Source organism: Hyposmocoma kahamanoa, unplaced genomic scaffold, assembly GCF_003589595.1.
Source record: "Hyposmocoma kahamanoa isolate Upper Pololo Valley unplaced genomic scaffold, ASM358959v1 103, whole genome shotgun sequence".
NCBI classification, from domain to species: Eukaryota; Metazoa; Arthropoda; class Insecta; order Lepidoptera; family Cosmopterigidae; genus Hyposmocoma; species Hyposmocoma kahamanoa.
The window spans coordinates 1201763-1253528 of record NW_020653344.1 but is presented as its reverse complement, the minus strand read 5'-3'; the positions used below and the strand labels follow the sequence as shown (position 1 = coordinate 1253528).

The 51766-nt window shown below is 34.9% G+C and overlaps 4 protein-coding genes and 1 pseudogene across 5 annotated transcripts; all 5 read right to left on the bottom strand.

The window, feature by feature from the left end:
- Positions 1-9541: 9541 nt before the first annotated feature.
- LOC113238570 lies at positions 9542-11223 on the bottom strand (annotated as a pseudogene).
- Positions 11224-17218: 5995 nt separating this feature from the next.
- LOC113237925 lies at positions 17219-20679 on the bottom strand. The gene is made up of 2 exons (XM_026474646.1): positions 19033-20679; positions 17219-17680 (listed from the first exon to the last, which is right to left on the bottom strand). Exons 1-2 carry the CDS (start codon positions 19828-19830, stop codon positions 17219-17221), a joined length of 1260 nt encoding a protein of 419 aa, XP_026330431.1. The 5' UTR covers positions 19831-20679.
- Positions 20680-22330: 1651 nt separating this feature from the next.
- Positions 22331-23771, bottom strand: LOC113237914. The gene is made up of 2 exons (XM_026474635.1): positions 22974-23771; positions 22331-22795 (listed from the first exon to the last, which is right to left on the bottom strand). The coding sequence occupies exons 1-2, from the start codon at positions 23769-23771 to the stop codon at positions 22331-22333; spliced, it is 1263 nt and encodes a 420-aa protein (XP_026330420.1).
- An 8171-nt stretch (positions 23772-31942) lies between these two features.
- Positions 31943-37808, bottom strand: LOC113238525. 2 transcript variants are annotated; one of them, XM_026475354.1, is made up of 4 exons: positions 37774-37808; positions 33865-34849; positions 32210-33671; positions 31943-32134 (listed from the first exon to the last, which is right to left on the bottom strand). In XM_026475354.1, exons 2-3 carry the CDS (start codon positions 34660-34662, stop codon positions 33189-33191), a joined length of 1281 nt encoding a protein of 426 aa, XP_026331139.1. In that variant the 5' UTR covers positions 34663-34849; positions 37774-37808; the 3' UTR covers positions 31943-32134; positions 32210-33188. The 2 variants fall into 2 exon arrangements, with proteins under 2 accessions (XP_026331139.1, XP_026331145.1); XM_026475360.1 differs by lacking the exon at positions 37774-37808 and adding an exon at positions 35457-35678.
- On the bottom strand, positions 36010-37562 carry LOC113237905. The gene is made up of 2 exons (XM_026474624.1): positions 37212-37562; positions 36010-36572 (listed from the first exon to the last, which is right to left on the bottom strand). The coding sequence occupies exons 1-2, from the start codon at positions 37560-37562 to the stop codon at positions 36096-36098; spliced, it is 828 nt and encodes a 275-aa protein (XP_026330409.1). The 3' UTR covers positions 36010-36095.
- Positions 37809-51766: the final 13958 nt, after the last annotated feature.

The following is a 51766-nucleotide window of genomic DNA, read 5'->3' as shown; positions in this document are numbered from 1 at the left end:
GACATCCTGACACAAGTATACGTAATTGACGTAAGTCAATTACGTATTAGGATGGTCTCAACTTCTGTTTTGTTTGTTATGCCGATTGTACTTCAATAAACACTTTTTGGAAACTACTTAAGGCATTTCTCCACCGGTGCAATTTGCGCTGTGTCCATGCTTTAAACTCCACTTATTTATCGAGACAAAAATCTAAAAAAAAAGTCTAAAATCAAAAAAAGAGTGTATAATGCAGGTCGAAAGCTAACTGGAGAGCACAAAATCTTTCCAATAAACCTTTCCAAAAAATCCGAAATGCCTAAACCTGGCGACGATGGCGTGTCCCGAATGCAGAATCCAACACAAAGTGTAATTTTTCTCTAAAATGAAACCATATAAGTATCAATATCAGAATTTAGTTCACGTATAATAAATTAGATGACAGTACTTATAATGTGTACACGGCACACAGCGGGCGTATACTAGGGAATGCAAGCCCGCAGGATCATCTTAGTCCTGGTATTTGCGGGATTGAAAGTTTCTGATCCCGCAGGATTCTGGTGTTTGCTGGATCATGCAGAATGCTGCAAGACTTCGAGTAAAAAGGTGATATCATCAAACTACAAGTTTGCGAAGGGCTAAAATTCAAAGAAAGAAAGGATATTACTAATTTTTTTTGTAATTTTAGGTGACGGGACGAGCAAGTCTTGTGTCTAGTGGTAAGCTATACGCCTGTCCATAATAGTTGCAGTGCCACTCAGAGCTTCAAATCGCATAAATCTGAGGGACACTGCCACTGCGTCTGTTACCCTGAGACATAGGTTGACTTTACCCTTTGAAACCGAAATACGGTAATGCTCACATTACTGCTTGGCGGCAGAAATAGGTAAGGTGGCAGTACTACCCTGGACGAACTCTTTCACAGGGAGCTCTACGGCTACTGACTTGACACATACATAATAATATGTTTATCATGGTAAAGCTACAAAGTGATGAATTTGACTAATAGTTATACGACATGGCATATCTGCACGTGAGAGGCTCTCTGAAAACGATTCGAGAGGTTCACGGTTGCAGGATTCTATTGATTAAGTCGTGGTTTAACCTACTTCTCAAGCAGAGGCTATGGGTTCGAATCCGGGTTCGTACCTCTGATTTTCTCGAAATTTTTGTGCGAAATTTAATTTGAAATTCACAATGAGCTTTTCAGTGAAAGAAAGCATCGTGTTGAAACCTGCACGTCGAAGAAGGTTCGAAGGCTCGGAAAACGTGTGAAGTTCCCAACCCTCATTAGGCCAGTGCGGCGGGCTATGGTCTAAACCCTCGCCTGAGAGGAGACCCGAGTCCAGCAGTGGGGCGTGCTAGTGGGTTGACGATGATGATGATGATTACCGTCGAGAGACAGGGCACAAACAAAATTATGCTTTTCATCCATCATTTCATTTGCTGAGTCATGTATTTATATATGCCTCGTGCCTCTAGAGATTTCATCAAATACGATGAGTTGGGAACAAGATTGACGCCGAGTGTCTGTCTGGATCACTGTCAATTTCTATCAATATCCGTTATCCACATTTTTTTATGTACTTGCTGCGTGAAGCCTACTGTATTCCGTCAAGATAGTCCTAAAAAGAAAGTTTTGAGAACTACTGCTTTTCCTTGCAGTGGCAACACTGAATTACTGTCAAACTGAGTAACTCTTATTTTGAGAATGGCGGACTTTTAAAGTCACAACTACAGTCCTTTACAAAGAATATTTTTATTTTATGTATATATTATAAAGAAAAAACTAAGAAAGAAAAAGTGATGAAGAAAGTTAGAACTGTATTCCTTATTTTAAACCAAGTTACAGAAGACTTTATCCTAAAAATTCCACTAATTATCAATTCAAAGTTTTTGTTCAAAGTGATATAAGGTAATGTGATTTAAGTGAAAGTGAAAACATAAATATTGACTCCTGCCTCTTAAAGGACTATGTAAAAAACCCGAATAAGTGAACTAAATTATTTAAGAGAAATTGAAAACATAACTTTTAGAAGTACAATGTAAAATATTACTGATACTATCCCGATAATTAAACGAAGACATAGCTCAAAGATATGTACGTGGGGCTCACTATAAGTTTCCGGAATAAATAAAAAAAATACTATAAATGGTCAGAAATGAATTATTGTTTCTCAAAATATTCTCCGTTAGCGTTAATGCACTTTTTCATACGAATGAACCAATTTTGAAAACATTTATGCCACTCCTCCATGACAGTCTCTGAAACATATTGTTCATACCCTTCGACAGCCTCTTCAGGTGATGAAAATAGTTGACCGTGTAACTGGTTCTAGATTTTTATAAATAAATAAAAGTTTCAAAGTGCCAGTTAGGTCGGAACCACTTTGGTTGGTTTTGGCTCATCTTGCAAGACGCATACTCTCGACTGTTGCTTTGTTTTGGGATCGTAAATCCATGGTGATGTAGACAACCAATTTCTAAAATGACGCCACAATGTAAAAACAAGTGATAGTCAGATGAAACAAACTGTACTCTACAGCCAAAGAGATCCATTTTCAAATGTTGTAATTACTTTTTAAATATTGTTTATGTAAGTGGCCAGTTCCGGAAATTTATAGTGCGTCCTATGTACCCAAGCCAAAACTCTTAATAAAAAAAAATAAACATAGTACCTCGGTTGTCACGTCGTCGTGGGTTTGTGGTTGATAAGTTCTAAGATTTTTTTTGTAATGTATCGTGATTTATTCTAGTGTGACTGTTTAAAGATAAAAAACGAATCGGACTGTTTATAAGAGTTGTGCGAGACAAGTAATGTTTAAAGAGTTTCAAGGGTGTATGGCGGAATATCAGCGGGAAAGTTGCTTTCCGATTCGGACGATGTTTACGGTCAAACAGCAAAGATAACTAGGTACGTACGTGTACATAAATGTTAAATACAATAAACGAACTGTAAACTCTTGACGATTATTTGTTTTTAAGTATATTTTATCCACTTCATAGCATTGTTTACAATTTTTTGAGGTTATGTTTTTTTTAATTTATTGAGGCTTTGGCTAAACCAATCAGCCTAAGCATGTTATGGAATTTACGTACGAATTGTATGCAGTCAACGATTTTGATCTTTTGAATTATTTTTTATTTAGCCGTTATTGTTTTCAGGTGTTTCCGAAAGTAAAATTCGGCGTATGATACGGCGATAAAGGTATGATGAATGGAGGTAAATTCGCAACGTCTGGAAAACATAGGAAAGGCCGACCTAAGAAACAATGTTACACAACAAACAAATAAACACCTCTATGGTTTCGATACGTGTACTATTTCTCAAAAAGTTTCTTTTTCGTACACAATGCACAAAAAAGTACGTACATTAAGAAAAACCTTATTTGATTAATTTGGATTATGGTAAAATGGCGAACAAAGAAACGTTTGTAGTCAAGATGTTGCAAAGTTAGCTGAGAAAGCATTTCAGTCCGTAACTGTACAAGAATGGGAAATTTATGTTGAGCATGTCATTAAAATCGAAAATGAATATTTATTTTGCCCGTGGAGGAACGCTGTATAATAATATTGACAAATTTGTCTTCTTAGTAGACAGTATGATAGCTCCAATTAATCGGAAGGGGCAAAAATGGACCAACTGAATACAACACAACTGAAACACAGGAGTTTCAGGCAACATTTCGGAAGTTGAGCACTGTGACTTGGATTTAGACTGCAATCAATAAAAATATATATTATTGTACTCATTTTTTTTCTACACCCTGAGTGTCTCTGTTTGTCAAAGCTGGTCTAACGTCATGTTATGGTTTAATACAGTAAAGCTACTTGTGAAAGAGTTCATCCAGAGAAGTACTACCACCTTGCCTTCTACACCTTAAGCAATGTGAGCATTACGGCGTTCCGGTTTTAAGGGTGCTGGTGAAATTACTGTCCCAGGGTGACAGGCGAAGTGGCAATGTCCCTCAGATATTTACGATTTAAAGCTCTGAGCGGTGCTGCAACTGCTATGGACAGGCGTGTCGCTTACCATCAGACGTACGATTTGTTCGTCCCGTCGTCGCATGATAACATAAATAGAGTTATATAATAAATTGATCGCGTTAAGCTTTGAATTACCTACTTCTCTTAACAATTATTGAGACTGACATAATACGAGTACCTACATTGACTTACAAATAAATGGACGACGGGTCTAATACAAAAACCACGAAAAAAATGTCCCAAGTCAACCTATTTGAAATTTAAATTGTAATGTCATCGCAGTATCGCGCTGTCAGTCGAACAAATGAAGACTAAAGCGGAGTTTGGCGCTCTGTATACGATTTTAGCGCCTTACAAGTGCGGACACTTTTTAGCGCGGACCCGACGTCCATATTATTGTAAGTCAATGAGTACCTATGTAAAATTCAAGTAAAATTTGCGTGTAAAATAGATTAAGTCGCTCACGTGATCGTTACAATTAATGATATAATGTTTATCTATAATAATTATGATACAACAGAACAGATAATTGCATCAAGGTGGCAACTAGTACCCAAAAGCAATATAATCGTAACACAAATTAATCATCGACGCTATATGAAGAATTACACAATAAAAAGTTATAATTTTATATTTTATTTATCGTCATGATTGCTCAGCATATTTCATAATCACTTGTTCACCCGAATATTTGTTTTATCGCAATATCGTTTGATAATATTTTCTTCGTAGTTTTGTATGACGTATAAGTATTATATTTATATATAGGTATTCCAAAATTTTCCATATTTGGTTTTATCGGCTTTGTGATTATATTTAATCTATTCCTGCTCACTCATCATTACCAGCTAGTCCTTCAAATCGGACCTGATGTAGCGACCTTTGGTGTGGATCCGATTAAATATTTACCAATGTACAGCACAATGTATACAGCCTTTACTTATATCTCTTGATTTTAACCTAACTCACCGCCTGATTGCACATACCATCTTCTTCTTTTTGTTTATTGGCGGTGGCTTAGGATTTCGACAATCTCGAGTGTTTATATACAAAAAAATCTCGAACAAGGCAGATGAAACTCACTCATCATATTACCAGCTAGTCCTTCAAGCCGGTTCTTAGTATTTTCTTAAGTTTGGAGTGAATCGGACAAAATATTTACCGTCAGCAAAATGTATAATGGTCTGGGTTTTTTTTTCATGAATCTTACCTAACTCACCGCCTAATGGTATGCATATACCATTACTACTACAAAAAATATCTAATTCAGCAGAAGCAAATACTTATGATACCAAATAAAAAATTAAATCGCTTAGCTTTTCTATTCTATTTAGCATGCTTTATTCTGCTTCGAACCTTTAGATCACGCATGTAATCTACGATTACCTAGCCCTAAAACAATCCAAGTGGACTGGTGGCTCTAATGGAAAGTGGGAAGGGTGAAACGACTTGGAGGAACCAAGGGCGTAAATAAATGGCGTAATCTGGTCACAAAAACCGAATGGTAGTTGTAGTAATATTTCTTATCTCAATAGTTTTCCGCCGCCGTTTTTTGTTTATTGATCGCCGGGGCATGAGTCAATGTCACTTATTATAATAACAATTCAATGGCAGTTAGATAAAAATAATATCATTGAAGTTTATTTGTCGTTACTTGTGGTAAATATTATTAATTTATCTAAGTGAAGATAATAATAATAATCAGTGTAGAGTAGTAAATAACCCGACCTCAAAAGTCATTCGTCCCCTAGTTTGCCACCCTTAGAGGTGGAATATTTTCTCCAAATTTAAATGGGACCACTGCTGAGGTACCCTCTTTCCAACAAAAATATAATAATCATCAAAATCGGTTCACAAATTATCACAGTCGAATTGAGAACCCCTCCTTTTTTGAAGTCGGTTAAAAATATAGGTTTTTGTATGATACTGTAATGTGTTTCGCCTGAAATATTGTATAATAACTTAGACGCGTTAGAAAAAAATTGTAGTTCTTTACTTCACAGTGTGAGGTATCGCGTTTGAAGCCAGAGGACACAGTTATCGTAGTGCGTATTTCTCTGTGTTTTGTAGCGTAACTTCGAGCGGAGTTAAACGTGAATGGAATTTTGTACATGAGGCACAGTGAGGAGGCGATGTGATTTTTTTTCTTCTGAGAACTACATCAAGTTTGACGTCGATGTATTTTTTTAATGTCTTACCATTATCATAGGTTCGCCTGCCTCTTCGCTCGGTTGCGTCCTTCTTAAAGGAGGCAAACGAGTAGACGAGCCACTTGATGGGAGGTGGTCATCATCGCTCACGGACATTTGCAACATCAGATGAGCTGCCTATGCGTTGCCAACCTTTAAGAGCCCTGTAAACACGCTTTTTGAGGAACCCCATATCATAGCGCGAAGGAAATACATCAGGAGGAAGATCATTTCACATCTTGCAGGTTCGAGGAAGGAACGAATGAGATGCCCGTGTGGTCTTACAATACCAGGCATCTAAGATGTGGGGATAGACTCTACTTCTTTGACGGGAGATTCTATGGTAGAAACAAGACGATGGCACCTGTTCGAAAAGTTCCTCAGAGCATTCCCCATTATAAAGACGGTAAAACACACAGAGAGCCAACGTCTCTCCATATGCTAAGGGGCTCCATACCGTCTGCGAGTTTGTAACAGTAGTAGTTAGATTTTAATTTTATTATTGTTGACATAAAATTTCAATTATAATTTTAAATGTCCATATTATGATATAAGTTTTTAGCAATATGGTAATGTTCATGACACAATTGATATGCAGAATCCACATTAAACTTTTAATCCGCGAAAAAAAACCATTTATCCTTAATTTAACCGCAAGGTATGACGTTTCTATTTAGAGTGGCCGCCTGTTCTCCCTTGTACAATACTTAGTAATTGAAAGACTTATCATGTCGGTGTCGAGAGACGCTGTACTAAGTTCAAGAGTTATTTACTTTAAAAATTCCTAACAGAGCATTACGTAATACGTTGAACAAACAGTTATGTATTGTAGTTGCTTATCGGCGTATAGGGAAGCGGTGATAATGAATCGCTCGAGTTTATGGAAATGAAAAGGACTTTTTTATCTTTAAGAAACTAGTAGGTTCTCTAGGTCATACCTGTCACCATTTTAGAGCGATTTTGGGGTCAGCCGACTTAAGCACGAAAATAAAAAAACGACGTCATTAATTTTAACTAAAGCACATAGTCAAATTCTTTTGTCAGTCAGTAGGTTTAAACTTAAATTCTAGTGGGATCTTTTTCAAATTTATGATTCTCATTCTGGCATCATAAATAACACGGAACAAAATAACTTTATTAGTCATTGACTTACAATTATATGGACGTCGGGTCCGCGCTAAAGTGTCCGAACTTATAGGGCGTTAAAATCGTATACAGAGCGTCATTCACGCTTTAGTCTTCGTTTGTTCGACTGACAGCGAAGCAAGCAAAATTAGACAGTACTGCGATGACATTACAATTTAAATTCAACGTTTTAGCTTTTTCATATTCCTTTACATGTCACTACGTTTAAATAGGTTGACTTGGGACATTTTTTTCGTGGTTTTTGTATTAGACCCGTCGTCGTCCATTTATTTGTAAGTTAATGTTATTAGTATTTAAATCAAAATTAAGCATTTTCTTGACTTATATGCTTAAGTCCCTAGAACTAACAGAAAGTCACATAATCCACATTTATATCAGTGATCAAGATTTATCTAGTCAAATATTTTATACAATAATTTGTAACATTTAAAAAACTCAGTTTGCGTTTACAAAACATTTTCAGAATACAATCCAATAACATTAAATTCACAGTGATGTTCAACACCAATGACTCTGACATCATGAAGGTCGACAGTATGCTTAAATAGAAATTTCCGGCTTATTAAAGGGACATATTAGTAATTTGCATTGCAGTAATTTGAACATACTAAAATATCGAGCACATTTTGATGTAAAAATATAGGCGAATAGTCCTCATATAATAAGGCCACATATAATATAATATAAAATTACGTGTAATGTAAAATTTTACAATTTCCCCTGTTTAAGCATAAAAAGTCATCGACCAATTTTAGTTCGTGAAATCTTTAATCTTCTGAAAAGTTGTAATTTTGAACATGTGACCTTTAGGTGCGAAATACAATTTTGTAACATCAATATAACGAAACGCAACAGCCGCTGCAAGTCTTTTTGTATTTGATACAGTTTTTTTAATCAGTTTAGTTTTATATTTAAATTCTAAACAATAATGTAAAATGTAAAATCTTAGGCGCGTTCTCTATGATTTATCATTGCTTTGCTATGTATCCATTTCTATATCCGTTGATGCTCGTACGCCTTGTTTCTGGATTTGCGTGTTTTGAATACACTGTAAGTACACTTTTTTAGGTATATCATTAAAAGTCACTAGTTTTGTTCTAGACCTTTTAGAAATATGTATATTTCTTTTCTGACTATACTTACAAAAATAATTTTTATGTGAAATTTTATTTATTTAAACTTTATTATGCAATATATTGAAGTACAAGTGGCGGACTTAATGCCCTAAGGCATTCTCTACCAGTCAGCCATTGGGCCAAACAGAAAAAACACAATAGGTTGGTGCTACACTTAAACAAGAAGAACCATATACTAGAAAGCTAATCGATAATTTGTATGGCAATAAATAACATAATATAAACATACTTATTATACATAGGTACATAATAAACTTACATATTATGTCCCATCGTCGTCGCAGCAGCGCCACCTGGCGGACGATTGTGGAACTACGATTGCCTATTAATTAATTACAATGCCACCTATCCTCTTATCTAGTGCAACATCAAGCAGTATGCTTGGATGTGATCAATACAGAGCTGGCGCCGGGTGTGACGGTTGTCAGTTGTAATGTTGCTAGCGTCACCGGATAGGACGGTTGTCAGTTGTGATGTTGGTAGACGGAGTCGAACCGGTGGCGGCGGGGTTAGAGAATGGAGTGCGCCGATGTGGTAGAAACGGCAGTGAGAGCCGCCATTTTCTTGTTGTTGAGACCGAACGAATCGGAGGTGCGCCAGCCGAATATTGAACTCATCGTGTTTCACATTTTTAATCCATTTCTGTCCGCGTGATCCTAAGAGTTATTGTGTATTGATAATTTAATTAAGCATACCAGTACCTGTGCTAATGATCTGTCACAATATTTCGATTTGAAGAAGAATTGTTTGATTACATGCCTGTAACCATAGTGTGAGACTCTAATTCAAGATTTCCGCCATCCTGGACCCTATGATAATGCGAATTCCAGACAATGTGTCGTCATATATATTATAATAATAAATAATATATGTACCCAAAAGCAACATTATACGCAGTCTTGATTTTGACCATTGTCAAACAGATGCCTGCGCAACAAACGCTTGAAAGATAATTTGGTCTGAGCTTGATTTCAACGTGATTATGTATCATTGAACAAGAACTGTTCCTGCGATTATACGAATTTTCTTGTTATGACGTTAATCGTGTACATACTTGGCAATAAAAACATTTTCAACCTATATTATTTCCTCTATACATTACTACATATACAATATGCACTTTAATTCTATAACGTACATATGTATTACTCTTTTAAATATCCTAGCTTAAAAAAAGTATCAATCAAACCAACAACTCTTTTTCTAAACCTTTTCAGAGTAGCCTCGTCCAACAAAGTCAACCTGGTAGATTGCGCGATCTCCTCAATTGATTTGTTGTCATCGATTCCTTCTTTAAACTTGGCCGCGTCTTTACTCTCTCTTATTAACATTGATGCCAACATAATCGATTGTCCGAGGCTAAATTTTATCTTTTAAAGTCTTCATCGAGCTGATCTCTAGGGTACGTAGAGTCTGTCTTGAGACCGTAGTGATTTAAATATTTTTCTAACTCAGAATGATAATAATTTATCCAATCATGAAAATGCTTGGAACGCGTAGCGAAGTCGGTACAGTTGAAGATCATGTACATAAGATTGCTACTGGACTGCTCTCTTTCGATATTTGGTAGTCGATCATACAGCAATCTATCGATTTGTCGCCCTGGAATAGAGGAATTAGATAATTATATAAATAAGATATAAATGCATGACTGTAAGCGGCTGTATGTATTACTTTACTAACGCACGGCATCAAAATACACAATTGACATTGTTGAGAACAGGCTTCAAGCCGCACAAATATGTACTGAAGCTTCGATAGGTACTTAGTTATTAAGCACTAGGGAATTAGATACCTACGAAATATGTCATACAATACACAAATACTTATTGTAATGATATACAAAATACTATTTATATAATATTTGCATAAAGCAGGGAGATTAATTATTTCAAACTACAGGTATAATGTTAATATGATTATGATTATTCATTTCTGTTATCAATTTCTGCAATCTTGGAGGTAAAACGAGACTTTGCTATTTGAAGACGTGACGTCGTGACGACGTTGAACATCTTCAAATAGTGTCCTTATGGCGTCAGTGTCGTATCACACCTCAGTGGTCGCCCTAAATAAATTTTAATTTAGGTATTCATAAGAAATGGCTCCCTAAGCACTCTTACATTGCGAAACAGGGGATACTATTTTGAAAAGGAAGTACTGACCTCCAATTTGAATAAAATATTGTTCGTCCAAGGTTCGCCTTGTTGGATCACTGAAAAGCTTTTGCCTTTATCAGCTTTTGCCAAAACCAAAACTTCTTTCATCTTATCGCCCATTACTTGATCAATTATCTTGCAATGTTTCTCTTCATCCAATAAATTTATTATATCTGTACTATATTCTTTCATATATGCGTCCATTTCGGGGGTATTACCAAATAGTTCCCACAAGCTAACTAGCTTCTTAGCAAAGATTTCAAATGTTTCTGATTCAGAATTCTTTAAGGCGTAAGATGCGGAATGTAACTTAGCAAAATTTTTAAGAACAAGTTTAATACTGTCATCTTTTAGTGAAGTAAATCTGTCAAGCATGACGAAATCTGATAATGTTAAGTCTTTTAGGAGAATGATTTCATGCGGCGCTTCCAAATAACTTCCGTAAAATTTGGCATATTTGAGTCTTTCTTCGACTGCAATATTAGCATCCTTTTCCAATTGAGTAACTTTTGGTAGCACTTCAGAGTACATGGTATTCTCATTAGAGAAACAATTTGCTGTACTCATAGCTTGTCGAGGTACTTCCTGGGTAGGATCTATTTTGGCAATCATTTTAAATACTTTGCCATCTTTCTCGACGACAAGTTTTTTCACGTTGGCAACATAGTTGTCACCTGGTTTGCCAACACCACTTTCCCTTTTTTAACACCCATTTCTTCCAAAACATTCTTAACAAATTCTTGTTGTTTTTTTTTTTTTTTTTTTTTTTTATGACATTAAGTAACGGGACGAACACGTCGTTGTTTCTTACTAAGTACGCTTACTTCACCTATGAAAGTGAATTCAGCCATTTTGATGTAGATAGTTCTCAATTATTTTTATGTCAATTTCTATAACACTTATATCCAATGATCATAAAATCAAGTAGCGCATTTATTATTAAGGTCTTATTATTTATTACGACTAAAAAAATTGTTTATGAAACAACCGAATTAGATAATACTTGCGACTTTTCTTTAATAACGTATTATCGCCAACTAGAAAAAAAAATAAGTAAGCAGCTAAAAAGGAAAAACATGAAACTTGAAATGACAAAATTATGATCACAATAAAATTGTCAATAAATTTTATTTATTGTTTTACTGTAGTAATAATATTATACTAATTTACTACTTTTTTAAAATAATACTGAATACACAAAAATAGTAGTGACAATATTGAACTAAGTTTCGATTAAAATTGTTTGCTCGACCTTGCGCAGTTACCTACTTATTTTGTCTAAGCGATCAAATCGTACATAAACAAACTTAAACATTGTAAAACTCAGAAAAACATTGTAAAACTAAAACACTGTGAAACTTATCTATATCCTTCGCAATAATTCTTTCAATATCAACAACTGATACAAAACTTAAATAACTGGAATTTCCACATAAACTTGGAGCAGCTTTCCCATTGATTTATACGAAACCTTGAAATTAGTTTTTAATGTAATTATGAGTTGTAGAATTAAGTATTAGTATTTAATTAATTGGTTCTATTTTTTAAATTATATGGATATAATTTTAAAGCACATTGTGTTATATAATTTATCACTGATTGACACCCAACAGCAAATAGACAAGCGTATATATCCAAGGCCAAACACGAACTGCCTCGATGATTTAACCATCCGCGTTGAGACGTTGATTGTTATCTTCAATGTCAATCAACTTATTCTCAAATTTAAGAAGATAGAATTTGTCAATAGAAACGAGATACCGAGAATTGACGCGAAATATGATAAAACCACTTATATGAGCATACGTCAATAGTACTTTTATCACAAGAAAGTCATAAAAATAATATGAACTTCATGAAATAAAATTAGATATTCATTTAGTCATTTAGAAGAAGAAGTGACCATATTACACCAATGGTGCGAAATGTAGCTATGATATACCCGTATGAACTATGAAATAACAACACCAACGTTTTTCACATGTTTTTTTACGATAGATGACTTTGGGATAATCGTTCAGCTCTCGAGACTAAAAAAACCATACGCAAGTCAATAGCAAAAATCTTGGTATGTTGTATTTCGATTTGCAAAACGATGGAAACATAGTGTACATACTAGTAGCAGTAGAGCTCCTTATGAAAAGGTTCGTCCAGGGAAGTCCGGTTTCGAAGGGTAAGGGTGCTGGTGAAATTACAGGCGCATTGGACTTATCAACTTAGTGACAGGTGCAATGGCAATGCCCATAAGTTTTTTGCTATTTAAAGTTCTGAGTGGTACTGCAATTGTTAGGGATAAGCGTGTCGCTTACCGCCGAGCATACGGCTTGTTCGTCCTGTCACTTGGTATTATAAAAAAAAACACTAAGGTATTAGGCAAACTGCAAACTTCTAGAAGTTTTTTGCCAGTCCATGCAACCCACGGACCAAGAGTTTCCATTCCGAAGAGTTTTAATAAGTTGATAAGGTCGAAGTCCAGATGTTTCTTTATTTTTATTTTCTCCGCCAGCTCAGCCCTTATGCTAGTGTTTTAGAGATGAGACGGAGCCAATTTATCAACGTATCTGGCCTTCTGCGTTAAAATTAAAAATATAATTATAATTAATAATATTCAATTAAATTTCATTATCTGCCTGTTCTGTTTTAGATATATAGTAAAATGCTTTTTACATTTTTTGCTGCATGGTCGGTGCATGTATCATTGGTTTTTGGTGTAAAAATTTTAAGTGGAATTTCTATATATATGTAATAGTGTATAATTGTGGTGAGTGAGGTGCTTTCTTAATTTTCTTTCTTTCTATATTTAATTAAAAACTGCATACTTCGGTGTCTACAGCGACGAACATACTTCACTTGTATTTCTACATTATATTATACAAGGTGGAGCCTGAAAACTTTTTTTAAGAAATTGCAGAGGCTATTAAATTACCGTTTCTTCAACAGAGTCATTTATTTTAAGCCACTATTTTAAGTTTTTATGTATCGTTGTAGTGTCGAAGAAGTGTCTTTTCATTTATCTATTTTATTTAATGAACAACACATACTAAATGGAATTAGGGTCCTGCCATCTGGGCTGGGCACGTCTCCTTTTTGGCACGACGTCTAATATCGTCAACGACCATATGCCATGAAAAGCGACCGCGGCGCGTAGGCATCTGAAAACTTCGTGGTAACTCAACACTTACATCATTGCCATAGACACACCGACGTGGAGAGTAAACTGACACATCAAGGCATGAAAACAGCTGCTACGACAATAATCTCGGTGCTCTCTAGAAGGTTCAGGTAAGTTAAGAGGAATATGTATTTCGCAAGTGCCGGTTTCAATCGGTCACGGTCCAATATGACACATTTTATCGCACAGTGCCATCGTAACTCCTTTGAATTTTGGGTCGTAATATGGATTTTGGTTGGGACAGACCCAATTCCAGACGCGTCGTCTCGCAGTTGATGAAAACTTTAGGATACTGCCTTCGTAAGCGTCAACTTCGTGGTTGACAAACAGAAAAACTCGAAAGGTTAATTAAGGTGATTCGGTACGCTCAGAAGACACACAGACAGATCTGATTAAAAATTCGTCTGAACATCAAAAAATATAAAAAACGCTTTTGCAGTTGCCAATTAACAATGTTCGCTTAATAAAACAACTTTTGTAGGATGTTTAGATCCTTTTTCGACAACCGCAGTGGTCGTGGTACTAATTAATTCATGAGTGCCAAAGTCACATGGTGTATTATTTACAGTCAGTCAGATTAGTAAATAGAGACCCGCAGGATCAATAAAATTTGTACTCCTGAATAGCAGAGGTCAAATCTATTTAACCCTAAAGCGCGAGTGGATACCTAAGTATCACTAGATTGAGTGTTCGTAAAAAACAGTAAAAAGGCCTATATCTCATAGGCTTTATTACTTGACGATTGTGGGTCAATGCACTTGGTTTCACGATTTCTGGTATTACTGAGATTTGGAAGAATGGCCGTGATTACGGTGTTTTGTCCTGCCGCCTCCCAAGTAGAGGCCATGGGTTCGAAGTCATGCTCGCACCTCTGAGTTTTTCGAAATTTATATGCGAAATTTAATTTGAAATTTACCATAAAATTTCGGTGAAGGAAAACATAATGACGAAACCTGCACGTCTAAGAAGATTCCTCGGAAAACCTGTGAAATCCCCAGACTGCATTGGGCCAGATTAAACCCTCGCCTGAGAGGAGACCCGTGCCCAGCGGTGGGCTGGTTGATAATGATGATAATTTTGGTGAAGCATATGCTTTAGCGTCACTGCTTCGATAAATTTTCCGTAAATAAAAATTATTTTCCTTGACGGCAGTCATTAGACTTGGGCCAGTGCCGGTCCATATATTTATTACCAAATATTAACAGCCATTGTCACATAAAATAACATAGTAAGAAGACAAATATGCTCTCAACCTTTTCTAATAATCTCAACTCATTTAAAAATAATCTAAAATCTACGTTTACGTTTTAGAAACATTTTCTGAATACATTCATTACACGACAATAATAAATGATATGAATGATAACAACATTAAATTCACGTCATGTCCAACATCGATGACCCTGACACTGACATCATGATGGTCGGCTCTGTGTTTATATGAAAATTTCCGGCGTAAGAGACATACTTGTAATTTGTACGCTCGTATCTAGGTAACTTCACGCGTTGTTCATTGTACGCTAAGTAAGTACCTACCTACCCGAGAGATAGGGTTTACCGGTGAGACTACGGGTTCGACGGCAAGACCAGGGTTCAGCGGGCGCCTGGACCAAGACCTCCGCCAGTGATACGTCTTTGCGGGCCTTTCTGGGGGACCCGGACTTGGGTATGGACGCACTGGGGTTTGTGGTTAGCTGCAGAGACGGACATGTTTGTCTGCGCCGGTTGGATGTGGCCGGGGCGTCTTTCTTGTGAGCAGCTAACGCGTCTTAGTAGCGATCTACTCCGCCACCAATGGGGAGATTTGGTAGTGGACTCAGATTCGACAGCTTAGCGGTGGCAACAGCTAGGTGTGCAATGCGCAATGGGAAGTGTGCGTGCCTACAGCTCTGGTACATATTTGATAAATAGGGAGGGTACTGTACGTGCATCCGGGATGGCTCTTCCGAGGCACTAGCCTCTCGAAGAACCGGATGAAGTCAAGTGACAGAGGTCTGTGACAACCCTGTACACTGGCTGATCTGGGGCCAGAAACTGAACTTTTAAGGTTCCTGTGCGCGCACAGGTTATGGTGCAAAAATATCGAGTACATTTTGATGTAAAACTATAAACCAATAGTCCCATTTTTACTTGTAGTAGAACATACAAATCTACCATTGGTAGAATAAAGCCACATGTTATAAATTACGTATAAATGAAAATTTAGTAGTAATTTTGCAGATTACACTAACAATTTTATGACACCATTATAGCAAATCGCAACAGTCGCAAACTGGGGCCCGTCCATACAAGGTAATGCACAAAACTAAAATTTCAAATTGTGGGTATTTAAATAAATGTATATATATTAGCTTAGTCATAATAAAGTATCACATCACGTGTAAAAATATTGAGTCGCTAACTAATGTTAGTTGTGAAATGCATCAGCTCAAAGTTTGCTCTTTAAGCTAAATAATAATTATTCCGTAACGTATGTACGTGATTTTACGTGCAATCTTTGGACATTTATTTTTTATGTTTGATATTAAAATCAATTTAAATGCTTTATACTTATGACGAAGCATGGTGTGTTGAGTCTCCTGATATAATTATTATTTCATATATTTATCTGATATACGGCTAATTATTTGTAGTTTTTTTTGTCGTGAAATCTTTAAATTATATTAAAAATGTTGGCGACTCAATGTATCTTGCTGCATCACTGATACAATGCATTTAAATCGATTTTAATATCAATGTAAGAAATAAACGTCTAAAGATTGGACATAAAGTCACGTACGTTACGGAATAATTATTATTTAGCGCAAAGAGCAAACTTTGACCTGATACACTTCACAAGTGACTTTAGTTAGCGACTCAGTATTTTTACGCGTGATGTCATACTTTATTACGACTACGCTAATATATTACATTTTTTTAAATGCCCATGTTTTGAAAATTGAGTTTTGAGCGTTACCATGTGTGGACGGGCTCCACTGTGAGTCGCTGCAAGTATTTTTATATTTGACATAGTCTTTTTAAATCTGTTTAGATTTATATTTAAATTCTAAAAAGAAATGCACTCGTCTTTAGCGCCTTTTCTAAAATTTATTTGCTATCATATGATGCTCGTACGCATTACGAGTATTTTCTCGTTTCCACATTTACTACATATAAATAAATTGTATGTACATTTTCTTTAGGTACATCACTAACTAGTTTTGTTGTAAATGTAAACCATTAATAACGAAATATGAATATATTGTTTTCTAACTACACTTACATAAAAAAATTATTTAAAATATTAAATGTAATTTTGAATCTTTAAATGAAACCTGTTCCTTTTGTTGATAGAAATTTTCTGTTTAATAGTGTGTATAAGTGGAAATAAAACCATTTTGTTGTACCATTTTACGTATTATATTCTATTCTTATTTTTTTCATTTCACATTATAACGGTATATTATCATATTATTCTTTTAAATATCCAAGCTTAAAAAAAGTATCAATCAAACCAATAACTCTGTTGCTAAACCTTTTCAGAGTAGCCTCGTCCAACAAAGTCATTTTGGTAGATTCCATGATTTCCTCCATTGGTTTGTTATCATCCATTGCTTCTTTAAATTTACCTGCGTCTTTACTTTCTCTTATTAACATCGATGCCATCATAATTGACTGTCCGAGACTAAATTTTGAATATCTTTTAAAGTCTTCATCGAGTTGATTTCTAGGATATGTTGATTCTGTCTTGAGACCATAGTAATTCAAATATCGTTCTAACTCGGAATGATAATAATTTATCCAATCATGAAAGTGCTTGGAACGTGTATCGAAGTCGGTGCAGTTGAAGATCATGTACGTAAGATCTGCTACTGGACTGCTTTCTTTCGATATTTGGTAGTCGATCAAACAGCAATCAATCGATTTATCACCCTGGAACAGAAAAGTTGGTTAATTGAATAAATAAGAAATAAATTCTTGATTGTTAGCGGATATTTATTTTCCAGTAAGATACGGCATTAAAATATACAATTGACATTGTTGAAAACAAACCTCAATGCTACACAAATATGTATTAAAGTTACGGTAGGTACGGTAGGTAAGAGGTAGGTATTAAGGTATTAAGCACTAAATACCTATATAATACCTATGAAGTATGATATACAATACACAAATGCTTGTTGCAATGATATACAATTATTATGAAGGCGGTGTTGACAGCTATCACGGAAGCATTCCTATCGTATACTAAGTCCATACACAGAGATAAGATTCTAATTACCACAGATTCACACATGGTTAAATGTAATTTGAGGAGTAAATGTATGCCAATAGCATATGAAGCTCCGAAACTGATATACGCTTTAAGTATTAAAAATCGGACTACTATTTTGCAATGGATTCCATCCCACGTAGGCGTGTGAGGTAAAGTCGCTAACGTGGCTATATGTCTATCTGATGGCGTGAACATGATTTGTAAACCGCTTACTATCAAACATTCCTCTAACTAGATATATTTGTCTAAATGTTTAGGATACAGATTACGCGGAAATTTCACTAGCAAGAAGTATTTGGTACAGGTCGATGCAACCGCGGCCTCCTCGACAGCCTTGGTTTGATAGTGCGGTTCTCTCTAGAGAAACTCGTGTTTCAGCGTTTAGAATTAGATATGATCACATTCCACTAAATGAGTTTTATGAACATTTAACTGCCTCTGCCGAACGATTATCATTCTGGACTGCCAAGCATAGGTCCCGGATTCAATTCAAGGTCCGGGAGAAATATTTGTATGGCCTACATTTATTTCTCTCGTGAGTTTGGGTGTAATTTGTGGTTGTCTATGTGTCCATGGCACCTGCTATACAGGGTTTCCCTAGGGCGGGGCTATGAGTGTTTGCGTGTGTGTTTTATATAAACTCGTCACTCATTTCGAGTTAGGAATTTATATGTACCTATCAAAACAACAAACATTATTAATCATACATTAAGAAACATTTTTTGTGAACTGAAGATACAACGTTATTTTGTATTTTGCTTAATTTGTTATTATATAGTGTATGTATATGTAAGTGAGCATGTTTTTGTACGTCTTGATGTAATTATGTTAGTTTTTAAGTTTTTGCTCCATTATATTATATTTTTACTGAAATTAGACTGAACTCTTTCGCCGCAGATAAAGCCGGAAAGGCTTTAGTGAGCGAAGCTTGTAATTAGTAAATAAGCTTTTTTCTGTAATTTAGTCAATAAACCAAAAAAAGATATTATTTTGAAAAGGAAGCACTGACCTCCAATTTGAATAAAATATTGTTCGTCCAAGGATCGCCTTGTTGGATAACTGAATAGCTTTTGCCTTTATCAATTTTCGACAAAGCCGATACTTCTTTCATCAAGTCGCTCATTACTTGATCAATTATATCGATATATTTCTCGTCATCCACTGCATTTATTATATCTGTACTAAAGCCTTTCATAAATTTGTCCATTTCCGGGACATTACCCATTAGTTCCCATATGTTAATTAGCTTTTTAGCAAAGATTTCAAACGTTTCGGGTTCTAAATTCTTTAAGGCGTACGATGAGGCATGTAATTTTGCAAAGTTTTTAAGAACAAGCTTAATACTGTCATCTTTCAGTGAAGTCAATCTGTCAAGCATGACGAAATCTGATAATGTTAAGTCTTCTAGGAGAATGATTTCATGTGGTGCTTCCAAATAACTTCCGTATAATTTGGCATATTTGAGTCTTTCTTCGACTGCAATGTTAGCATCCTTTTCCAATTGAGTAAATTTTGGTAGTACTTCAGAGTACATCATATTCTCATTGGAAAAACAAATTGCTGTATTCATAGTTTGTCGAGGTATTTCCTGAGTAGGAGCTATTTTGGCAATAATTTTAAATATTTTGCCATCTTTCTCGACGACAAGTTTTTTCACGTTGGCAACATAGTTGTCACCTGGTTTGCCAACAGCCTCTATTACCACTTTCCCTTTTTTAACACCCAGTTCTTCCAAAACATTCTTAACAAATTCTTGTTGTTTCTCACTAAGTGCGTTTACTTCACCTTCGAAAGTGTAGTCAACCATTTTGATGCCGACAGTTCGCAATCTTTTTAATGTCAATTTCTGTAACACTCATACAGTAAATTTCACTTCCAATGATATAAAATCAACTACCGCATATATTGTTAAGGTCATATCATTTACGTCTAAGTGAGTTTATAACTACCGTTACTATAGCAGATAATACTTGGGACACTTTAACGTATCACCAAATAGAAAAAAAAATAAGTAGGGAAGTAGCTAAAAAAGAACAAAACATTGGAACTTGAAATGATAAAATTGTGATCAAAAATTTTAAATAAATTTCATTTATTGTTTTACTGTAGTAATAATAATATTAAAAAATTCCACTTTAATAACAATTTAGACTACTAATTTACTACTTTATTGTATATTTCAACAATAATACTGAATACACAAGAAATAGTAGGGACTCAATCATTGAACGAAGTGTCGACTAAAATTGTTTGACCTTGCGTGGTTACTTTTTTGGTAGCGTTTTTGTAAGAGAACAAGCAAAACTCAGAGAAACATTGTAAAACTCAAACACTGTGAAACTTATCTATATAATAATATTTTCAATGTCAGCAACTAATACAAAGCTTTAATAGTTTGGATTGGTCGTCCCACTGATTTTTAAAGACACTTTGAAATTAATTTTTATTGAAATTATAAGTTGTGGAAATAATTATTCGTATTTAATTAATTGGATCTATTCTTGAAGTTCTGCCTATGATTTTATAGCACATCGTAAAATTTACGTTTTAAAATTTATCACTGATTTGATCTCAACACTGCAAACAGGCAAGTGTATGTGTCCAAGGCTAAGCACGAACTGCCGTCTGCGTTGAGGCGTTTATTTTTACACTGATCGTTATTCGATTACAATGGATGTTGTAATCGAATAACGTCCTAATCAACTTCTAAAATCTAGCAGATAGAATTTTGACAATCGAATTTTATTCTGATAGCGAGAATTGCCGCGAAAATTTAAAATGGTGTGGTATCCCTGTACGAACTAGGCAATAACAATTTTGATCATTGTAAAATTATTATTCTTCACTTACGTGTAGTACATCAATTCAAGTGACTTAAAAAAGGTTATACTCTTTGACCATTACGACATGTAGGTATGTGTAAGACAGTAAATAGTAATTTACCACCTGTGTGTCAAAGCAGGTATTAATTGTTTTATACTTAGCCATTTTGTACAACGTTTTTACGATAAATGACTTTGTGATCATCGTTCAAATTTTTATTGACATTGGAATTGATCTGGAACTAAGTATCATCAATTTAGAGGTTTCCACAAAGTTCCTTTTATTTCGAATAATTTTATGTAGAGGAGTGTCTCCTACTTTATTATTGAAATTAGTGTACTTTTATATAAATTACCAAATTTCCGGTATATATTCCAGTATGCATACTATATATTTTTACATGTACTTTGCTAAAGTACGATGGATAAGACGTATTTTGTTTGAGCTAGACTTAATTCTACGCACGTCATCTCGCAGTTATTTGGCGAAAACTTTAGGATACTGCCTACGAGGTTAACAGACAGAATGACTGGAAAGTAAAAGTGGATACGTTTACACTTCTGACCCACCATGTCTGGTGATGAGGTGGATTGCGGCCAGAAACGGTAAATAAGTTGGAGGTAGTAAATGGAGTGCAATACGGCTTTCCAATCGGTATCTATAAAAGTAAGTACAATGTGGAAATTCGATGCTACGAATAACTGTCAAGTAGTACACGAAGTTGAGGACAAAGTAACAAAATATAGGATCCAGATTGCATGGTGGATGTCTGATTCAGGAAACTGCATAACTAAAATTTTTAATATTAAGTTTTATATAGAATCGTCGAATATACGTGCATCAAGAGGACAGCTTTCAATTTGTTGGCAAAATGGCTATAGGAAACTTAATTTTTTGAAAAAATAATTGTCGTGTTGAGAAGTTTGTTGGTTTTCATTTTCAGGCTAATGTAACTAAAACCGCTTATGTTTGGGTTCCAGATCAGAGAGGGGACAGTGTGTATCAAAATAAATTTTGATTTTTTTCCATTCCGCGTCCATCTTGTGGCTTCTTGAGCTACGAAATAAACATGTATTAGGGAATCGTTGAATAAAAACGGCCCAGGACACCGTTATATAACTTAGGAAAGGTCTGTGTTGGACAGTACATTGTAATTATAATTATTATTGCTTATATAATTATTGCTGATGTATTCGAAATCGAAAAGTCGAAAAATAAAATAAAAATAAAATATGTCGCTGCTATGTTACTTAAGTGCCTGAACGAAAAAAATAGCATAACGTTTATAAAAAGTTTTGAACATATTCAAAATCATCAGGTGATAGTTTCTGGCTAAATTAGAGTTTGGATTCTAATTTACTGCAAAGTCCATCCGCGCTAGCTAAAATTATGCAAAATAAATAAACAGTTTATTCATTTCAATACTACCAAATTCACCAGAATATAGATAAAAGTAACATACCTCATAAATGACAATGGCGTGTTTATAAATACCCAAACTCAATAAAACTATCGACAAGTTCTTCTAATCGTGCCTTGAATTTCTTTATCGTTACAGAATCTAAAGTTGATAGTTTTGTTTGTACAGTCATTTCATACTTATATATATTAGGATGCACGTTATTCATCATTTCCTTAACTTCAGTCGCATCTCCTGTCTCTTTGAATACTAATGCAGCCAATACAATAGCATGCCCAAGAGCGAACTTGGCACATATTTTTAAATCCACTTTGAGTTGATATTTAGGATAAATTTCATCGGTTTTTAGTTCGAATTTCGCCAATCTTTTACCCAATTGCAAGTAATAATAATCGATCCAGTCATAGAAATGTGTTGCTCTCGTAGCATGATCGGTGCAATTGAAAATCATGAAATGAAGATCAGCGACGGGACTACTCTGTTTAGATAGTTGATAGTCGATCATACAACACTCCACTGCTCTGTCATCCTAAAATTTATAAAGTATTAATTTTTCAAGTTAAGATTCGTATTCAGCGTCTTTGTAGAATTATTAAACATTATAATAAAACAAAAATTCGTTTGTACTTATGTAATGGCATGTAATGATTAGTCAGTCGTAGTAAATTTTCAATGAAATTATAATTTCTTCTACTGCACAGTCTTACCTCAATTCTGAACATAATGTTGTTCGTCCACGAATCTCCTTGCTGAATTACGGAGAATTTCGAGCTGGAATACATTTTGTCCAGTTCCGATGCACGCGAAATCATTTGAGCCGTTGCGTTTTTAACCTCGTTCTTATATTTGTCGTCATCTATTAACGTTTGCACATCAGCGTCAAGCCTCTCAAAATAATCAACAATTTCAGGTACGTTAACCATGTATACCCATGTATTGACAAGTTTCTTACAAAAGTTTTCAAACGTCTCTGTTTCTTGGTATTTTAGAGCATATGACAAAGAATGTATTGTAGCAAAATTTTTAAGAACAAGTTTCACAGTTTCATCTGGCAATGGAGTGAACTTATCAAACATCTTGTATCCAGTTACTTCTAAATCTTCTAAAAGAATCATTTCATTAGGTGCTTCTAAGTATGTCCCATAACAAATTGCGTATCTTAGTCTTTCCTCCTCTGGAATATTTGCGGTTATTTCTAATTCAGAAAACTTAGGCAGCACTTCGGTATACATGACATGCTCGTTTTGAAAAAAGATCTCTGCATTTACAATAGCTCGTAATGTTTCGGTTTTTGGAGCCACTTTAGCAATTATCTTAAAGGTTTCACTATCTTTTTCTACTGTGATTCTTTTCACATTAGATGCAAAGTTGTCACCTTCTTTGCCCACTGGTTGTACTTCAATTTTTATATCTTTGAAGCCTTTCTCTTTAAGCACCTTAGCAATTAGTTCTCTTTGTTTAAAACTTAAGTCACTTATGTCACCGTCAAACTGAAATTCAGTCATTGTAAGTGTTGATAAGAAGTATATTGTGCTACTTCAACCAACAATTATTTTGATTAATATTGTTGTAAGCAGTGACTTATATGTAATACTCTTATCTTATGCTTTGATATGACATTATTATCTATGATAACTTACCACTGATAAGATAATGATACAAACAATAAATAAATAGAAATAAAATGTTTATAGAGGGTGTAAACGAATGCGCATTTGGATTGTAATGGGATGAGTCTACGCAAGATTTAAGGGAACTACGAATTTTAAAGGGAAAACTACACGAATGTGCACCGGATTTCAAGAAAAATTAAGCGGTTTTAAAAATGGCAAAACTCAAAGATGTAATTATCAAACCAGAACAAATATCAGCTCAGTTGTCTTGCCAATGAGTAAAAACCAGTTTTCCTCGTGCTATTTTGTAAAACTGAACACATGTTTTCAGCAAAATTTTATAAAATTATAGACTAGGATAAAACTGAGATAGATAAAAAAAATCAAACTTCCCCAAATCGCAACAAAGAATAATTAGTTTAAATAAGGAATATAGACACCACTCATCAAAGTTCCTGCAGGGCTTCGTGTGGAATAGACGCGTTTAGTTTGTGCATACATATTTATTATTAAAGATGTAATATGTATATACAATATATTAAAGATTACAAATAAAACATTTTATTATGAATTTTACTAATTTTATTCTAGAGGACATCTATCCTTGTTAGTATTTTCATCGCGTGGCGTCTATCCATATTATTATAGGGCGTCTATCCTCAAAACAATAGGTTTGCTAAAAGTTAATTTCTTCAAAATCAGTACATGTTAGATCAATAATATCAAGTCTCAATGTAATGTAAACGATTAAACTAGTTATATCCATAGGAATTATTCATGGTAAAGTGGTAAACCAATAATTTTTATATTAGGAGGCCCTTTGAAAAAGTGCGGCATCTAACCCGGTTTTACCCTACAAAAAAGTTTGAATAACCGAGTTGACCTTTATTTGCAGCTCTTACCCAAAGTGAAAATCAAGGAAATTAAATTAATCAAAATAATTATAAAGAAAGCTATAAACTCCGTTTTCTCAAGTCCTCTACAAACTTAATGAAAATACGTTAATTTGTGATGTTTATGGGACGTCTGAAAATGTATCTGATACTTCAAAGATTAATAACACCGGAGTGGGAATTTTGGTTACACAAATCCCGACTGCGCAAGTACTATGTTAGTGATGGTTTAAGGACAAAAATATAAAGATTTGTTGAAGATCATTTCATTATAAATCAGCAAGTACCTAATTTTATATCTTGATATTTTATTTACTCACTCAAGATAAGTGCTACTTGGTTATAATATCAGTTTCCGAGAATTTCCCCGTCGAAGTGAGGAGTGTTTCGAGCTGGAATTTATTTTAATTGAGATTCGAAGAACTCTGCGTGCTAATGCGAAATCTTTCTAGGTTTGAGCTAACAAGAACATTATAACTTTAACGAATAGTCTTGGAACTGACTGGCAGGCTTTACAACATGTAAGTTGTAAGCAGTTTTTGGGAAAAATAAAAAAGTTTGTTACTGAGATCAATCGAACTCAACTTGACTCACACTCACACACAATTCTAAAATTTAGTTGTAATTTTGACTGATACTGATAAAGACCATTCGCTTGCGATCACATTGTAGGGCATTTACCTACATGCATACTTGCACAATATACAGGGCGTCTCACGGTTATGGGACACGGAGGAAAAGTACTTTAAATATTGTTGATAGGCTGTTTTGCTTCATGGAGAAATTATTTTACTTTTAAAAGTAAGCACTGTTTTCAATGATTTTTTTGTACTCCTGTATTTCAATTTGTCAATTGTAATTTCATGAACTATATCACAAAGACGCACTTTTTAGTTCATCTCTTATTACGATTCAGTTTAGGACCAAAAATGAATCGTTGTGAGACAGCGCTACATGAAGTGTACATCAACATCCCACTTTTTTGTCGTTACGAACCTATACTGAACTGTAATAAGAGTTCATGGTAAGACCCCTAAACCAAAACTCTACTGTCTATGGTACTCGTTCCTGAAAAAAAACCTTCGAAAAAAAGATAGTATTTTCGCTAATTAAAAGGTCTCCTTAAACGCGTCATTGTATTCCTGAATAACGTCACTATATTTGTGAAATTATTAAAATTCTAAATTTTTTTTATTAAATACATAAAAGGTATAAAGGCGTAAGCATTTGGCAAAAAAGAACTATTTAAAAACAATATAAAATATAACGCAACGCAAACGTTCTACAGCCGCCTGATTGGTTAAAACACGAGCAGTACTTGGCCAATCACGGACACTTCTATTCTATCTCTTTGGTTTTTTGTTTGGCTTTTTGTTCGAGTTTTACTTTCTTAAAAAAATATAAATATTTAAATAGATCGCTTTATACATATATTTAGATAGACACAGGGACGGAGGTAGATGTCGTCGAGGAGGACGAACGCTTGCACATTTGAACTTACAATTAAATACTGATATAAAAAGTATCAGATAGTGCAACAAAACTTTAAAAGTAAATTTATGTTAAATTTATAATATTTTGTAAAAAGTAATGGACCTAAAGTTGTTTTTTTTTGTTGTTTCTGATGTTAGTAATGTAGTACTGAGAGATAGTTAGTATATTACAAATAACCATGTATAATTCATAATTCGTACTACCTTACTTAAAAAGAATAATAATTCTTGTAGTCCACTTTTAATTGGTATCATAAAAATACCGGACGTTTCTTTTTCACATTTGGTCACATTTCTTTCTCACGTTGGTCATTTTTCACATTTGGTGAGGCAAGAAACTTTTGAAATAAAATTATTATATATATCCATGAAGCAAAATTGATATTTAAAGTACTGAAAAGTTGTAGATGTGACATTATTACACCAAGGGTGTTAATTAACTCATTGCAAGCGGCATAAAGTATGAAAGTTTTTAAAAGCGCGAAAGTTTCAAATTTGCGGCACAATTACCCACATTATTTTGTTTTTAAAGCATAACGAATAATGTATGATTATATTAACTTCTTTTGTTATTTATTTAAATAAATTAATAATAAATAAATAACGTACACACTCATAGTGCGGAAAACCCTGTATCGCCGGTGCCATGGAGACACACATAGACAACCACAAATTACACTCAAAGTCACGAGAGAAATAAATGTAGGCAATACAAATATTTCTCCCGACCCGGTAATGGAACCCGGGACCTCTGCGTGGCAAACCAGGGTGGTAAACGTTCGGCTACAGACGCAATTAAATTAGTGTTATAACATTTATTATACTATTACACTGTGACTTATTTACTAGGTGCATTGATTTGTGAATTTAAATTTAATGCACGTCTATTTACGGGTAACACTTCATGCAGAAAAGGCAAAAGAAGTCTTTTTAATATTTTGTCTTTACATTATTATTATTAGTTATTTAACTACGTACGTCTATACAACACAATGCTATTTTATATTAATATTTTTCAAAAACACAGACAAATAATCTTCATGCATCCAAATATTCACTATATATATTATATAAGTTACAAATTTTTTATACAACTATCATGAAGTCAATATAGTCTGTATTAACACAAAACGTTAAAGCTAAAATAGCTAACTAACTACGGCTTTCATTTAGGACTGAATATGGTTCAAAATATTTAGAATCGTTCCTTATTCTCCAGCCAGAAAAGTCTAGTATTCCGTCTGACTAATTTAATATCTGCGTTTTAGTGATGTTATTCCGAAATAAGATGCTTGTCATTAAGAGGATTGCCGCAGGCGACAAGGTTGGCCCGCTAGGCATTTCATAGTTTGCCGGGCGGCGTCGTGGTGAATGTTCACTGATCCCACGGCGCCGACTCAACCGGCGAGAGGGAAACCCGGGGGGTTTTAGTGGGGTAGGCCCTCCAGACTGGAGGAAGAGTCCCCACATAACACCTGAGTCTCCCTGGGCTCAGGGGTATCCATAAAGATTTCCCCCCCGTCAAAAAAAAAAAAAAAAGTCATTTCATAGTTTGATATTTTTTCGAACAATTATGATAGATGGGTATTAATTTTCTTGTTAGGAATTCAATATTTCTTCTAGTCTTATTGTATTTTTTTGTTTGATAGTTTCCAGATTATCCAGTGGTGATGCAGCGTGTGCGGGACTCCACCGGCGGTCTCCTAATCACTACTCTGAAGAGGGTAGATTGCCCGATAGTAAGGCACTGGAATGCTTATTACATGCTTTTGATAGTCGCCTTATATAATATTAAATAATTAATTAAATTGCATCGTTACTAACATAATTATAATAAAGCGCAACACACAATAATGCAACACACTCATGGCCCCGCCCTAGGGAAACCCTGTATCACGGGTGCCACATAAACGACCACAAATTACATCCAAACTCACGAGACATAAATGTAGGCCACACATATATTTCCCGATCTGAGAATCGAACCTAAGACCTCTGCGTGGCACCCCAGTGTCCATATCCAGTAATTAATAAGACAGTAAAGCTAATAAAAATAATCTTTTATTTCAAACTAATTTCTTCACATTTTGTTGATAACAACGGTTGTTATAATAAATTTTTATAATACAAAATAAAAATTTTAAATTAAATTGTAATAACAGTGGCTGTCAATACAATATGAACTAATTAGTTTGAAATAAAAGATTATTATTATTAGCTTACATGATAAAAATTCAACAAATTGCTATATCGTCGATACAAGGTAACCAGATTCTGTACATCATCTACATTATCCTTTGTCTCCCAGGTATCTGAAAGAGCGTTTCAGATTTCTCTAGTCCCAGGGTAAGCCTTATCGCTCTCTCGTTAGGTCCCAGTTATCTTTTCCATCATTCAGTTCCGGTTTTTATTCTCACTCCTTTACTGTTCAGACTTTGGAACGCACTTCCCATTACTGTACATAACAGTAAATCCTAAGCTATCTTTAAAATGAGAGTCAAGAAGCAATATTTATCCTCTGTTCCATCCATTTTATAGATTTTATAATATGAAATGTGTTTGATGATTTATCTAAGTATTTATGTAGTCTGTAGTAATTTAATATTTCTGCTATTGTTTTTTTATTATTATTTTATTACATAATTTGATTTTGTTTTGTTGTGCACGTACATCCGTTATTGTAATTATTGTGTCCCGTATATTGGTCTGCAGGAAGAAATTTCTTATAGAAATAAGCAGTACTTTTTGTTTGTGTTTTTCGTTTTACTAAATGTGATTTGTGTTTTCCTGTACAATAAATAATGAAATAAATAAATAAATCATTTTCAAATGTACTGTATATAGTACACTGTATATAGTAGCAGAAATAATAATTATGCATGACTCGACTATTACCGTTCAAAGTTGGATAAACAATTGATTGTTTATCCACGAGCGTAATTTGAGTTGGGAGATAAAAACATAAATATACGAGTACAACCATTGACTTACAATTATATGGACTTCGGGTCCGCGCTAAAAAGTGTCCGCACTTGTAAGGCGCTAAAATCGTATACAGAGCGCCAAACTCCGCTTTAGTCTTCATTTGTTCTACTGACAGCGCGATACTGCGATGACATTACAATTTAAATTTCGAATAGGTTGACTTGGGACATTTTTTTCGTGGTTTTTGTATTAGACCCGTCGTCCATTTATTTGTAAGTCAATGAGTACAACCATTGGACTTGTTAAGAGCTCAAAATATTGATTGACATTTTAACAAGTCAGTCAGTCATTTCAACGCAGTTATTGGGGCCATTTTTTATGATAATGATTGTAACGTTAGATGTTAAAATAATGAATGGTATTTCAATAACGTTACAATTGAAAATTACTCAGGAACAGGGAATTAAAAATTTTGTAGAATTGGATTTACTAACTTTTCTTTATTGTTATTATTGTTTCGGTACGTCAAATATTGGAATAATAGAGTAAGGACGGGACGGGGAACGGGTTATGGGCCCAGACACGTAATATATAAAAAGTGTGGTTAAATACGGTGTAGTTAATATAAAATGGAACCGTGAGCAAAAAGAAATTTTCAACAGTTCAACGGTTATGGCACGTGGAAATTTCAAATTAAATCACTTCTTGAAGGACTGCAGGTATCATGTGTAATCGAAAACTCGCCGCCAGAAACACCGGATGCACATTGGACTAAGAAAAATCTCATCACGAAAAGTACGATCGTCGAATTTTTAGATGCTGGTTATTTAACTTCGCTCAAGACGCCATTACAGCGAAATCCAATATTGATCACCTAGATAACATCACACATCAAAAAAAGTTTGCGATCAATAGCATAAACTCCTATAATTCTTTAAATTTAACTTTATCAAGAAAAAATCTATGTTGTATGCTTTCTTTAAATAGGAATACCCTGTTTGAAATTAAAATATAAAACAATTTTTTATTATTTATTTTAAAAAATTGAGCCATTAATCATAATGTAATAGTGATAGAAATTTCATAGAAAGAAAAAGACTGTTTAATTAAACTTAAACAACAATTTATTATTAAAAGGTGTGAATTCAATATAAAATAACTCCTCCCCTGGCTCGAATACATGCGAAGATCCTCCTGGGCATGCTGAGGATCAAGTTATCCAGCATTTCCTGGGGTAACCTATCCCAGTCTTCAATAGCGGCTTCCCTGAGCTCTGGAACTGTCTGGGGACGTGGCTCACGGTTCCATACTGCTCGTTTAAGAGCATCCCACGCGTGCTCTATTGGGTTTAAGTCGGGCGAGCCGGCAGGCCAGTCTAATCGTATGATATCGTATTCTTGAAGAGCAGCATTGACTCGTTGAGCTCGATGTGCGGGCGCAATATCATCGACCAGTACAAATTGGTGCCCATGGTTTACTCGGAATGGTCTGACGATATCATCAATAGCAACTGCTTTGTACATGTCTGCTGTCATGAAGCCCCGATACGGGATCAAAGGCGTTCTAGCTCCAATCATAATGCCACCCCAAAAGGACACCGATTTTTCGCCTTGCTGAACTGTTCCAGTGGCAGTTCTTTGTCTTTCACGGTCGCCTGGTCTTCTCCAGACACGGACACGTCGGTTATCTGGATGAGTGCTGATTCGGGATTCGTCAACGAAGAGACAGTTTTGCCAAATGTTTTCGTCCTCACCTTCTTCATTTTGCCGAAGTCTAGCCCACTGCAATCTTCGTTGTTGACGTTGCCGGGAATTGAGCGGAGCTCGCCAAGACCTCCGTGCTCGTAATCCAGCCTGGTGCAAGCAATTGCGAACGGTCTGCGTGCTAACTTCAAGCCCAGAGGCGGCCCTGACTTCTGCTTTTATTTTAGTGGCGTTGATTGTTGGATCACGGGCTGCCAGCAATCTAATATAGCGCTTTTGGGCAGCTGTCAAAACAGTTGGGCGACCGCTGCGGGGTCGGTCAGCTAAATTCCCCATTCCGTGATACCTCTGCAACGTAGCCACGACACAGGATTGGGATATAGCAAGTCTGCGTGCTATTACTCTCGTGGTGTATCCTTCTTCCCTCAAAGTTACTATTCTAGCTCGTAAAACCTCTGATAATCCTCTTGGCATTTTTTCAATCACAACTTTCCGCGAAAAATATCTTGAATCGCTTATAATTGACTAAATCAGATTTCTGAATGAGCGTAAGCTAGGACTGAAAGCCTTTTTATATGAAAAAACAATTGAACGGGGTCATTGTTTTATGTTCTAATTTATTTTTAAATAAAGAATCTAAAAAGAAGAAAAAATCATAATATAATCTACAGTAACAAAATAGATTTCAGTTTTTCGAAGTGATCGCAAACTTTTTTTGATGTGTGTATATGAGAGGTGACGGTTGGCTACACAATTAGCGTTACGCAAACAATTGCTAAACCTAAAACTATAAAACTTGATGCAAGTCTTTTCCAACATTAAATGACTGGAAATACTGTTAGACAGTGAATGGTACCCCTTAGATTGTCAATGGTTCAATATCTATATTCTTTATGAACGTTAATCCGTTCACTCTCTTGCTCACTTCCTCTTCTCTCAGCCGGACTGCCACGTTTATCACGCGTAATATAACTCCAGATTTACTTATATTAATAATTGTGATCAGTTTAGATTATTTACTTAACTTACTATGGACTATGTTTGGTGAGCATTTGTGTGAAACAAATCCCAATAAACAAATTTGCAGCAAGGCGCTATTTAATTTCAGCACACATTCCCTGCACGGTCACGTCTCGATAACTTCCACAGTTCTTGGCCTTCTTGGCCCAAGTTCTTTTAACAAATACTCTCTGAGATTGAAAATGTCGTAGTGCTATTTCCACACAATGCCTTATGGAAATCTGCAATACAATAATATATTATAAGTTTTGAATCGTTTCATCAAGGTGATAAATAATCTGTTACATTAAACCGACCATTTATGTAATAAACTGAGGAAAAGCAGACTTATTCATTTTAGAATATTGAATTATTATTTTTGAGTGTTGAATAATGATTCATTTTGTTCAAACCCATTTTGCTGTTGGAATAGTTCATGTACTGTATGGCAGCTGTTGTGTTTCCGATAATAGTATTGTAGACAATTGCTGGCTATATAAAGAATCGGTCTTATACTGCGGCGTTGGCTTGGAGCTGTAATGTATTAGAGTTGGCGTCGAGCTGTTATTACGGACATAATACATAGTTGGTGGGTGTTGATTAATTTTCCAATTACCGGAAACAGTCGAGGAATAGGAAATCATTTCCAAAGATTTGGAATGCAATGTTTCTTATGTGCTTGGTACTTTAAAGGGCAAGCACGTGGAAATAAATAAACCTCGTGGTTCGGGATCATATATTATTTCAACTACAAAAGAACGCGCAGTATTTACGTTAATGGCGGTTATAAATGCTAACTATGAATTCATTAAGGTTGATATCAACACGAACGTTCGTGTACCAAGTGGAGGTCTAAGAGGTGCAGAATTCAACATTTGGAAATAAATTAAAAAATAACGCATTAAATATCCCACATCTTGCGGTTTTTCCTTTTACGTTCCGAAATACTCTCATGGTTTCTATACGCTTCTTCAATGCAGCAAAATTTGTTAATTATATAGTCAAACAAAAGAAACACGAAATATACATCGTTTATGGCGTGCTAAATACGAACAAAAACCATAATATAACAATAATGAAAGTTTTTAAGCTATACAAAATCACCAGGTAATGGTTCCTAACCGAATTGAAATTTCGATGTTAACTTACTGGAAATGCATCCACGCGGTCACGCTAGTTAAAGTGGTGTAAAACAAATAAGCGAGTTTAACTTCTTAAAGCAGAGTACGAACAGTTTAATCATCTTAATACAACCAAATTGACCAAATATAACGAGCATTATGTTTTTAAATAACGCTATACAATCTTAGACGCATTTATATACCCAAACTCAATAAAACTATCGACAAGCTCTTCTAATCTTGTTTTAAACTTTTTTATCGTTGCAGGATCTGAAGTTGAAAGTTTTGTTTGTTCAATCATCCCATCCATATATTTATTAGGATCGTCGTTATTCATTGCTTTCTTAAGTTCAGTCGCATTTCCTGCCTCTCTGAACACTAGGCCAGCCATTACAATAGCATGCCCAAGAGAGAACTTGGCAAACAGTTTTAAGTCTGCTTCGAGTTGATATCTAGGATAAACTTCCTCGGTCTTTAATTCGAACTTGGCCAATCTTTTATCCAATTGCAAGTAATAATAATCGATCCAGTCATAAAAATGCTTCGCTCTTGTAGCGTAGTCAGTGCAATTGAAGATCAGACAATGAAGGTCAGCGACGGGACTACTCCGTTTAGATAGTTGATAATCGATCATACAGCACTCAACTGCTCTGTCATCCTAAAATTGATTAAAAAATAATACGATTAATTTATTTCGTAAGTATCCAATTCTATTCAGCGTTGTAGAATCACTAAATATTCTAAATAAAAAAGACCATTAGTACTTGTATAATGACATGATCGTCTTATTATAAATGTATTAACCGAAGTTATATTTTCTTCTAATGCTTATTCAGTCAATATATTCTTACCTCAAGTCTGAACATAATGTTATTGGTCCACGAATCTCCTTGCTGAATTACGGAGAATTTCGAACTGGAATACGTTTTGGCTAGTTCCGATGCACGTAAAATCACCTGACCTATTGTGTTTTTAATTGCATTCTTGTATTTGTCGTCGTCTATTAATGTTTGCACATCGACCTCAAGTTTCTCAAAATAATCAATCATTTCGGGAACGCCGGCCATGAGTACCCATGTGTTAACAAGTCTCTGACAAAACTTTTCAAACGTTTCTCTTTGTTCATATTTCAAAGCATATGATAAAGAATGTAGCATAGCGAAATTTTTGAGAACCAGTTTCACAGCTTCATCTGACAATGAGGTGACCTTATCAAGCATCTTGTATCCAGGTACTTCTAAATCTTCCAGAAGAATCATTTCATTCGGTGCTTCTAAATATGTTCCATAGCAAGTTGCGTATCTTAGTCTTTCCTCCTTTGGAATATTTGCAGCTTTTTCTAATTCAGTAAACTTAGGTAACACTTCAGTGTACATAACATGCTCGTTTTTGAAAAAGATAACAGTATTTGCCATAACTCGTAACATTTCCGTTTTTGGAGCGATTTTAGCAATAATTTTGAAGGTTTTATCATCCTTTTCTCCGATGATTCTTTTCACGTTAGCTCCAAAGTTATCTCCTTCACTGCCCACTGGCTGTACCTTAATTTTTATATCTTTGAATTCGTGCTCCTTAAACACATTGGCAATTAATTCTCTCTGTTCAACACTTAAGTCACTCATGTGACTGTCAAACTCAAATTCAGTCATTGTAAGTGTTGATAAGAAGGATATTGTGCAGCTTCAAACAACAATTATTTGAATATTGTTGTAAGCAGTGACTTATATGTAAAATTGTTATCTAATACTTTGATATGAAATTATCGTCTATGATAACTTGCCACTGATAAGATAGCTATGCTGATTGCGATCATGAAACGGCGCGTTTTTTCTACATCTGGAACAATATAATAATTACTATACATTATGTTTTATATTTTTAGCTCCTGACAATTTGATACGCTTTATTTTAATAAAATGTATATAGAGGATGTTATTATGAGGTATAAGAAAGAAGCTTCTCCTCACAACGTACCGTTTCTTTTCTATAAGTCTGGTTTACCCTGGGTAACAAGCAGCGAATACCTTAAGCCGATTGGCAAATACTTTCACCGCGATAAAAACTGGTTTTAATAAAAAATTAAGCAATTTTAAACATAGCAAAACTCAAAGACGCAATTACCAAACCAGAACAAATACTAGCTCTGTCCCTTAATAAAGAGCAAAAACTAATTTTCCCCGTGCTATTTTATACCTTAGGAATATTTTATTATATTACACATTACAAAACAGTTTGAATACCCGATCGTTCGCGCACTAAACCATTCACTCTTTCGTTAATGAGATGGACAATAGGTTTAACATTTTATATTTGAATTTAATATTTTGTGTAACCGTTGGATTGTCGGAATAATTAAACAGTGCATAGTAAGTTACTGGGGTTGGCTTATGATTTAGTATTTAGACGTTTCTAGTGTTTTTCTTCTTATTCAGACTTCAATCACCCACTGCTGAATGTGAGTCATTTGCACGCCATTATCTCCGGTCACGGGCTATTTGCATCCAGGTTTTTCGGGTTACTTTGACTATATCTTCCGTCCATCTAGTCCTTGACTTTTATTATATAAATTTTCCAGGTATGGTGTTTAAACGACGAATAACAAAAAATAAACGTTACGAATGGCGACATAGAAAATAACAGGCTCCATAAACATTTATTCGTTATAATCAATCGTCGATCAATTCAGTTTTTTTTCTATTTTGCCTCCATCTACATATATGGGAAGAAGACAGGCATCTGTGTGTGATTCAAGGAAAAGTAACAATTGTTGAATGACCAAACAAACTAAAAAAAAAATGCGCTGAACATCGTGATGAAACTTAAGAAAAGTCTATGTTCGACATTGGCAGTTAAGACAAATAACTTGAAAAAAATTGAGTAATACAATCAAAAAACAAAACATATTGTTGTTTGATTTTAATATTCAAACAAAAAAAAATTATGTTTGTAAGAAATTTTGAAGATGTATAAAACATTGGACTGATTTTTGATTTGTTCCGTTTTATCTAGTACCAACATTTAATATATCTCAATACTACCAAATTCACCAAATAAAAGTAGCAAACCTCGTTTTAAATGACACTTAATTAATATTAGATAGATACCCGAACTCTATAAAACTATCGATCACTTGTTCTAACCTTGCTTTCAATTTATTTACCGTTGCAGAACGTGAAACTGTAAATTTGTTTTTATCGGCCGTGTCATCTTTATATTTATTAGGCTCTTTGTCATTTGTCGCTTCCACAAGATCACCAGTATCTGCTGTTTCTCTAAACACTAGTGCAGCCAACATGATAGCATGGCCAAGAGAGAACTCAGCAAACATTTTTAAATCTGCTTCGAGTTGGTACTTAGGATAAACTTCATCGGTCTTTAGTTCGAACTTAGCCAATCTTTTATCCAATTCCGAGTAATAATAATCGATCCAGTCGTGGAAATGCTTCATTCTTGTGGCGTGATCGGTGCAATTGAAGATCATGTAATGAAGATCAGCGACGGGACTACTCTGTTTTGATAATTGGTAGTCGATCATACAGCACTCCACTGCTTTGTCATCCTAAAATTGATAAAGAAATAATACAATTAATTTATTTAGTAAGTACTTCTTTGTTTTCAGCGTCGTTGAAGTATTATTAAATATTCTAAAAAACTCATGTGTGCTTATGTAACGGCACGATCACCTTATTATGGAAATATGTAAAATAAACTATTAATTAATTTACTGTTTATTCTATTAATACATCCTTACCGTAAGTTTGAACATAATGTTATTGCTCCATGAATCTCCTTGTTGAATTACGGAAAACTTCGAACTGGAATCTATTTTGGCTAGTTCCTGAGCACGTGAAATCACCTGAACCGTTGCGTTTTTAACTGCATTCTTGTATCTGTTGTCATCCATTAATATATGCACTTCGGCATTAAGTTTTTCAAAATAATCAGTCATTTCAGAAACTTCGCCTAAGACTTCCCATATATTGACAAGTTCCTTACAAAACATTTCAAACGCATGTCTTTGTTGGTATTTCAAAGCATAAGACAGTGAATGTAACATAGCAAAATTTTTGAGAACCAGTTTCACAGTTTCATCTGACAATGGAGTGAACTTATTAAGCATCTTGAATCCAGTTACTTCTAAATCTTCTAGAAGAATAATTTAATTGGGTGCTTTTAAGTATGTCCCATAGCAAGTAGCGTATCTCAGTCTTTCCTCTTCTGAAACGTTTACCGTTTTTTCTAATTCAGTAAACTTAGGTAACACTTTGGTGTACATGACATGCTCATTTTGGAAATAAGTAGCTGTTTTTCTAATAGTTCGCAATTCTTCATTTTTTGGAGCCACTTTACCAATTATCTTAAAAGTTTCACCATCCTTAGTTACGATCATTCTTTTTACGTTTGCTACAAAATTATCTCCTTCTTTGCCCACTGGTTGTACTTCAATTTTTACGTTTTTGAAACCTTGCACTTTGAATACATCAGCAATTAATTCTCTTTGTTCAACACTTAAGTCATTTATGTCACCATCAAACTGATATTCATTCATCGTAAGCGTTCAGAAGTTATTTCTCCTTGCTACTTACTATATCAGACACGACTGACACAGCAAATTACTTTTTTATATATAGATTCTGTGATTACTCGTTACAGATAAGATATCAGTCTACACAAACTGGTGTTGGTTTATAAACAGGTTAATTTATGTTACACAAAGTCATTATTATACAACTTAGAAAGATATAAAATCTAATACATACCTTAAAAAATACAGATAAATAGAGATGGAGCAGGTATATTTAGCGATATAAATAATTTCATGTTTTGCTGTTTATAGTTTGGCATATAAAATGATACTAGTCAATTAAATACAAGTTTTTGTAATTTTTTTAATTTTAAATTTAATTCACTTTTCTATTTCATTTGTATATTATTATTTTATTAAGGAAGTATTTAGAGTGCGTGGTAATAATGGTTTAAGAAACTTAATTAAGTGGAGTATCGATAGGTAACTTTTTGGAAATCCTACGAAAAATGTGCAGATATCGAGTTAGTAAATAATATGTACATATAGTCTCGCTCGAGATATTCTCAATGAAAGTCGTTTCAAAGTAAATCCCGCAACTTTGGAATTACTTTACATACCTATATGTGTATATAATAAATTGTAATAAATTCATTGAATTTCCAAACATAATTTAGGTTTGTACGTGTACTTCTTGGATGTGAAGTTTGAACAAACAGAACAATCGAGTCAGATTAGAAACAAATCAGAATCGACATTAAAGTCAATATCAATTAAATAAATGCATTATAGTTTCTTACACGTGTACTAGATGGCACCTGTGCGCATGCATTTCTGTGACCTTTGTTTTTATTTTATATTCTTTATTGCACCAAATAACCAACCCAGGACAGTGAGAGCTAAGGTTATAAGCTGGCAATATCGTGCAAGAGAGAATGAGAAATAAATATAATAATCTTAAATAAAAAAAATACCATTACTTATGTGTATAAGTATTATAATGAATCATTATAAACAGCATCAATATGTAAACATAGGTACATATATGTACATATACATGAATAAGTATATAAAAAAACAATAGATAATTACAAAGAGAGTTCAGCAAGAATGTGCGCTTTTCTATATTCCAGACATAAGGAAACAATTACAACGCCGGTCGTAACTATCTCGAGATTGTACAGTACTTCATAATCTTTCTAGTTTAAACTTTTAATGACCTAATACTGCTTGTTCACTTTGACAAAAGAGCAGATGGACATAATATGAAAGTACAAATTTATGAAGGATGTAAAAAATTAATTTTTGAATTGCAAAGGGAATATAAGCGTTATAGTTTACAATTTTATATATTTGAATGAAATCTTATTTAAATCACCACAAGTCCGCTATTTCACTACTTATTTCGAACTATTATGCACGCTTAACACCACAACACGGTCAGCCTTATAACCACTTCTAACTAACGTCAAGTGAGTGACCGTGAAGTGAAGGCCGAAGTACCTACTGATTCAATATGCATTCATTCTTTGTACACAGTCATACACTTTATACCACAGTCACTCAGAAGATGGCGTGTAGAGTCGATCGTTGTACCATATCTATGGAGTTCCGGCGTCCGTCACTAGATGACGCACTCAGTAATTAAATCGTGATTATTTATTTCTCGACCTCGTCGCGTCGCATGATTTTTTACGTAGTTAAGATCATAATCATAATCATAATCATAATATTGATTAAATTCTACAACTCATTCATAGCCACAAAACTACCACGATATCTATGGGGCCATGCCGTGTTGACAGCCACCTATCAGATTAACCGTTGCCCATCAACCGCTATAAGTTTTCAAATACCAGCAAGGAGATTTAAGAGACTATCAGTTAAATAAATCACGAATTTTCGGAAGTAAAGGCTGGATGGTTAATTTATCTAAACAAGACAAACAAGACGCGAGAGCAATACCTGTAAGAATGGTTGTTTATGCAACGAATGGATGTACAGTACGGGATCTGATAACATCCAAAGTGATGACAACACAATATATACGATTTGATAAGTCTGATGTTAATATGTTGAGAAAAATGACAGTAAAATTACAATACATTAAAAGAAAAATAAAAATAAAGAAGAAAATACAAGCAATGGTTTGACATCATCAAAATCATCATGTTCTGTTTCCGCCTCCTCTGCAAGCCGTTCTGATTCTTCGTAACTCATGTTGTGTCTAAACAAATAGTGAATTAATAAATCATTTAATATATATTATATAAAATAATGTAATTTTGTAAGTAATATAGTACAAATAACATGAAATACTCACCCAGGTTTCAATTTCATTCCATAATTTTTTCTGGATCACGACCGGTCGCGCGCGGAATCTGAGACCGCATACACAAATAAAGACACATGTGCTCTGGCGAAGAATGTCACAGGGCCACTAAGGGGAAGTACTTCACCCCCTCGAGGATATCACGGTCGCGCAACCGTTTAATGTTTATAGTTTTGGTAAAATGACAAAAATAAGGTCGCTGCGGTCTCTGAGACCGCGCGCGACCGTTGGGGGGCTAAAGAAGAAAATACTATAAAAGAAAACGAAAATGAAGGATAAAATACCGTAAAAGAAAACGAAAATAAAGAAGAAAATACCGTAAAAGAAAACGAAAATCACGAAGAAAATACTGTGGAAAACACACAGATAGTTAGAGTATATACAAGAACTAGAAGATAAGTTGATAAACCTAAACACCTAAATGACTAGAAATTATATGAAACCTACTGCTTAGTCATGAATGATGAAGACCCACAAGACTATGATGAAGCATTGAAGAAAGGGTGGGATGAAGCAATTAAAATGGAATTAGAATCTCTAAACAAAATGAATACCTAGACTGAAACAAATTTACCAGAAAATAGAAAGGCAATTGATACTAAAGAGGTATTTAAAACAAAAGAAAATGATTTAGAAAAGGCAAGACTAGTAGCTAAAGGATTTCAAATTAAACCAAATGAAGATTTTGGGAAGAACTATGCGGCGGTAGCAAGAATATCCACAGTGAGAACAGTATTAGCTAATGCGATACAAAATGATTGGTCAATAAGACAACTTGATGTACCTACAGCTTTCTTAAATGGAACTATTGATAATGAGATATACATAAATCCTCCAGATGGAGTGAAGACAGAGACAAATAAAGTTCTGAAACTGAATAGAGGACTCCATGGACTGCGAGAAAGTCCGAAATGTTGGAATGAGAGATTAGACTTATGTTGAAGAGAGATGATTTGTAAGATCTCAACATGATTTTTGTTTATATATGTGTAACAAGATCAATGTATGGATGATAATGTATGTAGATGACATAATTTTGAATGGACAATAAAGCAGTATTGAAAAAGTAATGGAATATCTGAAAAGAGAATTTCATGTAAAGGATTTTGGATTCCCCAACTTGTTTCTTGGAATGGAAATAGAGAAGAACGAAAATTATTTAAAGATAACACAAAAGAAACAAATTGAGAAAATATTACTTAAATTTAAAATGACAGATTGTAAAGCAAGTAACCTCCTGTCACTAAAGGTTTTCAAATTAATGAGAATGAAGAAACAATAAAGGATATGCGTTACAGACCGATTGGTAGCCTTATTAGGACCAGCCATAGTCTACTCAGTGTCATACTTAAGTCAGTACTTGGATAAACCTACAAAGAGTCTTTGAACACAAAGAAAAATAATAGTAAGATATTGAAAAGGAACTCAAGACACAGGACTTATGTTTAAAAAAAACTGAAAACAATTATATTGAAACATTTTCCTACTCAGACGGAGCTGGATATCATACTGACAGAAAATGTGTTTCCGGTTCTGTGACATTATGCAATGACTGTGTGGTATCATGGTTCTCTTGAAAGCTTACCTGTATAGCACTCTGTACAGTGGAAGCAGAATATGTAGCAGCTGCTTCTAGTGCTTGTGACCTATTGTACTTAAAGATACTCTTAAGTGACTTAAATGGACAATACAGTGATTGAAAGTGTGCGTTATACATGGACAATATAGGTGCTATATATTTAACCAAACCTTTAAAGAACAGTAAACGGGCAAAACATTATATATTAAAAAACATTTTATAAAAGACTTAATTGTGAAAAAGGTATTTAAAGTGGAGTAAATTCCTACTAACGATAACTTGGGTGATCTATTTACTAAAAGTTTCTGCTGCGATAAAATTGATTATATCAAAAAAAGTTAAATATTACTTAATTGTTCTATGCAAATGTTATGTTACTTGAATTATAATTAGTAACAATATCTTAAGATAAGTTCATTTAGTGTCGAAACGTTTTCTGTTCAAATTTAATTAGTAATTAAGTTACAAACTGTCAATCCAGGAGGGGTGTTGAATTTGAATATTTAACTTAGTTGGTGTCTAATTGTATAATATCATACGTGTTACAGTGTATGTGTGAGTATTATCTATGATGTTAGCTCTAGGCTTTTAATTTATGGTTCCCCCGTTTGATATCTGAGATTGCGTCACCTATTGTGTTTATTCACTATGTAAAATTTAAAAACCTTTTAATAAGAATAACAAAGTCTGTACAAGTGTAGTTTCATATCGGCCCTCTGGTAATTCATAATTCAACACCGCCCTCTCTCCCTTACCTCAAAAACCGTCATCGTAAGTTCAAAAGCGTATTTCTACAAAATATTCAATTTTGTTTATTTTAATAAAAGAAATAGTGCGTTAAAAGCATCGATCTACCTTAAAAGGTTTTGAATAATTAAAAATAGATGTGTTTAATAGTAAAAAGAACTCTAATTTAAAACAAAAAATATCACTGATTGAAAACAAAGTTCACACTTTACCCGTTAATAATTTACCATTACATTACATAAAATTAAATTACATTACAATACTTTTACAAGATTGGTATAAATATTAAACATGATAACATTGAGTTTACTATTTAAATAAAAGCATTTCAGCAGAATATTTCGCATAGCTTGTACATTGTATTCTTCAATTTGTCTCAGAGTACAGAAATATGTTTTATTAAAATATCCTTTTGTCACGTGTCATACATTTCTGAAAGAGAAAAAGAAATTGTGTAATCTATAAAATAGGAAACAGTAAATACGAAATTACTGATAAGCAACTTTTACGTTTAGAGTTGCCTCAAAATTGGCACAGAGGAAGCAACATGAACTTTATCTTTGACAATATAAGATTACATTTCTATAAACAATCAATGAAAAGAAGATGCAAGAAGCCGCTGCGCCGCGCGCTCTTTGCAATACTAGCGACCTATAACGATAACCGTAGCATGTTATGTTACCCAAAATCATAGTGTGTACGTGACGTGACACGACGTGGTGAGTCGATGATAGCCAGGTAGTTATTCTAGTAAGTGAAGACTGTTTCACGTGTACATACTAGAACCTCATTACTGTATTCGTCACATTACAGTTACAGCTCGATAATGAATACCCGGCTTTACATAATGTAAAACATAAACCCTAATTAGTAAAGTATATTTTTTAATGAAAATAAAAGGAGAAGGAGAGGCCACACCGCAAGCAAAGCTAAACGAACTGAACTATGTGGCTAAGCAGCGACGTGCGCGGTGACGTGCGCATCTTATCGTCGGAGCTTGTATCGCCACGGCCCGTACAATGGGTAGGTAACTTAACTTCTCAACAATAGGTCACCGCGTCGCGTTGTGGTGCCAATTTGAAGCGACTCTTACATAACGATAAAAACAAAAGTTTAATCAACACAGTTTGATAACTGTTGAAATCCAACATTTGAAATAGTACAAATATTTTCATGACGTTACTCAAAAAAAGTATATATTGTAATAAATGCATATTTTTTTATGATATCAAGCCACAGGCAGAACAAGTCGTGCGCCTGGTGGTAAACGACACACCTACCCATCACGAACCGGCAACTAGAACTGAATATTCTATTTCTACAACTAATATGAAATCGACTCAGTCGCCAATCGCCGTTTGCCGTATGAATAATGGAACATTCGGTTCTAAGTAGTTGCCGGTTCCTTGTATCCAACGCATTTGCGCGGCGCCTAAATCGCAAAGATCTGAGGTGCACTGCCCTAGCACCTCACCGTGAGACATAAGTTGAAAATTCCCCTGTAACTTCACGAGCACCCTTACTCTTCAAAAACCAGAACGCACTAATATGACTACTTGACGGCAAAAATAGAGAAGGTGCCAGTACTTCCCTGGACGAAATCTTTCACAAGGAGTTGTACTGCCACTAAATATAATAATGCTATAGTATAATTATTTTGACAATTTTAATTCAATTGTATTTATTAAAAAGTTGTTAAAAAGATTCGACTACGTCATGTCGTTTACAACAAATCATAATCGCCTAGAGAAATATATGAACCTACTGTACTGTTCGTCACACCAAGTCTGTCAGTCAATCATTGAACCAACCATACACAGTTAACTTGGCGTCAAAAACCATCATGGTAGGAATAGTGGTTCAGTATCATGGATGAAGAAACAAAAAAATTGTGAATTTCTTTGGCACCGTTTTCACATCCGGTTTATATTAACGCGAACAGACTTACTGTGTTTAGATTTCTTTAAAAAGCATTCCATCCGAGTACAATACGGAATTCCCTCTGCACTGCAAACGCATTTGTTACAGTCTATATTGTAGGCCGTGAAGGGGACGCAGTTACCATCATTGCCTGAAAATAAATAACGTTTAATTTGTACAAGGTTTCTTTGGAGACGGGAAAACGTTTTGCAAGCTTATTGTGCCCATGAAAACAAAACAACATTTTTGCATCATCATTATCATCATCAATAACCCTTACAACCCATTGCTTGCTACGAATAACCTCTAAGGAGAAAGTTTAGTGATACAATAGCAAATGCGTAATTCGTAGTGTAGTTTAAGCAGATAATTTGAAAGAAGAAAGTTCTTTGGTTTTCGCGATTGTTACACATAGGAAATGAAACTAGTTTTCCGGATTTAAATCGCGTATATTTGTTTTTTTAAACAAACCAACGTTTCGGGCCCTTTACAGGTTCCATGGCCACGGTTGACTGTAAAGGGCCCGAAACGTTGGTTTGTTTGAAAAAACAAATATACGCGATTTAAATCTGGAAAAACAGTTTCATTTCCTACAGATAATTCAGGTTTTTTTTTCAAATGTGGTTGCTCCCCCTGGACGACATCAACGTCCCCCAATTGCTTCCTAGGACTCTTTAGCGCCCACTGGGTAGGGACCATTTTGGGAAACTATGCTCTACATGCAGGTTTCATCACGATGTTTTCCTTTAACGTTAGCTAGAGATGTTGCTACTAAATATTCACAAAAAATTTACTTAGAAATTCAAGTCGGGTACTTGCTGTCACAGGGATTTGAAACGTGTACCTGTTAATCGAGAAACTGTCAGTCTCCCAATGGGTTACCACTGCTGCAAATGAGGGGTTCATTTAGTTAGCACGACGCGACATGAAGTGCGAGATGTCACGAGAACGACATAAAGCGCGAGATACTGATATTCTTGTATAGACAATTTATATTAATGATCTTCCTTATTTTGTAAACGACTTCTGTGAGATTGTGCTATTTGCTGATGACACTTTCCTGATATTTAATATTGATAGGAATAAAACTGTAGAGCATCAGCACCAGCGCTCATACCAATACACGCCGCCACGACACTGGCTATATCGCCACTGAGTAGCCGCGCATCAGAGGCAGTAAAGTGAATTACGTCAGCGCCACCGCGACGATGGCGGCGCTACCGTCGCTACTATGTAAACGTACAAGTTAAGAGACCAAAAAATGTACAATAGTATGTAATGTAAAAGTACAACTTAATAAATTGGAGTGGCTGCAAAATCAATGTATCAGGTTTGTGTTTGGATTGAAAAAATACCAACACATTTCCAAGTTTAGAGATGAGTTGAAGTTTTTGCCTATTCTTATACGTAGAAAACTCACATTTTATACTTCCTCTATAAAATCCTGTTCCATCCTACTTCATCTACCTATCTATGTGAGCGTTTTCAATATCGTCAGGCTATGGGTGACCGCCTGCGTTCCGGCACCAATTTGTCCCTCGTCCTTCCACAACACAGTTCCCAAAAATATTCGGACTCGTTCACAGTAAATGCTGCCCGTATGTGGAACCTTCTCCCGATCGAGGTCAGACAGTCGCCTTCGGTTCGGATTTTCAAGGGTGCTCTTTTGAAGTTTTGGGATTGTTCAGACTCCACATGTTAGAGCTTATGAAATATTTATTTACATTTGATATATTTATTTATAGTTTTATTTTATGTATTCATTTTATAATAGACTTTATATGTATTAATGTATCAACATTACTTAATATGTATATATTCGTATGTACATTTGTATAATAAATTTATCTGTGTATTTATTGAGTATAGTATATTTCCATTTCTTTATTTAGCTATTTTTAGTGCCACCCCAAAAACCAAATGTTAACGCCATACATGAATTCCTTTTGTTTTTAAATTTCCCATATAATTTTTAATGGCTATGTTTAACTTTCACATTCAAACTAATATCCGCTTCTTTGGTGATATTTTAATTTCATTAGTAAGGCATAGCATCGAATCTTTCTCTCTCCCTTTTGTCACTATGCCAAAATTGCCTTTGAGTGAAGGGAATAGAAAATAAGAAGTCTCCATTAGAGTGCACTGGCTTCGTATTTGCTGGCTCGCGGTACGGCAAAAGAACCTCGCCGCGACCACTTCGAGAAAAAGAAAAAAGAAATAAAAAGAAGATCGAGACGCTACGCTGTTCTTGCGGATGACGGACTTTTTTTCATTGAAAAATCGCATTATTTTAAGTGCTTTGTTTGCGTGTGAATGTTCCACTGGCGACGTACAGCTCCAGCGTATACGGCCCTAACGAGGAGTTCAAGGTACGGCACAGTTTTTCTTTCTATTTTTTATTCTTTATTTTCTCGATGCTATAGCCGTAAATCCGACTTTCCTTACATTCTTCTAGAACCGCGCCTTACAGTCCGCACCACCATCAAATGTAATAGGTTGCTAAACCTCCTCGCCGTTCCTTTACTTTCCTCTCAGATTTACAAAGGTTAGTTGGAAGAAATCTCTTTATGGGATAAGCTGGCCTTTGTAATAAATATTTAAATTGTTTCTGAAAATTTGTAATGTACTTTGTGGTACAATAAAATGTTTAAATAAAAAAAAAATAGAAGACTAATCTGAAAATAAATTTATGACTACTGTTTTCATTGTCATTACATCCAAGCAAGCAACACCTAAAAAACTAATGCTAAAAGTGGGGATTTATAAGTTTGAGACTTCTTTTTTGTGTATCTATGTGACTGTCTGTGGTATATTGGAGTTCAGTCCCAAATAGATGGACTGATCATTGAAAGCTAGTTTAATTTTGATGAACATCTGTTAAGCTGTTTAAAGATCATCACCTCTTTTACCAGTTAGACATAAATGGTGTGACTTCTTTGAGTTCTCCGGTAAAAATGGGTGTTCCGCAGGACTCAATACTTGGGCCTTTCTTATTTCTGATTTATATTAATGATCTGCCATTCTTTGTTAAGGACTATTGCGAAATAGTGTTGTTTGCTGATGACACATCCTTGATTTTTAAAACAGACAGACAGGACATTAACTATGACCATATTAATGATACCCTCTCTAAGGAGTTTATTGGTTTAATGCTAACAATTTATTGCTTAATGCCAAGAAGACAAAATGTGTTAAATTTGAATTACCTAACGTAAAATCAACTAGTCCAAACATAGAAATAAATGGAGAAAAGTTAGACTTTGTTAATAAAGCAGTCTTCTTGGGAGTGACCTTAGATAGTAAACTTCAATGGTTTCCACATAAATCTTCCCTGGCCAGCAGATTAAGCTCCGCTGCATACGCAGTCCGCAGAATACGTGAGCTTACCGATGTTAGTACTGCTAGACTAGTTTACTCTAGTTACTTCCATAGTATAATGTCCTACGGGATTCTCATGTGGGGTAAAGAGGCAGATATTCAAACCATATTTGTATTGCAAAAACGAGCGATTCGTTCTGTGTACCGTCTAGGCTCTCGGGTTTCTCTCAGAGAAAAATTTAAGGAGACTGGTATCATGACTGGCATCACAGTACATTTACTCAAATATTTTATATGCCCGTAAAAATACACATAATTTCAATAAGAAAGAAGATATCCATAATATTAACCTTAGAGGTAACTCCAAAGTCATGGTACCACGATTTCGTTTAACCAAGGTAAACAACTCTTTTATGGGGAACTGTATACGTTTTTACAATAAGATTCCGGAGCATATATTAAGTTTATCATTTACTAAGTTTAAAAACTACGTTAAAAATATTTTGATCGAAAAATCATATTACAAAATTGAAGACTACGTGTTAGATAAAGATGTATGGAAAGACGACATGGCTCCAGAATCCACACAAATTTGATTCAAAGTGTATTCCGTAGCATTTAAGTTTATTTGAATCCCTAGAGTTTCTTGCTCGTTCTTCTCAGGGAGGTCAGCGTAGTGAACGAGCAGTAGCTTAAATGTGACGTTTTCAAGTGTAAATTTACTTTACCTATGGAGTAAATAATCTTTGACTTTGACTTTGTTAGTGTAGGAATGTCAGCCATAAAATTCCTGCCTCTGTGGCCGAACGGTTACCATTACCATTGGCCGGACTGCCGCGCAAAGGTCCCAGATTCGATTCCCGGGTCGGGAGAACTATTTGTATGGCCTACATTTATTTCTCTCGTGAGTTTGGGTGTAATTAGTGGTTGTCTATGTGTGTGTCCATGGGACCCGCGACTCAGGGTTAAAATGGATGTTTTCGTTTACTTCCACTTGGCAGATGACTTGAAATTGATGTAAACTCAGTAAGTCCAATGACAATATAATAATATGACCTTGGTCTGATACTACAACTAGGTCAGTATCAGACGCTAGATAACCCAACTAATCAGCTACTTACTCGTCCAGCAGAACTTTAAAGTTTAAGCTCATTGAATTGTCTCGACGAGTTTGGGCCTACAGATGCAGACTAACGTCTGGTGATGGGGCAAGAAGGTGGATACAGGAAGTAACCCTGGTAGACACATTGTACCTGATGTACCTGACCGCCTCCAAAGTAGCGTATCATCGCCCAGATGAACGGCCCTGGAATCTGCCGTTGTTAAGACCTGTAAGGCATAATATACTTAAGTGTAACAATACATGACACGGGATCATGCATGGGATCTTTGGTGGAGGGTAACCTATCACAAAGTCGAAAATTTTTTGTCCGAAATAACGTTTATTCGAATTTTCATTACACCGAAAACCGAATTATAACGAAACAGTTGTTCTTTCAGGATATGTTGAATGTTTATCGCAAAGACGCGATTAGGTTCCGTTAGGTCAAGTTAGGTTTAAAAGAAAAAACATTTTCTTCTCGAAATTACTTTCGAGATTATGAAATTTCGATCAAACGTTATTTCTGGAAAATGTAATTTCCGACTACTGATAGACCTTGTGGGAGGCGCATATCCAGCAGTGAACATCTTTCGTCTGAGATGAAGATGTTTTACTGGGCGTCTTTGCAGCATCAACTTGGGTAGGTACAGTCAGAGTCTTTGAACTTTGGACTGGCCTTATCGCTTCAATTGAATTTAAATCAACCTTGGGCCTGACCATGAAATTTACTAAAACGAGTCATTAACGAAGCCGTTAAATTTAGGTTCCTAAATTGAATCGTTAAAATTCGTACCACGAGCTAGTTAAAACTGATTCGCATGTCAAATAGCAGAAAAATTAATTAATGATATATATTTCTTAGGAGTTGTGGCTCAATTTAGGTTTTGGTTTGGCGTTGGCGTAAATGCTGTTGACATGATCGTTTTTAAGACGTCGTGGTACGAATAAACGAAACGGATTTGTTTAGGTTCATAGTTGAATCGCAATAAAAGTTCATGGTAAGGTCTCCAAACTTACCCTTCACCCTTTACCGCCGTCTTGCCTATTTCGACCACAAATAAGTACTCCTACCCCTGTAGCATGACTACGCATGATAGTCGCGACGCGCGCGGTAAATTTGAAATAAGCGCGCGCTATTGGCTATTTCAATTAGATCTGATTGAGGCAACCAATGGCGCGCACTTTTTTTTTTTTTTTTTTTATGTTAACTAGTAGGCAAACGAGCAGACAAGCCACTTGATGGGAGGTGGTCATTGTCGCCCATGGACACGAGCAATACCAGAGGCATCACCCATGCGTTGCCGACTCCGGAGAACCTTGTTTATTCCAATTTCATCGCGCGTGTCGCGACTAACATGCGTAGCCATACTACGGGGGCTGGATGGAATATAGTAAAAATATAATTCATTGACTCTAGATGCGGAGTGCTTAACTGAATTAATGTTTATCTGAAAAAATTGCCTATACTCCGTCCAATTATTTATTTGACATTTGACAGCTCGAATTTTCATCAATTAGTGATGTCCTGAAATGCGTTTCGGATTCGATTTTTTATAACAATCGATTTTATTTATGAAGAAGTTTTGATTGTGAATGTGAGCGAGTTCAAAACAGAAGATATTGTTTGATTGGTATCGTGATGTTGCGTTTGACAATTTGTGTACTCAAGAATTAATAATTAATGTTAATGAGGATTCAAGTAAGTATCCCGTTCATAGGAGAAGAATCCGACGATTCATTATAATAAACAATAAGAATTTATTACAGTTATTTATAATTTATTTAATTTCATTATAATTTATTAGACACGTACCAAAATTTATTAACTTGAATAATCTTCGTTACATAATCTGTTGGCTCGATAAAAATCGGAGCTATAGAGCACGTCACTTCACTACAATTAAAAAAATAAAAGGTTGTATATCAATAATTACGAAACTTCGGAGGCATGCATAATGTCAAAAGTTAAATACGAGTAAATGGTTGGACAGAGTGTAACGCATGTTACCACATTGGAAAACTATTGTTTCAGGTCGAGAAACCGAAAAAATAGTTTCATTTCCATTGTGTAGCAATCGTTAAAACCGAAAAAACTCGCTAGTTGCGATAGCTATTCAAGAGAAGGAAGATATTATATATGTACCTCTATGTTAATACTGTGATCGGACATATTTCAATGCTTGAGTACATTTACGCAATATTGCATAAAAATATGTTTATAGTAGTCCAAGTTGAAAAACAAAAACGAAAATTTATTTCTGTTTTTCTTTGTTTCTTTGTTTCTATTTTCAGCACGTAATAAAATATTTACTAAGAAAAATACACGTATTATATACATATGGCTTCCCAGGACACATTACAACTTACATATCTTAACGTCACGCCTTACACATAACACTTTCGTTTACCTTTATTCGCAAAAAAAACACTATAATAAAAAATTCAATAAAATCAGACTTACATAAAGCAAAACAACGAATATTTTATAAAACATCGTGGTCACTAAACGACTTTGATGTTGAAACTGAGCGAAAATCAATTTCCAATCGATTTATAACCGCGATTCGTTACATTTAATGGATTTTGATAGCGATTTAGTACAATCACGTAAAGGTAATGTAGCTTTGAGATTAACATGAGGACCGTATCAGCCTATGTTGTTAATAAGTACGTCGTTAATTAGAAAGCTATTTCCAGTTATTTGGAACGGACCTGTCGTCCAGTATAAATGTCGGCAGATATATTCTCTATGGCCAAAAATGCAGCCTTTACACCGGGACAGCCCTCCATACCTTTCTGCAAACGTTTTTGATTATAGTTGTGACGGTGTGACCTCCTTACACCGTCATCTCACCTTTTTGTATCGCCTCTCTCCGCTTGTATCCTATCATTTTTTTATTTTACATGTATTTAAATTTTAAATTTGAATTGTTCCATCTTCCTTCACTTTCTCATTTTGTTTTCGTACCACGGTGACTCCCACCTCGACTCGCTCGACCGCCACAACAATCGGAGCTGTTTCAAATTCCATCGCGTATAATCGCTAATTTTGGTTCTACGTTTATAATCATTAAATAAGCTAAATCATGTGTAATAATTTATAACAGTCTACAGCCTTCATGTACCTATATCTGTAATTCAGTTACTCGGCCCATTTAGGATTAAGTGTCTTTATTAAAGTGAGTGTGTGTGTGTGTGTGTGTGTGTGTGTGTGTGTGTGTGTGTGTGTG

Coding starts and splice junctions, on each gene's coding strand:
- LOC113238525 (XM_026475354.1), bottom strand. CDS start 34,662: ATGACTGAATTTGAGTTTGACAGTCACATGAGTGACTTAAGTGTTGAA. Junction 33,672..33,864: donor ACATTATGTTCAGACTTGAG/GTAAGAATATAT, acceptor AATCAATTTTAG/GATGACAGAGCAGTTGAGTG.
- LOC113237905 (XM_026474624.1), bottom strand. CDS start 37,562: ATGAATGAATATCAGTTTGATGGTGACATAAATGACTTAAGTGTTGAA. Junction 36,573..37,211: donor AAGAGGAAAGACTGAGATAC/GCTACTTGCTAT, acceptor TATCAATTTTAG/GATGACAAAGCAGTGGAGTG.
- LOC113237914 (XM_026474635.1), bottom strand. CDS start 23,771: ATGACTGAATTTCAGTTTGACGGTGACATAAGTGACTTAAGTTTTAAA. Junction 22,796..22,973: donor ACATTATGTTCAGAATTGAG/GTAAGACTGTGC, acceptor TATAAATTTTAG/GATGACAGAGCAGTGGAGTG.
- LOC113237925 (XM_026474646.1), bottom strand. CDS start 19,830: ATGGTTGACTACACTTTCGAAGGTGAAGTAAACGCACTTAGTGAGAAA. Junction 17,681..19,032: donor ATATTTTATTCAAATTGGAG/GTCAGTGCTTCC, acceptor TTTCTGTTCCAG/GGTGATAAATCGATTGATTG.